This window comes from Scomber scombrus, chromosome 19, assembly GCF_963691925.1.
Source record: "Scomber scombrus chromosome 19, fScoSco1.1, whole genome shotgun sequence".
Lineage (NCBI taxonomy): Eukaryota > Metazoa > Chordata > Actinopteri > Scombriformes > Scombridae > Scomber > Scomber scombrus.
The window spans coordinates 16,125,009-16,185,956 of record NC_084988.1 but is presented as its reverse complement, the minus strand read 5'-3'; the positions used below and the strand labels follow the sequence as shown (position 1 = coordinate 16,185,956).

Here is a 60,948-nt window from a genome sequence, read left to right as displayed (position 1 = left end):
TTTTGATTAGAGGGATTTAGAATAAGTTACCTAATAGCGTGCAAATTCTCCCAAATCTAAGTAAAAGCATGCTTTCAGCATGGTTTCAGTCAGAATTGGTCCCTGTTGTATTGCACAACAGTAAAATAACTCAAGTTATATTGTCACCCTCTACAGTGGAGCTTGTTAACTGGACAGCGGCTAGTTCAAGTTGGGAAGATGAGGTGCTGTAGTGGGTAGTCTTCCTCCATTACGTGGCCATCAGGCTGCTGTAAAAAAAAAAGAAAAAAAAAAAAGGGATGCTGGCCACTGGATCAGAGCTAGCCACTGATATCGCAAGCATGGCAGCAACTCTACCCTACTGCAATGTCAGGGATTCCTTTGATCACAGTATCATATTGTTGTGACAGCGCCACAATTTATCACATCACATAAAATCCTTCAGTAGTATAAGCATTCACCTCCAACACGTTCTCGCTCGCGTGGAGACGGACGGCACGACTATGCTGGACTGGACTACAGTATTACTCACACCAGGCGTAATGGACATCTAGCTAAACACAGGGAGAAGGGAGCACGAGATCTCTCTCTCCCACCAGAGATGACACCTTGTACTGACACACTGTTTGGTTGCTGTTACCCTTTGGAGCATGCTGACACTTTGTTTCTTGCATAGCTATTCACATGTGCCTGCTTGGGCATCCTGAGGGCTCCTCGCAGATGCCTGCTTGCCTCCTGGCCGGTGGGAAGGGTGTTACTCTGCACCGGCCACTGTGTCAACATGAGGTCAAGAAGAAGTGTTCCACGTGTCTACTGTACTCCTGGAGGGAGGCCGCGCAGACAACAACCTCCTGCTAGGTTAAAAATAAACCCAGTGTGAAGTGCCACCACTCAAGCTCTGCACCTGCCATTTACCTCCGTTTGGTTGAAGCTCTATAAATGCAGGCACAGCTATTAAAAGACGGGGAGGTGTCTAAAATGGTGAGAGCAGATGCTGGGCACCTTGCTCCCTGTGTGTGGAATGACTCTGCCACAGGCTTAAAGGGGCCCAAAATAGAGTGGTTGACATATGGACCTCTGATTGTTTGAACATGGAATCTCCTGGACTTCTGCCACTCCGCATAAATCCTTTGATACTGCTACACCAAACCAGCTGATCATCTTTCACCTAGCCCGAATCAGGTCATCTATTTGCATGCCAAGAAGCAATTTCCATAGGCTTAAACAATGACCAAATTTGGGGTTCAATGGGTTACATGAACAGCACCGACACAAGAGGAGGACAGGAGAAACACTAGTGTGCAACAGCGGTGCAGTGGTGTGTCTCACTGGTGAGACTGAGATACACAGGCTTGGTCTTCTAGCGACAGCAGCATTGAAAAGCACATGAAAGATAAGAGGTTAAGCCTGGGTTTCCCACAGCTCCCTTTTATTGCTGAGTTACTACAGAATAAGACAACTGACTATTTTAACTGCCTATGCTAGTTTGGTTAAACATAGGACCAGCAAGTCTTCCAGTCTGAGACAGATCCACAGAGATCACACGGCTTACGGCTCTGGAGAGGTATATCCAAGGACATTTAAACTGATAAGAGTTCACATTTAAGTAACAATTTTAGTTATTTTTTTTCCCAGGAGGAGAACAAGAGAAAATGGCCACCAAGTTCACCACACTTTGAACTGTACACTCAGTCTTCCAATAATAAATATATACATGTCCTGGTCAAGTTCAGGCAAAAACACAACTGTTAGACAAGTGAGTCTGTTTATGTTTGTTGACACCTCTGCTGTCTTCAGAACAAATTTGAGGAACTTTTAGTTTTCTGAAAAAAAAGAAACATTTTATCTTGTTAACAACTGGCAACTACTTATTCTGAAGATGCTGAGGGGCAGAGGGGTCCTTCTTCATATACAGCATGACCACTGACAATTAACAAAAACCAAAAAAATTATTACTGTACATAGTATTTCTTATATATTTTAAATTAATCTGCATCATTTTTATATTTATACTAATGACCAAGTTTTGCATTTGTTCTTTTTTAGATAGTGTCCCAGGGTTCCAGGAGGAGGAGGAGTGAGAGAGGTCAGACTCTGTCCTGCTTAGCACAGTCAGTGGGGGTCTCCTTCTCCTGAGTACCCTCAAGCCTTGGTTCAAGTCACTTTCTGTTCCGCTAATGCAGCCCTCCAGCCATCCTCAGATCAGACCTTGGCCTCTAGCATCTCCAGGAACAGTTTGTGCATGGGCACCTTGCCCTGCACTTTGATGCTGTAAAAGTGCTGCACAGCCTTGGTGGCCGTCTGCCGCAGCAGGGGCAGGGTCATGAGCAGCTTGCCCGCCCGCCGTGGGTCCTCCTGGTGCTGGCTACTTTCGTAGTCTTGCAGGGCTTCATGGAGAGCGTCCTGAAGCTTCTGGACCGCCTCCATGTCCTCTATGTGCATGGAGTCTGACAGGACGAGAGAAAAAAAAAGGGGCATGAAAATTGATGGATTTTCAAATTTGAAAAGAAAAAAAAAAGTAACTTGTGGGAAATATAGTTTGCACTTTGAGACACTGGTAATATAACAGGAGTGATGGAAATGGATTTTTCAAAAACAAAATTAAATCTCATGATTGATCTTTACTGCTCTGTCAGTGCAGCACGATATGGAGCACATTATCAGTGTAACTCACACCCTGACAAGATAAAGAATAGATCATAAAAAGAAAAATCTTTTTTACTGTTTTATTTCATTTATTTATTTACTTATTCTTTGGTGGACTGTGCGGGAATTCATATGGCCCTTGACCAGCGAGACTGAAAATCAATGTTATCCTCCAGTAACAATGGCATTAATAGCACCCAATCTCTGCCGAATGAGTCCGCATTAAAAACCTCAGTGTTCCAAAGGACAGACTGTTTTTAGAAAAAAAAACGACAAAACAATAAAAAAAAAGGGCTCCATTAGAGATTTGGACGCCATAAACATGCCTGAGATGAAAACAACTGTTCCTTCCAATTAACTTGCTTCCTACTCCTCAAAGAAGTTTCTGACCATCAGAATGAAGAAAAAAAAATACTATTGGGCTTCAAATATCAATATTATCGCGTTTAACATATTTACATTTTTACAAGTTATGTAAATATATGTATTTTTAAAAAACATTTGTTGTATAATTTGTCTATATTCAAAACCTCTGACTCTCTCTCCACATCAGTCAGCCCAAATCTCTCCCACCTCCTGCCCAGTTTTAGATCAGTGTACAGTTTCAGTCTGGAAGGCTTCTCTCCGGTGTTCCTCGCTCCTATAATGTTTCGCTACAGTGCCGCCGTTGTTTTTTCTTTTTTTCTACTGATCCTACTGTACATCATGTTACAGCACTGTCCTCTCATTCTCGCCGTTTCTGTTTCTGTTTCTATCTCATAGCGTGTGTCAGGGACAGCCCGGGGTTGCAGTTCTCTCACTGGTTAACCGGTGTCTGGCACTCCAGAGGCAGCATGTCATTGGCTGCCTGACTCGTCTCACCTTGGCGGTGCATATTTTATCACACGGGACAATAAAAGGCAAAACAGATTTCAGACTTCGCCCCAAATTCATTGACTAGAACAACTGTATTCCCAAGACCTTGAGACATTTCTCACCCTGACGGTTTTCAAATCCACAGTGGTGAAATGAAGTAGGTCGTTTTGTAAAGTGAATGGGGAAAGGAGGGAGGAAGGGAATGGATGGAAAAACGTAATTATCTCTTGTTCTTTTCACAAAGGATTGAAACACAAGCTAACAAGCATTTTTACAAATCAAGCCAATATTTTGTTCTATTTTTCATACATGCAGTTTAATAACCCCAAATTCATCCGTGCTTTAATGAAATGTTTTTCAAAAAGGGGGTAAAAAAAAAAAAAGAAGCGAAAAATAAAAAGAGAGATAGAGACATCTCAACAGATGGGAGGGAAAAGAGGGCAGGAGACAGCGAGCACGCAGCTTGTAGTCCTTGGAGGAGGGGTAGACTTAAAAAAACAACTCTGAAGAAACAATTTCCTCGCAATCCATCAGTGAGCACACGTCGATCCGATTGATAAACTGCTAATTACAAAATCAATCGCTATGAATTTTCACAGCTGTCAGACAGAGGGGCTCCCGGGAGAGTGATCTCCCAGAGACCTTGTTCTAACGTTGCGGACACCCTCCTCCTCCTCCCTCTTCTCTCCTCGACCCCCATCCCTCCTCTCCCCAACACCCCACCTCCCTACTAAAGCTCTGTTGTCTGAAAGCAAAGCCCCGACATCAGCATTTTCATTTTTCAGCCCGGACAAAACAAGGGAAAGCGGCCCGGTGACCCAGGCGTGCAATTGATCAGAGCGGGACAGGTCCTGCCTCCTCAAAAGGAGCCTGTCAATAGCAGCGAGCCATCTTCACATTGGAACAAACGAGGCCTATCACTCCCTGATACTCATTCCATTCGACTTAACACATTTTATTGACAGCCCCTATGCTCCTAATGAAATGCTATATTTATCTCCCGTGGCTGCTGTGCCCTGCAGCTACTGTTATGGAGATAGAGAAAGAGAGGGAGAGCGAGCGCTGGAGAAATACCATAACATGGAAGGTGTTCAATTAAAAAAGCTCACTCCATCCCTCTTTTCTGTACCCCTGCCCTTATCTTCTCTCCATCTCTCCATCTCACGCTCCAAACTAAAGGTTACACTGGAAAAACTCCTGAAAAACTAAGAAATGTCATTTCTGAAACCGTTTACAGTGTCTGTCTCGTGTGAATAACTCAGAGGTCCAGTCAGAAGACAGTCAAATATCCTGAACAAATAACACACTTGGAGAATGTTAATCTAAAAATTTGAATCTGAAGTATTAACTACTAAAAAATAAAGATATGTTGTGTATGTATATTTTTCAGATATTGGATGAATATTAATTAATTACAGTGGGTGAATATACTATAGGTTTTATTATTTTGCTCTCTTTTACTTGGTTGGTTTAAAGTAAAAGTGTTATTATATTTTTGAGTACAAAAATATATCTAACAGTTTTAATTTTCATGTTTCACCTGACATAACATGAAAATTTCTATTACATAAGTTAAGAGAAAATAAGTTGATATTATAAAAAAACCAATAATTAATTCAACAATGGAATGAAATTTAAAAAAAATCCCGTAATATTAAGTAAAGACAGAAAATAATAGTATATATTCCAAAACTTATGCCTGCTTTGTGATTTTAAATTCAGAGGTAATTATTGTAAAAAATAAATTATTTATATATTAGTTTAAACAAAAGACTTTTGCTAAATTAGAGTAACTGATATTTCTTATGTTTTGAGATGAACACAATTTTTATGTTATTATTATGAAATACTAAAATGTTTAAAATATTTAACATGACAAGTGACGATGGAATAAATCATGTCATTTCTTCGTTGGTATCACAATCTAATTAAATTAATTTTCTTTCTTTTCTTTTCTTTTTTTTACTGCTTAGCTGAAACATAGCCTTAATCAAAATGCACAAAACATTTGTTTCAGTTAAAAAACACGACACCTGAATGTCATCTGAAGATATCTCACCTGAGTTGGCGAGAGCGATGGCCTTGAGCGTGACAAACTCCTCCTTCTCCACTTTGAGCTTCTTGTATTTGCGGACCAGCTGCAGGATGGAGACGTAGAGGTCCAGCAGGCCTGTCAGCCGCGAGTGCTCCTCATCCATGATGTAGTCCTCGGCATACACCAGCTCGTCTTCGTATGGCAGCGAGCGAAACACAATGCTGAGGATGAGGATCTCCATCCAGGCGCTCTGCAGTAGACTCATCTGGTCTCCCAGAGACAGAGTGGAAAAGCCTGGAATTACAGAGGGAGACACTGTATGAGGATAAGAGGACTACAGTACAAAATGAAGTGCCTCTTCCATGATTTAACAGAAGTTTTCTCTTATTAAATAAAGTGTTTAAAAGTAAAAGGAAAAGAAAAAGCAAACAGGACTTTGAGTTGATCAGTACACCAAACATGAGTTGTCAAGCCTGGAGTGCATACCGAAGCACATGTTAGCAAGGGGTGTTTAATTTTAAATGCACAGTGGAAGGTCCTCTTTGAAGCCAGTGTCAGAGCACTTGAGTGGGCTTTACTGTTAAGTGAGGACAGTAAATCGGTGCAAAGGTCTGGGATACACAAAGCCATGTGGTTACCCCTTGTATCCTGTCACACTTTTATTGGTGTGAGGGGGATTAGCGCTGAGGCACATTCTCATTGGAGGGGTTGAGGACATGACATGAACTGTGTAGTGGGAAGAGGTGATGAGGGGACGTACACACACACATACTCTCTCACACACACACACACACACACACACACACGCGAACACATGTGACAACCAGGAAACAAACAGACGCGTATACATGCACAGCACATGCTTACATATATGTATCCACATAAATCCATACACATAAAAAAAAAACCACACCAACCTACACACACACACACACACACACACACACACATACACACACACACACACACACACACACACACACACACACACACACACACACAGACAGACACACACGCAAAGCACAGGGGGTCACATGGTTCAAGCCCACCCTGAAGACCAGCTTAAATCCAGGGCTCCACTCTCCAACAGCAGCTGGATGGCTGAAATTGGCTCGGGTGCATCAAACCACTGTCATTTCCTCTTCAACACCTCTACATATGTTGGTACAATGGTACATTAAAGGGGACATATTACACACATTTAAAGGTCTATATTTTTATTCTGACTCTGCTGGAATATTTTTGCATGTTTCAAAGTTTAAATTACTCCTTATCTATCTTATACTGACTCTTTACGCAGCCTCACTATTCAGCTTCAGTCTGAAACAACCCGTTTTTAGCTCCTGTCTCTTCAAGGAGCCCACTCTGCTCTGAATGGCCAGCTTTTGAAAGCTGCCCCTCAGTGGACATCTGCAGACTGTTGAGGCTACGTCAACAAACTATGCAAAAAAGCACAGTAGTAGGATTTCACTTTTTCTAGTTCTTTACTCAAAATGTCACCTTCTCAAATACATCCGTACATAAATGAGTCAGAATCCAATCCAAAATATGAGATTGGTTAAACCATATCAAGAACCATATCATGCATGCGTGACAATCTAATGTCAACTCATCACCAAGATAGAAAAAAATGTTAACACAAATGAAGCATTCAGAGTGGGCTTAAGCCTGACTTTTGACTTGTACGAGGTGTTATACATTAAATAAATAAATAAATAAATAAAACAGCTAGATTCCCTAAAGATGAGCTGTGACAAATTCAAACAAATTAAAAAGCATAAAGCCGAAAAGAGAAAGGAAGAGAGAGTGAGGAGCAGATTACCAGATAGCCATCTCATCCTTTTTTCCCTTCGTATTACCCTTCAGCTGTCAATAAACTGCATGAACCCCCACAACCCACCCTTTCCTCTCCATCTCCCACGTCCCCTTCCTTTGCGCTGCGTGCCTGCAGGCGGCTCATTCTGACAGCATATTAAGCTCTTCAGCTCCGCCCCTGATTAATATGATTGCTTTTACAAGTTTGCTGTTGCCACGCTACCTGCCACTGCGTGATTAAGAGGCGATAGATTACAGTATTGACCGGGGCGCTCAACACACCTACGCCCCACGTTTTCTCTTAAATATAAATGATCTCACTGGGGTGCAGTCACCAGCCTGATGTTTATCGCTTCCTGCCGGGGCACCAGGAACACATCCGCGCAGGCGGGCAGGTTGAGAAGAATAAGAGACATCATGAGGAAGCATGAGAGAAAATGAAAAAGAAACAGGATGGAGAAAGCTTGCGCGTATGAGAGAGAGAGAGACAGGCGGAGAGAAAAGGAGAGCCACGGAGAGTAGTACCTGAGTGTTCAATTTCTCTTATCGTGGTGATGACCACTGCAGGGGGAGAGCTGGAGGATACATTAATTAACAGATTGTGATCAGAATGTGAGGGCCTTCACATTTTGAAGGGGAGTCAATAGTCAGTAGAAAAGAGCGCTAACAGAAAGGTGGTAGTGCCCGGCTGGACTGGTCAGAGGTCTGAAGAGCGTTCAGCCCAAATTAGACCCAACAAAGCAAACTGCCGAAAGCACTCAAAACACCTGACTATTATCAGAGGAGGCAATAAGCCATATTTTGTAAAGGCCTGTGCCATTACACATATCCAGACTACATGTTAAAATCTTCTGTTGTGTTATTTTCTTGTCTGAATACATGGCCATTAAGTTGGGCAGAATGTGGACTGGCCAGAGGGAAATTGTCATGCAAGCATGGACGCAGTCTTGATTGCCGCATCAGGTTGGCATCACAATCACAGGCGAGGCTTTGTCTAGCCCTTTAATGCCAAGGAGGACTGAAGCGGAACTAAAGCATTGCTCCCAATGTGACAGCCTGTGTGAAGGCCTTGTTTAGGGCTTGTTGGAGAGGCTTTAGAGTTGTTCTGATACAGCAGACACCTCTCAGCCATATGCACACACACAGCCCAGCAGCCTACAATTACCTTTGACGCTAAAAGTCCTTGAATTTAATCCAGTGTTGTGAGATGGAGAGGTGGTGTTTTTCCCCTGCTCCATCCCCTCTCTTCAGGGCCTAAATTATCGCTCCAAATGGGATCTCGTGTCGTTGCCTCGCCTTTTTCCACTCAATTTAATCGAGTAATGAAGTGACTTCCCGACTCCGCAGGTCACACGGCACTCCGGCCGCCGCACTCTGAAGGTGGCCCGGTTAAGTGCCGTCGGAGTGGGTGATTTCCTCTAATGAAATATCAATATTTACATCTTCATTTCCAGCCCACTGCCTTGGCGGGGTTTGACCAAACATGACACAATATTGACCAAATCAGAGAGGCCTGTCTGCGCACTTGAAGGGCCTTTTCCACTCCACTGCTGAGTGCACCGGCAGATTTCTCTCTAACAGTCTTTGTGGCAAGAACGCAGCAGTAATAACAATGCAGAGTTTTTCTTTGTTCACTTTGACTTAAGCATCCTGCTGATGGAGAGATCACACATTTATGTTTTAAAGGGATTTTCATTTTCACAGTTACAAAATGTAAATTAGGTCTATTCTGCATGACTATCACTAAAATTCAGTTCGATCTAGACACGGGTACAAATATAAATATAGGTGACAGAAAACAACACCACAGAAAAGCCCAGCTGACCACTAACTGCATCAGCACACCATCATTCATGGCTCAAAGGGTAAAAACACGTCCACTAAGGACCAACAACAGAAGCCAAAACCATCATCTCTCCCTTTATCTCTCCAAAAGCCGTCGGCTGCAGGCAGGAGGGGGCAGCCCAAACCCACAGACGGCTGCTTCAAACCTCTCGCAGAGATTAATCAGAGCACCGTTTCATCTGCCAGAGCACAGGACGGTCCAAAATGAAATGCTGGAGATTTCTGTTGAGCTGGAGTTCATATTCTATTAATTTATTATTGTTTCCCTCTCCCCGAGGGCCATTAGCGCGGGTAATAAAAAGAGATGTAATTACGAGGCACGGTGGCCCCCTCCAGCTGCAGCCCCCTCGTAACTCACCCTCAATCAGACAACAGAGCAGACAGAGGGAGGGAGAGAAAAGGGAAAAAAATGGCAAGCGAAAGAGAGAGAGGGAGAGAAATGGAGGATAAAAGAGAGGAGAAGATATGGGCCAAAGAGGAGGGAGATAAGGAAGAGAGAAAGGGAGCAGTGGCAAGGAGCGAAAGGGGACCAAAGCACGGGGGGAAAAAGGAAGAGGGACATAGAAAGAGGAAAGAGAGCAATTCTGGCTGGACAGGGGCTGATCTATCATGGCCAGCTAACAGAAGGACAAGCAGGCCCTGAAGACTTCTGCCCAGCGGCAATCTCACCTCAGCCAAGTCAAGTGCTCTCCGGACTCCAGTTGGAGTAAAACTGCCCCTAACAGGACCCCAGAGGTTCAGCACATCTTTTTTTATAACCTCAAACTGGGCTGAATGATCACACTGCCGCAAGCTTATTCTATATCAAAGCTTTCCATTTTAAATGGTATATTAAAAAAAGAGGACAAGGGGGAAAATGTATACACCTCTGATTTGTATAGATTCCTCTGATCTGGCAGAGTGACATATGTGATGGTGTAAGATGTATAACCAATACAGGAATGAAGGGCTATTTTGAACAGATTCATAATGGTGTGTGTGTGTGTGTGTGCGTAGGTTTGTGTGTTTGTGTGTGTGTGTTTAACTTGCAGCTGCCGACCATGATTCTTCCTGAATTTACATGACAGTGTCAGGAGGACCCAATCAATAGCAGCTTGGTAATAAATTGCTGTGCTTGACATAAATAATTTGACCTGAAGTCCAGCTACATGTACAACACAAACAGCTCACTTTGCTGCAAGCTTTCCCTGGATGCTGATTTGATGACACAATGGCTGCTTTTATATTGGACAAAATCATGTCAATACAAACTAAATTGACTCTGTGAGAAAGTGGCTGAAAATTAATCTATTTTTTTTTTTCTGCTCCAGTGCTCACTTTCAAGAGAGTCGGCTATCTGGCTTCTTTCGACATGATAACCAGCCCATTATCCCATTGTAAGTAGCTGGGGAATGGGTGATTTGACCAGTAGCCTGTGAACGTTATGAGGTTGAAGAACGTTAAATACAGTAATCCCCTTGTTTTAATCTGCACCCTATGACCTCCTGACCCTAGCGTCTAAGTCTTTAGCCCTCCCCAGGGTCCCACTGCCCAATACTGATGTTACATATCTCTGTTTAGCCCCAAAGACCAGGACGAATCAGCCTTTAATCATTGCCATAATTACACATAATTTATCCCCGCTGCCATCAAGCAACATTGCTTAATGAGGGATGGCGTTCTGCTGACGATCACTTAAAGGCACATCAACGTATAAGATTTTCCACAGAGCATTTTATATCAAATATCACAAATTCTACATAGATGCCACACTTTTCTATATGGACATACAAAGTCAACTTGGTGAAAAACATTAACAGCACGAACACATAATTATGATGCGGGATGTACCTGCTCATGTGTCACAGTAGCTAAACAAAGCCCTCCCCCACCCTGCCTGGCAGATGTCCCCTTCCTGGCCCTGCACACTCCCGACTGCCTGTCTGCCTCTGATACGCCCACATCTCAATCTCCCCGCAGCTTTTCCGCCTTCCACCAGCTCTCCTGCCTTGGTTCAGGCCTCAGCATCCACCTGATTGCTCAATCTATCTTTATCTCCTGTGTTGAAGCCTACGTCAGAGGGTAAATTGAATATACTAAGAGCTGTCTGTTGGTGTCTATATTTAATAAAGTGCACTGATGAGGTGCTGATTTATTGCCGGGCAGTATTCACACTCTATTACAAGGAGATTACGCAGCTTGAGTGGGATCAGGCTGGCAACACAGTAAGTAGATTTCACAATTTAATGGCAAAGAGAAAACAGGAGCCCGGAGGGGGCTGGAGGAGGGTGGGCTGATGGGTGGGTGGGTGATTACGGTGGAGGGTTGAGCTGACACAAACACGACAACATACAAGATTCGCGATCTCTTTTTAACATCGCCGCCTCCATACTAACAACCAACACGCCGGGCGCTTGTCTGTCAAATGCGGAGCTGATGAGCTGGAATCCAATAAAGCACAGATGATGAATATTCCCAAAACGCCAGTAATGAATAGAACATTGCAAACAAGGCCCTTTTATTAGATTCATCAGGTCTGAATCTAATATCAAAAAATGAAATTACACATCAGGAGGATGTTAGAATCACAACAATCAACAAACAACAATCTATTTACAAAAGCAAAATTTAAAACATCTAAATGGACTGAAAACAAAAACATAAACTCCAGTGCAGTTCAAATATTTTAAATTTTATGGGGAACATGTCAGAGCAAAAATATGTTTTATTGTGCAGGAGCAAAGCAGCAGCAGCAGCAGCAGCAGCAGCAGCAGCAGCAGCAGCAGCAGCAGCAGCAGCAGCAGCAGCAGCAGCAGCAGCAGCAGCAGCAGCAGCAGAGTGTCAATGTTTGCTTGGCCCTTTAGCCTTCAGAGAATTCCCAGCTGAAAACACTCCAGGCCTAGGAAGCAGGGATGGGAGCCCGCAAACACCAAACAACGCGCTCCTCTTGTATAAGCAGCATGCATAGCAGTTTTTACATATGAACACATGACATTCCCACTGCGGTTGGGAAGGAATGTGGGGTGACACAGGGCTACAGGGGTCACACTAGCATCCCGTCACTCCTGAAGAAGGTGGCAATGTCAAGGTGGTAAACAGCTTCCAGTGTACTGAAGCTGTCAGTATGCTTCATTCCTCCCTAAACCTCTTGGACAGAGTGAAATGCAGCTTTACAGGGTGCAAGGGGGCCAGAGGGGTGGACAGTGGACTACTATGTGTGTCAAAGGTTGTTAGCACCTTAGGAGCAACAAGCCATCTGTCAGCATCCCCCTAACACTGCTCCTAATGACCCTGCCACCCTCAGGCAACAGCCGTGTTAGACTCTGCTTCATGGTGCTATTTGGAGCAGTGACACTAGTGTCCAAAAGCTCCACAGTGATTATCAGTTAATCAAAGGCAGATTCAGAATGAGGGCAAGGCTGCAATCAGACAATAGCAAACCTGTGAAATGGCTCTTACTGTGTGGCACCAGCCTTCGATATCTGCTTCATTAAACTAAAGATGACAAGTACACCTGATCTTATTGATAAACTGTGCTCTTCTTTTTGTTTTTCTGTCATCTGAAATCATTGATGAAAATCTGAAAAGTGCTTCACATATGTATACTGACCTGTCACGATATGTTAAGTAGAGCCGAGATTACAAAGTTGACATTGGACCCTGTAAGGCAAAGATATCATCTATACTAATGATACAGCTTTGATATTCTCCCATCGCCCTCCAATTAAAACTCCATCGGGCCACTCTACTTCAAATTATACCACTTTTGAAATGTGTTTTCAAACGTCAGCTGAGAATAGGGGAAATTAAAAATCAATTGGGGGAAGGTAAGTGTCAATTTTCATGACATTTAAATTGTTACATTTGGACTTTAGTTATTGGCCCATCTGTCAATGGCCTAATCAATGTGCTCTACTTCATAATGAACTGTTAATCTTTTTAATTCCATTGCCTAAGGCCACAAAAATCTATCAGAATGCAATCAGCAGTTTTTTCCCCCTTTCCTTTCTTGTCCTGGAGCGCATAAAGGGAGAAATATGGTACGAACGAAGCATGGTAGGTTGCCCTGGGGTACCACTGGTGCATGGAGTGTTAGTGCATGGAGTCTCACTCAACCACTGAACCGTCTCTGATCAGGTTCAGCCATGTACAACTCAATTATGCAGCCATTTCATGGCCAGAGGACACCCACTGTCCTAATACAGACACCACCAAAAGGACAGACACAGACAAAGCACTGAAAGCTGAAATTGAAGTCTTTATTTTGTCAAATTGTATTTTTAATCTATAAATAATATGTGGGATTTTGTGATAAGAGTTTAAAAGTGAGCAGATATAAAACAGACGCAAGTGTGACTCTGTGCATTTACACAGAAGCAGATCAGAATAATCCATCTTGCAGGTACTGCACATGATTTAGCACAGCTGTTCAGTTCCAGGTCTGACAGCGATTACTGCAACTGTAACTACAACTCATAGGAACAGACTGCCTTCATCCTACCAACATATTTAACATATTTAAAATATGAGGACTACCGACTGGGATCCCTGGAGACCCCAAGAATAAAGTATTTTAAGGAACAGCTATCATAGCAAAATATGAACTTATTTCTTCTCAAAATATTATTATTTACGCAATTAATGTCATCTAAAAATACCACATTATTATTATTTTAGGAGAATTAAAGTGTATTTGCATATTGTCTAAAGTGAAAATATATACTTTTCTTTAATACAAACTGCTGGATTTATCCCAAGTGCAATCTTTCCACAAAGCCTTCAAAATGACTCACCTAATAAATATGGCAAAAAAGTACCTCTGTTGGTAGGATTAAGGTTAAATGATCATTATCGACGCATTTGGAATGACAAGTCCTGTGCCGCAATCTGTGGGGCAAATCCCATTAACATTATGAATCTATCCACTGTACAAAACGTGTTAGTATAATCTGATTAACACAGAGCTTCAACACTATGACACACACAAAATCCTAGTTAGAGTGTACACTAAACACGCTATCACCCAACCACACAATGATGATGCATTTCAGGGTGCAAGACAAAACCTTTAATGCTTAGTGTATATTAAATAGTATATAAAGACTATGCTTTATGGAGAAATTTCACAAATCCTAGTCATAAACAGTAGACAGCAATTTAACTGCTAACTGCACCTACTTCAGGTTATTTGGTGGCCTCAGATGACCTGTGAAATATGATGTATTTTTTCTCAATAAATTCTAAAAACATGGCAGACACTCTCCGTAATGTATCCTTATGCATGTATCGTACGCTAGTGACGCCTCCACACCTGCATCCAGCATGGCAGTGTTGCAGTATTGAGCATGTCTGCGGTGCCGGGGTAATTTTTGGGTCACAATGATGAGACTGTGTTATCGGGTCAGTCGTGATCCAGTCCTGAGTAAGCTCCTTGGTTAAACTCTCAGTATGCTGACCATGCAGGGCCCATGAGGAGTGATCCAAACAGGGGCTGAGGCCAGGGGCTGGGAGCATATCCATCTCTAATCTCCTTACTATCAGATCTGTACCTGATTAATACCTCTCCTTCTGAGAAGTACTCTAATACCTTTTCAGTACAAAATGCACCTGCCTGAGGTCAGTCCACTTCACTTCACAGAAAATAAATGAACTGTTTAAATCTATGAATTGGGATTGAAATCTGTCTTCTGAATTAACTGATATGACACCAAAGCAAGCACATGTATGTGTGATTGTGCATGTGAGAGAGAAGGAACTGTGTGTGTGTTTGGTGTGTGTGTCAGTGCGCGTTTGTGTATGTGATAGAGAAGGAACAGTGTGTGCGCGCGTGTGTGTGAGAGTGCTGCATGCTGACAGATCTGTGCCTGTCCAAGTTATGCTGATGAGAAGAAGAGGTTATGGAGGTGCCGCTGAGGGACACATTCATTTAGTTTGTTACCCCTCCATGCCTACAGCACAGTAATGTTATAGAGTTATGGGGGTCAAGCTGAAGATCAAGGAGAATCTGCCTCGGTTGCAAAAAAAGAGCGGCTAAACAATGTGTTCTCTGTCAAAATCAGTGGAAAACTCTTGAAGGAAGCAAAATCTCTGCTGACGTGAGGCGCTGTATCCTTAATTCAACAGCCTCTTATAACACCTCGTCTATCAGAATGTCTATGGGGCAAGGAAGAAACATGATTATGCCCATCAATAATTCAATGTGTGTGTGCTTGCGCTTCGTGTTTGTTCATGTATTCACGTGTGTCTGTGTGTGTGGTATGATGTCTTGATTAATTATCAAAAAGTGTGTGTGCATGTTTCTTTGTACAGTGTGTGTGAGAAAAGAGGCAGAGAAAGATAAATAAAAGGAGAAAAATAAGAAAAAAAAAAGAGCCCAAAATAAGACCGAGCAGGTTAAAAAGCAGAAGAGGAATAAAAGGGAGCAAAAATAATTTGTTTTATACCTGGGATGTGCTTGGCCCAGCCGATGATGACCACCAGCTCGCGGTCAGCCAGGTCGCACAGCGTGGTCAGAGCCTTGATGTCGCTCTCCGGCATGGTCGGGTCAGGCATGGCATAGATTTTCTCTGGCTCTGCCACCAACAGGTGAGACACTATCTTTGTGACTGAGAATACAGGAGGAAGAAGGGAGATGTCAAAGCAAAGTAGAGGTCAAAGGGCATATCATAGCAATGCTCAGTGAGGCGCAAAGATGCACCGCACTGATAAACATTGTACACTGGTGCAACTGTAATACGGTCCAACGGTGGTCACGCCTTCACCGTTTCTTTCTCATTCTCATTATGCAAACTAATGGATGGAGCCTGAATTTGTGTGAGTGAAATGAAGGCACTGAAAGCTCTTATCCCCACAGGGTGCATGCAAGTGGAAAAATGTATGTGTGAGAACGTGAGACACTAGTGTCCTCGAGCACTCCGTCGTTGTTTAATATCGGTCATATGCTCAGAGACTTATCATTATTCAGCTCTAAGCAGAACAATAACCTGGCCTATATTTCTGACCAAAGAATATCAACTGTCCAAATATGGGAGAGACAGGGGAACATGAGTCTGCCCTAGAATTTCGACTTTTTTCAGTTTTACCTGCTTACTGGCCTGGCAGAGGAGGGAGACAATGGGCTAGTGACAGAGCGGTACTCACGAGGTTTTTTGGTGGGAGGGGGGAGCGTCAATCCCAGGTACGGGTTGTTTTCTGTGTCCAACCTCCGCTTGTATTTCTGTCTGCCCCCTCGCACGCGGTCCAGACGAACCCCTGGGGAAAAAACAACAGGAGAGACACATTGAGATGAAGAATGCATCTTTTCCAGACCAGGTCTTAAAGGATATCAAATACATGAAATTTAACTAGGTCGAACAAACTGCAAGGATACAAAAAACTCTTATATAAAACTACACATTACTAGTACATTACAGTATCACAAAAATCCAGATAAATACACTGTATAAGATGATGTGTAAACACATTTTTGTGAGTAACTGTGCTGGTCTTTAACTTATATTCAAGCATAATGAAAAGACTGCATAGTGGCATAAAAGTGTGTCTGTGTAAGCATGCATGCCAGTGTGACTGTGACTATGTGTGTGTGTATGTGTGTACGTGCGTGCGTGTGTGCGTGGGTGTGTGTGTGGATGTGTCAGAAGCACCGCTGCCTTCCCATATGCGGTCCATGCCTGGCTGGTCTACTGTGACACAGCTGAGCCCAGAGCAGGTCTAAACATATGAATATTTAACGCAGGGTCAATGATCTCACAGACTGGCCCTCTAATTATTTAGCTTTTGGGGTGAGGTAGACTGCATACTAATTAGCTGCCAGCTACATGCCTCTTTCCTTGTGTGTGTGTGCATGTGAGTGTGTGTGTGAGCTCAGGTGTGTGCTCTTTGGGATCCAGAAAAAGGAACTTAACCAGCCTACAAGCAAAGACATAGTCCCATACACACTGTACAAAACATCCGCTGTCATACTGCAGATAGATAACTAGGTATTGCTTTCCCATAAAAGACCCTTATTTCACCCCTCTTTCACTGGAGTAGCACTGAGGCCTTATCACCCCCAGCCACACCTAGGGGGCCAGGTTCCACACTGATACTGTAAATGTCAAGTCGGCCTCATCATAACATAAGTTATTTATTATCTCATTATTTGATAAGAATGTTTCCATTTGGATGTCTTTTCTATTCTATTAATTTTCAACATAGTTAAAATATTTCATCTATGCTGTTCTATTTATTTGATACCACCGGGCAGGTATTTGGTTATTTAATGTAATTGTATGCAAACATTTATATCCTGCCTCCCTATATTTGGACCAGCGTGTCACTGCTACGGTACAGCCTAAATATCCCTGATATCTTAATCCTGTCAAGAGGGAGAATCCCTTCAATTTACCTGGTATGCATAATGTAACCCCCAAACTAATTTAATACTAAAGGGTGGATGAGAAAAGGCTCAATGAAATGCTTGTGGTGGAGGAGGAGTTAATTTGTCAGCCTCCTGCGTCCTCTGAGTGAACAACACCCGCAGCCAGAGCACTTCCTTGATGATTTCATCACTTTATAACAGGGAGGACGGTGTCAAACCTGGGCATTGTGTGGCCACTGCAAATGAGCCTAATACAATTTGCCCATCAGCAAGTGCTCTTGGAGAGGATGAGTTTGGATGTGTCCCATGCACAGTGATTGGAGGTCGCTCGGTGAATGGGGGGGAAGGAAAATCAGATGATATAAGATAGAACCGGTGGCCTTCATTTAACAAAGAGGATTTCAATGATGGATTTATGCAAAATATCTTCTTGATTTTCACCACTTATCTTACATTGCTGTGGCCCCACTCCTGAATGAATAGGGGAGGTTCTGGTAAACTGTAAAATAGAGATTTCTTCTACATATATAAATTATTTGATTCCCTAGAAACACAAATCTGATTAGGATTGTCTTTCAATTTCCTGACACTGACAACCCACTAACCTAATTACCCCCAATTCCCAACAGAGCCTCATCCTTCCCAGCAAGCACCAGGGAATCATCTGATGGCAACAACCTACAGTATACTTTACACACACATGCGCACACACACACACATACACAATGACAGTTTCACCTTTATGTGTATCAAATCAAGAAATAGATTTTTTTGTGCAAATCTCATCTGTGAAGATGTCTTGAGAATAGTTTTCAAACATCCTCTACCTGCTGCTCAGAGTGAATTGTTTAACAACTTTCCAATTCAGTCGAGATGGCAGCGTTACTACTGTAGGTATAGCAAATTCCTCTCTTGGTCAAATGTGATGTCACCACTTTCTACAGTTTATTCCAACTCTCCCAATGAGCTCAGCCACTGCCAGGTGGCTATGCTCCGACTCTCCATGATCCTCTCTACCGGTTGAGTCATGTGGCTGTGTCAGTGTAAAGCCAGTGATGAAGGTAGATGGGTGCCTCTTTTAATTAGAACAGTCCTGGCCATAATTAACAGATGCTGACAGGAATTAAAGCTTGGCACTAACCTGTCTCATTTTACTGTCCAACAGGCCCAGACACAGGCAGAGAGGAAGAGAGAGTGATTAAGAGCAGCTAGATGGATTCATTCACTCATGCTGTCAGGCACTATGGACAGGACTTTATAGGGGCCTTTGTGAGGTTCATATGTCCCGTTGGTGGCCCTCAAAGCTTTAAGTGGGCCATCTCTGACCGCTCTGTTGTGCTCCCTCCAGAGTAAACAGTAGATGTGTTATAAATGTGCGAAGAGAGTTGAGTTCAACCTCATCCAAAGTCATCTCACTGTTTTATGGCCCACAACACCATGTAGCGGGGCTAGCAGCGGGTGAGCTCGGGTATCATCTCTTCAAAGCAGGGTGCTGGGGGAGAGGGCTTTTGGCCAAGGCGGCTGGCATTTGTGCACGGATTAGCGCAGGCCTCCGGGTGGGGGCTGGGGCCAGCTGACTTAGGGCTCTTCTTTCTCTCCAAAAACAATAATAATCCCCTTCCAAACACACTCCTACAAAAGGGCCTGTCTTCACTCACTTTGTGTGGATGGCCATGGTAGGGGGCCCTTATTTTGAGTCTCTCACCTGTTCTGGGTGTCTCTCCCTGGGGAAAGTGTCAGGATGTCTGGGATGGTTGGCAATGCCAAGGGGGGCTTAGGCGGACCCTATTTTAGCTGGGAAAATCAGAAGGCCACATGGCAAGGCATGGTGAACCTTGCCTTTCAAGGAAGCCGCCCAGCTAAACTGCCGTCAGCACTATTTCAAAGGGCCCCTGTTGCCAGCTTTGCATGCTTGTAAGTGTGTTGCAGCATTTTTAATCACGAGTGGTGATGAGCGAGGGTAGCGGAAAAATTGTCACGCATTGCCCCCTCCCCATCTTCTGACCCCAGGGGCTGCCATACTGACACCCTCGTCACATACTACATTTACAGGTTAGCTGCAAAATCCCGGGTGAGCTGACATCCCTGCTCATACTGCTAATTGAAAACACTAAATGCTGCTTAAACCCAACTTAAGATTTCTCTAAATTACAGTATTCTTAAAACTCACAAATGAGGTTTGCAGCAGCGAACGCTTCCTTACAACATATTTAAACCATTACCATTACTACGTCTTGGAGGCAGACTGTATTTTACATGTCTAGTATTTCAGGAACTATACATGTGAGTGTCGTGTGGTTTGTTTGTATGTTCTCTATGTTGTATATGTGGATATGACGGGTCTACTGTGGCATGTGGTTCTTCTTTGCATGCCAGTCTGCGAAACAATGAGAGGTGTATTGTATATCAGCACAGACACTCTCTGCTCCTTTGTTCAGCAAATGCTCATGGCTGTGTGCATCTGTGTGTGAGGGAGCGAGGGAGAAAGGAAGTCACTGCAGAGAGCAACTGCCACTGAATGATGTCAGTGTAATCTCTCAATAGTATCTTGTCTTGTCTCTTGCTCTAAGCTCTGATCCGTTTCCATTGATCAGAAGAAAAACCTGTTGCCTCTGACATTTGATTCTTCTATTGATCACTTCCTCCTTTATACAGTCAAGGGAAAGTACAGCGACTCAACTCGACACAGGGTTTAGGTAAGTCTCCTGTAATCAGACTGCTAATCTTCGAAGACCATTTTCCTTACACCTATTACTGCACCTCGAGATATGAACTAGCTGACTGAAGCTTTTGCGCGACTGCTACCATGCGGACTTCACTTTTGAGAGTATGAATAAAAATGAAATCCAAATGAAATTCCTCAGATGCGTCTGATATTGTTATTCTTTCAGAGACAGGGATGAATTTAAACTTCTGTTTCATCCTCAGACAGTTGGGGGGCAGTACTGTACTTTGTTGGAGCTGTAAAGTTATAATTAGGTGATTTTCCACTGAGACACAATGTGACCTTTCTGCAGTAATGAAAGTAAGTGGCAACCTGAGTCACATGAGCGGAGGCCATCTCCACACTCTGGGCCTGAGCATGGCGTTGAGCTGACGGCTTCATAGAGCTTACAGTGAACACTGACCATGTGTCTCTATTTCCATTTCGTCTTGGTGACACTTTAAAGTGCCAGGCTCAAAGCAAAACTTACGCAAAAAAATTCATTTGACGTCTCTCTGTTAATCGTGACAAACGTATTTAATGATTTTGACTGTGATAGAAGTCAATTATTTGAGGGGGATCAACGACAACACCTGCACACGACTTCTATCAGTCCGTGACAATAGTTGCAGTGCGATGACAGCCGCTGTGTGAAAGAGGAGGGTCATTTTTATTCTGGGAATGTGCTGAATACACAGAAGTGTGCATTAGAACCAACGGCTTAGCCGAAGTCTGCATATTTGAGTTTTACACTCTTTTTACTCTGACCTGACACTGGTCATTCATTTATAGCCACGACGACATATTTTTGTAGTCTCTTACGCTCCAAGATGATATATTGGCATAAATTTTTCATCAGATAGTAATGCGATTACTCTGTCTTTCTGGCACTGAGGCTTTATCTGGCTGCATGCAGTCCAGGGGATTCGGTTACTGTGTGGAGATCCATATGGGTTATGACTCTGGCTTCAGGTGGCGGCTGAATATATATGCATCTATAAATCCCACTCTTCAATGAATAATAGGAGGAATAATGTCGGAACATATATACTGCAGTTTGACATAGAGCTTAAAAGTGGAAGATTTTAAGAACTTTTTTATTTTATTTTATTTTATTAGGCCCTCTATCAGGCTGGGTATTCATACCACTTTATAACCATGAGGGATAATCATACTTTACACAACGTAAGTGCTGCCTGACCCACATTTATCACCACTTGAGGAAAGCAAAATAAAATACAAAAAGAATAAAAAAACAATAACATGTTTCAGAGTCCCTAGGTTGCTCTCAGAGGAGGCTTGAATAAATATAACACCGCCACTTCACCCCAAGCCACATATCTTTCATTATTCATTTGTCTGGCCTTTTTGGAGCAACCAACAAGTGAAAAAGAGAGAGAGAGAGAACGAGAGAGGCAGGTGAGAGCGCATCCACTAATGCATTGGGGTAAGGGAGAACAGATAGGTGCCTCCCCCAGAAGAACAGCCAAGGGTCTCAAGGGGCTCAGGGGGTCGGGAGGGAAAAAGAAACCCAGCCAGACAAATCCATCGGAAGCATGTTTAATTGTCACAGAATTCCCTGCTGGCATGACTTTAAAAAACCATCCACAGGAAGAGAGCTGAGATGTTCGGAAAACATTTAGTGGATCAATATGGCAGGGAGAGCTGAGACTGTGCCGAGTGTGCTCAGGGACCCGGCCTGAGCCTTTCCAGGCGGAATACTGTTACATTTCTATTACTCAGACGGTGGGATCAACCTATTCAGCATATTTCTGTCCCCAGCTCAACTGCACGTTATTTACTGCTGTGTAGGTAGGGGGTGGATGGGGGGGCGGGGACTGGCAACTGTTCTGTAGGCCAGCCAGTTGTGTGTATCTCTCACTCTGGGCTTGTAGAAGGCAAATACCATGTTACTCATTCCCGAAGCAGCGTGGGACTCAACGAAACGACTATCTCGAGAATAAGCATGCGATGCTGTGATATTTTACTGGCAGCTCACTTATCAAATGAAGGGAGGTCAATTTGTTTGTGTAAATGTTATATGAAAGGTATATACCAAAATAGGTGCAGTATTGTATGTGTATCTGTGGGTGCAAGAATAAATAAAATGTTCTTACTCTTCTTACCTTCTTTGAGCATCCCCACTTTGAGGCATTTCATGAAGCGACAGGCCTGACATGATTTGCGTCTCCGTTTTGTGATCTCACACTCATTTGTAGCGGGACAGCTGTATTCTATGTTACCTGAGAAGAAGAAGAAGAAAAACAGGTCAGCACCAACAAAGCTATAATTGATCAAGAACCAGTCCATTACAATTTGAATTAAACTGTTAGATATTTAGTACAATATGAAATGGTTTCATTCGTCACTAAAAGAGAACCAATGGTAAATCAGGTGCTACTACTGCAGTAAGAAACACCAGTGCATAATGTCTGTACTTAGATGGTCTATAATAAATCTTTTTTTCCCAACTAGGCATGGGCCCTTGTTAATCATACAGATTCCTGTGGAATCCATTTTGATAGTGAGTAGGTGGCTCAGGTGTCCTCCAGCTAAAAGGTTTCCTTCCAGCACTGGGGTCCAAAGAAGGAGGAGGCACTGGGGTAAGAGGTAAGGGGCGGAGAAGGGGGGTTGAGGTAAAGCTACAATAGTCCTTCAGGACCCATCAGTAGACGCCACACTGGTCCAACACTAAATTGGCCTCATTAATTCTGTGCATGTCCCCTCCGGGCCCCAGGCGCAGGCCGTGCCCCCCTGTGCTCAGAGGGGTCTGCCACTGCCTCAATAGCAGGCTAGAGAGTCAGACACGCTGCCCCTTACCACTTTACATAATACTCCAGCGGACCCAAACCTGTTGTTACCACTGTTGCCATTGTTGACTATTTACATAGTGTACAGGCAAGAGGCCTTATGCATTATTCAGCTGCAGCATCTGATTCCAGGACGGAGCAATGAAAAAGAGTTTCATTGCTACACAATAAAAGAGCCGGTTCTGCTTTACTCTAACATTAGCCATAGAAAGGGCAGGATATGTGAGGCGATTCCTCCGCTTCTGTCTGATTCCCTACATTTTACTGTATTCAGGGGTTTTCAATAAAGGGTTTCAATATAATGGTTTCTTCAGCCTAGGAATTTGGATCATCCTTATTTTGAATGGGCTTTCAGTCTTAAAGCTTTTGACATTGGTATTTTTCTAAACTTTTATTTTAACCTAAGATGTATGTCTTTGTCAGTATAATACATAAATAGATTGTTGAGTAATGAAAAAAAATCTAATTTAATCATCATAATTACCTCAATATTTTTCCCTCATCCATTAAAACACATGTAAGAACATCAAATGTGAATATGCTATCTGCTGAAACTACAAAAATACACACATGCAGTACAGTATATTCCTCCATGCAGCGAGTGTGTGTTAACGGAAAGACAAATATCCACACTTCAACACACAGGACTGCATCCCACCATCCTGTAGCTGCTCCACAGCTCTGACCCTCACTCCATATTTCTGTACAGAGAAACGGAAAGCTGTGTAATATTCCACCGGCGTTCCTCCACTAGCCCTCCAACACCCTTTGACAACTTATGCAATTATGTTAACATTATTGGACAGATCAAGTGGAGGGTCCCAAGATGTTATAAATAATTAGAAATTCCTCCTTATATCTGGGTTAGAAATCATTATGCTAATTCTCCTCATCTCTTTGGGATTGGGGTAAATAAAGGTGTGAGGGAAGCGGCTGATGAGCTCTGATTGTCTTTCCTCTGTCTGTTTTCTCTGTTGTCATAGCAGAACCAGACCATAATAATCCTATCCATTTCCCATATGCTAGGAGGAGGCAATCAGTGCAACGCCGTGCTGTATTCAATTCATGGAGGTTTTTTTTTGGTTTGTATTCCCATTATACACTAACCAATCAGCCATTTGCTACTAAATGAATAAATAATAACATGGCTTTTGTTTGCAGATCTAAATCTTTTGATATTCATTTCATATTATCATTCCAAAAAAACAGCAAAGTACATGTGCATGTTCCACTGCAGGTTTGCCTGCATGACCAACGCGTCACAGTTGACCCTGTGCGTCCCTGAGGACACTTTGTTTTTTGTTTTTTTGGAGGGGTGTGGGTGGGGGGTGGGGTCTCTCCTCCTTCCCCTCCTTTCTCAGGAGTGCCGGGAACACGTGCAAAAACCACACCTGGCAGAGAGTTAGCCCTTTGATATAACACACTCCAGAAACAAAAACAAGCATGTGCTTCCACATGCCTGTGCTACTGTGTCCACCTGTCCTGTCAAGCCCTGTGTGTGTCTGATGTTCTGTCAAAGGCTTCTCCTAGCTCAGTGAGGAGAGAGGAGTGGATTAACTAATTTCATCTATGCATTTGTTCTATATTTAGGAGAGGGAATGTTTCAGTATCAGCATACATACAGTAAGTTCCAATTCATAACATGTCTAATACCTCTTAGCTGATCTACAATCAGAATAAGCTGCGGCTTCTCTGGGTTTATTATTTTTATTAACAGTCATACATTAGATAACGGCACAAAGGGAAGCTTTTGGAAAATACTATGAGTCCCACATTGATTACAAGTATTTTAACACGTGTACTAATGCCAGAGAAAAGCCCCATCTAAGTTTGAAGTATATCCTTTTCCATCAGTGATGTGTTTGAACACAGCAGGAACAATCCTATAATTTAAATGATGGTCAATTAACAAATCATTTTAATTAAACTTTAACAAATGTAAACGATACAACAACAAACAGACTGGGTCTTAAATATTATTGTCAAACGAATTTGTTATTATAGATATTCAGATTTATGCATTGAACAAGGTTTGCACTTTTTTGTGAACAGAATAAACATCAGAATGTAACTGCTGTAGGTTATTGTGTTTATTTATATCTATCTTTTATATATCTGTCTCTTTCTTGCGGAAGAATGATATTGAAGTCGTTTGTTGTCTCACTTACGTCAAATTTCCCCCTAACATATAAAAAGTCTTCCAATTTACTTTAGCAGTGCAGTCCTTGAACAGTAGTTAAATAAAGTTACACATAAGTACTGCTTTAAATGAGGATTTAAATAAGGATTCAAATTTTACGACACCCATTTATCAAATGCTTTACAACAACCTTGTCATTCATAAATGAGGTCCAGAAGCACTGGCTTTTAGAGAACAGTATGGAGGGTTTCACTTTCAGAAATGAAGCATACTGGCAGGAACCCCTTTAACCCGAGGGCCATGCTTGGGTGTATCTGTCTTTAGAGAGGTTATGGTATGGTTACCAATAACATTACAGAGTGAAGGGAGAAGAAAAAGATTTCCCTCCTTCTTCTCTTGATAAGTATCTGTCTCAATCTATTTTATGGCTTTTCAGGACCCATGCCAGGGCACAGAGGGGAAAGTCAGGTCTTGTAAGTAAATTACAGTAAAATGGCAGGTATTTCTCATCAAAATCTAAACTGACTTTTACAGGCTTACTGTCAAGGTCTATTACTTCATATAAAAGAGGGCCACTGAGTTCAGTTGGTTTTCAAGCAATTTTACACTTGGGTTCAAAATGGGAAGAAAACACGATTCAATAAGAGATTTATGTTTTTGATTGGTGGGGCACGTGAGGTGCAGGGATGGGGGTATGATTAGGGAGCAATGAGAACAGAGGTACTTCTGGGATGGATGGAGATCCAGGTTGACATTAATTTGGGCCTGGTCTTGACTAATGTAACTATCTCCACGTAAGAGTTCAAGGGGCTTTTCGCTGGATGAATAGGTGACAGAAGATGGATTTTCCATCCACTTTTGTTGAAAAGGTAGAGGCATCGGCTGGGGAGGTACAGAGGGGAGATTCACACACATTCATACACTGATGGCAGGAGCTACCACACAGGGTGCCAACCTGCACATCAGGGGAAGCTAATCATTCATACACATTCATACACCGTTGGCACAGCAACGGGAGCAATTTGGGGTTAAGTGTCTTGCCCAAGGACACATCGACATGTGGACTGGAGGAGCCGGGAATCGAACCGCCAATCTTCCAATTGGTGGACGACCGCTCTACCTTCTGAGCCACAGCCGCCCCGCAAGGTGATAACAAAACTGTCATGTATATGGTTAACATTAACTTAGCATGTTGTTTGCCCAAAGAGCTATAGAACAATGTGATAAAGGGCTGGAAAAGACAGCTCCTTTGTTTTCTTCTCATTAGAGAGGGCCGTCTCACACTTCACCCTTGACTGCCTCGTTATTCCTTTAATTAATAAGTTCGGCACCTTCTCATTCTTTCAAGGGCTCTACATCCCGCTATTTACTGCCTCCATTTTCCTCCAGCAATCCTGCATGTGTTTCTTTTATCATTTCGTAGGGATTTCACCTCCCCCAAAAAGTCCCTGCGTTCTCCTGCCTTCTCTGCCTGGGACCCCTGTCTGATTATTATGCCATTAAGCCTCTCCTCCTCTCCTCTGAAAGAGCAGCAGGGTCCCTCTCCAATCTAAAGAAGTCCTGGTTTTTTTCCCCCTTCTTTCCCTGAAATTACCCGGCGACGCGTGCCTGAGTTTCTAATTGGCATGCCCGTCCCTGGAGACGGCCCCCTCCCTTCTTCCTAATGAAAAGCCTCGGCCTTAATTACACTTTCCAAACGCTGATTGTTATTGACAAAACTCCTGTGGCTCGGACAAACGACGGCAGATTAGCTCCATTACAGGCAGCCCTCCAAGAAGAGAGAGAGAGAGGGATTTCAAATCGACAATGCAAAGTGGGGGGGGGGAAAAGAGCAGCTTTCATTTTTTTTCTCCATGTACCTTCCTCTTAATTGTTTGGGCCATTGCTCCACTTAAGACGTCTCTTTCTTCCCCGATGCCTCTTTTCTGTTCCATTGTGTTGCCGTCAGTGTTCTTTTAGTGAGAGGACAAAAGCCCAGTTATGTTACTTGAGAGAAAATGTTCATCTTTTGTCAATAGACAGGATTGCTGATGGCAGCATGGGTAAACAGGAGGATTTGGCCTAATGCTTTTGTTTGTCTGCAAAAGGTACATAGACTGTCTAAAGCTGATAGGGCTGTAAGGTCCAAAATCAACACCTAGCATCAAGACAGACAGCCTGTTCTCCATATAATGCCTGCAATCATTTGCTGATGAACATTTACTGAAAGCAATGGATAAAAGATGTCACATTCACTTAACTTCAATATCAAATTCCTATTTTTCTCCACATCTAATCATTTCATTTCACCATACCCAAACCCTTCAGTTAATTTTGCCTATTTTATCTAGTTTTTCCACTGCATGTATTCCACTACTAAGCTGACAGGGCTCAGACCTGGGCAGCTGTGCCTGTTGTGCAGATTTTTTTTCAATCCTCAACAATATCTCCGTCTTCCTGATTAATCTGGAGCAGAGCGCACAGTTTCACAGTGGGGGGCCTTTCATTGCCTCTCTAATGAGAAGCTGTGATACATCATGCCTTGCAGATAGCCAATCGCACCCTGGTCTGCAAGCGCACATACACACATACACACATACACACACACAAACACAAAACAGGACAGGAATAATAAAGCTTGTTCTCTGAGCCCCCCAAGGCATCTGGGCAAACAGCCCCTATACTCCACCAAATCTGACCTGAGTGATGATGTCATGTCCACCTTACCACCAACCGTGACAGATGGTGTCATCATACTCAATAATATTCTTCAGTTTTTCTGATTGAGTTGTTTTCATGTATTGTAATCCAGTAAAATCAGTTATTTGAGAATTAGTACATCAGTTTACCCTGTGTATGTTTTTAATTTGCTCCTATAACATTTGTGCATTGATGGGATACTGTAAGTTTAATAAAATCAAAAGCAAAGGTTTGCTGGTCTCTAGAGGTTCAACACACTAGTGATTTTTTTTTTTTTTTTTTTACAGTGAATCGCTAGGACTGAGTATGTTTCAGTGTTGTTGTGTGACACGTGCCTTGTATGGAGAGTTTTTTTGTGTCTTCTGATGTGATAACGTGTGTTCAAGTGTTTGTTGGGGGAAGGGTGAGAGGAGAAAAATACCTTGTATTGTCCTTTTAAAAAAGGCTTTGCAGGCCTCACAAGAGGCCACCCCATAGTGATACCCCGAGGCTATATCTCCACAGACCAGGCACAGCCTCTTGGGGAGGGAGTTCAACATGTATTCGCACTTTATGGACGAGTCTTCCATGATGGTGCTGGAGCAGTCGTCATAGCGCTTGCGGCAGGTGCCTGCACCGAGCCCACTGGGGGTGAACATAGGTGGAGAGTCCAGGCCGTTGGAGTGGCTGTTCATGGTGTTGACATAGCCTCCGCTGGCGTCTGAGTTGCCACTGGGGCTGTGGTGACTGACCGTGTCGATGACCGAGGAGGGACTGGATGGCTCCGTCTTGATGTAAGACCCACAACTGGAAGGTAGGTGCCGGTCATCAGCGGCCATTCTATTCAGCAGCCTGGAGGAGGTGTGGAGATGGAGGGGGAAGGTTGATTGGAAAGTGAGGAAGAGAAGAGGTAAGTGATTAGTAGAAGTTTTATAAGGGCAGAAATAAATAAAATCAAATAATGGAGTGAAAGAACTGAATTAACAGTAAAATATTTTATTGACATTAAGTACAAAATGTGATGATTATATTACAATTCATGATGATTACAACAAAAATGATATCTATTTTACTAGATATTATGTTACATTTTAATAGTTGCTGAAAGTTGAGCCTTTACACACTGCAAACACTCAACTTCACAGTTCAAGAGTAGAAGCTCACAGTGAAAAAGATGTTTCTCTTCAACATTATGTATCCTAACCTTCCCTATAAGCCAGTGAATCAGAGGGAGGATCGTGAGTACTCATTAGCCACACACTACGGCAGCTGCAAAGAGCTTCGGTGTACAAATACACAAATCACAACACACATGTCCTCCCACAGCTACACACACACAATGCAAGCAAACATACAGACAGAGACACCAAAAGGAAAGTGACAGAGAATGAGAGGGAAAGAAAGAGGGAGAGAAAGCACTCAAATAACTTAACACACAAGTACACACACACACACTGCACATCAAGTCGGGGGCATCTCCATAGTTTAGAGAGCAAAGTGGACCTTGGCTTGTCTCTTTGAGTCAGCAGTCAACCAAAAGGAAACATGATGGCAAGATATTGACTTTTTCACTGTCTGCCTAATAACTGTATTTTGGAGTACATGAAATCTGATGCTGTAACGTGTGCAGACTAAAGTGCAGCCTTTTGGCTGTGGCCACAAAATGCACTCTGAAGCCTTCCTTGCCAATATAAATCTATTTCAGTCCTGCTCTATAACCTTTAACTTGAAATTGCACTGGAAGAACAACAGGGGGGAAAAACTTAGACAGGACATGCTTAACTCATTTTTCTGTCAGCAAATACAGTGAACTGAAGGGGTGGACTGGTAGACGGGATGGATAACTCAATGTATTGGGGATGCTGTGTAGATTTAGTGACCTCTCGGGGTCAAGGCGAGGTCACACACTTACAATCACCCCCCTCTCCCCGTTTGTATTAGGTACCACGGAGGGGGTGAAAGGTCACTTGCACTTGCCTGCATTAACAAAATTGAGCCTTGCATGGCTTATGCAAATTTAGACACAGGGACTCTTAGTGAGTGGCAGCTAGGCAACAGCAAAGTTGTGTCTTAGCACATTAGTCCCATTAGCATATTGCCAACTAATGGTAATGTTTACATATTTGACATGTCAGTTTACCATCAGCATTGGGAGAGGGGGACGTTCCCCACTGGGTTCTATCTGCCTGATTGGACCATAGCTGTCTGTCTCAGAGTGCTTCAGACGAAACAGGAAACGAGAAGCCTCTGCTGTGTCCCCTATCGGCCGGCCGGACTGCCTCTTGTTCTCTGAAGCTGATTTAATTGTGAGGGTTGGTGACGGAGGGGTTCAGGCCCAGGGGTCAGTGGGTCAACCTTATTTTCTCACCCTGGCTTCCTGGGCCCGTGGAGATGGGGGTCAGCGTGTCAAATTAAATCTCATTCCCGGGTTTCCCTCCCCACTGTCATGTATATTCATCGGAGCTCCAGGTGACTACCACTTCTGGAAATTCACAAAAAGGTTAACTGCTAAAATAAATAATAAAAAATGCCCCCTGTTAAAACCGTTGACCTTGTGGAATAAGCCCTTTAGCTGAGGACTGTTCTTGTATTGAGTATGAATTCTGCTTGTAATATAAAGCCTACACTATATAAAACGTATACACAACTACCATTTTCTTGCAGAAAATAATGTCCAAGTAAAAAAAAAAAAAGCAAAAGTACTTTTAATATTAGTCGTGGCATTGTGGGAGGTTATTCAGATTTGCTGTTTTAAAAATTATCCACTCATACTCTTAAACGTCCTTGCAGACAGAAATTGAAAAGGCGAATCCATTTCATGCCTTTCTAAAATAGAACTTGCTGCTCTTTATAATGAATGCAGATTGCATCCCCATAAATTAATGCACGGCTCTGTGTTCATCTGCTTTATGTTCTATGTTTCAGATGGATATGTGCACCTGTGCGATAGGGCACCTGCACTTGGCTTATTAAAGGCTATATATTAAAACGCAAGAGCACAAGATGGCTCCATTTAGCTTTTATTTCACAAATTCAGAGTAAGCTTAACCCTGGTTCAAAGGCCAGCTTCAGGGTGACACTTAGCATAATTGCATAAGTGTCTTAACTGTTTCCCCTCCAGCTCAATGTGGTCATTTATTATAAATGTGTTGGCTAGAATCCCCTTAACTCATTCTGCTATGACACATTATACCACTGCTATGCTTATGTTTTTAACAAGCCTGCATATATTGATTAATGATAGTGAGGGAATACTAACCACTTGAACCTGCCGTATTAATCAAATAGTCTAAAACATTTCTATAAATATTCGTAATCTCTAATGGGACAGGTCCAATTTAAATCTATAAATACCATTGTATGGGAAAATGAATTATGAACATTAAATCATTTGACAGCAGCAATAGTCCTGATAAATAATTCAATATGTGGGGCAGGTGCTAATTAGCTTGTGAGCTACACAGACATTGCTGACAGGAAAGGGTCTGCTAAACTAACTGAGACTTGATTCTGTAAAATCTATAGTTCTGTCTTATTTCCTTCCTCAAGGTAAGAGCTTTTCAATTCTGCTGCCTGGCTGCCCAAAGGAGCAGAGCTCGTCTAAGATACAGTATCTCTCCCTCTCTCTTTTTCTCTCTCTGTTCCTCCTCCTTTTGTTCCCTTTGTACCGATCAAAATTCATGCTGAGTAGTGGGTAATGGGCCCGCAAACGCACACTGCGCAGTTTGGTTTTAATCTGATTCCACCTGGCCCTCCTAACAGCATTTCAGATCCCTAATATCATTCCACTGGTACTGCTGTGACCAGGATTAGCTGGCCTAATGATCTGGCAGCTCATCTCACACTCACTGTTCCTCGACTTCTGAGAGGAGAACTGAGAAGCACTCTCCCCTAAGTCTCAACACTTCCCTCGCCTGCAAGCGAAACTCTGAACACTCGATGACACTGTCGTGAGAACGCAGAACATTCGGAATATAATTGAGCCAATTTGTAAGTATTCCTGCTGTGAGCTTTCTGCTCACGTCAGGAGGATCCAGGCATCCTTCGCCGTTCTCTGGGTGACTACAGCTCTTTTCCTTTTTCATGTGTAAATCGCAAGCATACAGGACAAACTTGTACTGGAGGCTCAACTCAAACAGTGAGTAAATTCCTGATGTCCTTTTCACTCTCAAGGCCACTAGATGCCAAAAACACCATTTTATAACATTTACTAACCTCATCCCAGAGTGTCACATCCCTGCTAACTGATGAGATTGAGTAAGGAAGGGAAAGGGTTGGGTGGTGGAGGTGGGGGTTGACATCTGCAGGCAGGGTGACGGTGATATCAGATGCCCCAGTAGGGGCAGATCTGTCTGGAGGGCCCCAGGCGATGTGGCCTGATAAGCCACTGGCCCCAGAGTCAGCGCGGGTAGGACGAACTCAATTAGCTCCTGACAGACCTCCTCTCAGCCCAGCTCAGCCTCTCCGCCACAGCCAGAATCCACTGGCAGCTGCCACACTGACCTCTCCTCCAGGGGCCACTGCCACCTTTTACCGCTTCAACACACAGCCAGGGACTCATTTTTGGGAGAGCGGAGACTGTGCTGAAAATCTTAACGGGCCAACTAAAGTCCCTGAAATACATACAGAAGCTTGTATGCCACCAAGGGTGCTCGGTGTGTGTTCCCACAGGGGACAATGTAAATGAAAACGGACTGGGGCTATAGGAGGGGCTGGGGTGGCCCTTGGGAGAAAGACGGGAATGGAGATTCCAAAACACACTTAGCTGAAATATGGAGGACGCCTTTCTGTCGAACTGGTTCCAGGTTAATGACCATCAAGGGAATAGGTGGCTAAAGTACTCTTGGGGCAATGTGCAAGAGTGTGTGCCTGTACCAGTCTTACATAGGCTCATGTGCTTATAAGTCTGAGTGTGTGTTTGCGTTGCAGACAGAACATGAAAAATGGAAATATGGCAGGGAGGGGGGTTGACGGCTGTGGTTTGGTTGGAGGCAAGCCCGGCACTCCATAGGGACCCATTCTAATCTATGAGGGAGAGGCCCCTAATTTTGGAGTTTCTCATTCATTAGTCCTGCTCTGGCAGAGAGAGGAGAGAGCAGAGGGGGTAGACCTGAAGGGAGGGGAGGGGCCTCTTTATTAACGGATATGCCAGACACTCACGAGAAGCTGACAGAGATTTATGATGTGCAAATCTATGGAGGCAAACAAAAAAGGAAGTCGAGGAGACGGAGAAACAGGAGGGGAAGACAAAGAAAGCGATACATGAGTGGAAGAGACAGAAGAGACAGAGAGAGAGAGGTGTTTATCATACCAATGGAGAGCGCGGACCCCAGATCAATAGTCTGTAGGCTAGGGGCTAGTGCAGGGTTACCCCTGGGGGGGACCGTGCTGCTCTGTGGCCTGTGCAATTAAGTTTTTCAGTCTCCAGCAGAGGATTATATTTAGCTGCTCCACAGCGATGTCACTGTAGTCTTTATAAAGCCATGAGCTCACTCCACTACGACAACATGAGCCCCATGCTCCAGCGGCACCACAAGATAGCGCTGGCCAAGAAGCAGATCACATCTATTGATCCCTCCCCCGCCCCACCCCTGCTCCTTCCTGTTCTGGAGATGCTACTGGCAGGAAATAGAGGGCCTCTTGTGATACAGGCGCTGCTGTTTGTCTGACGTAAACTGTCTGGGCCGCACTGGGCAGATCTAGTTCTTATAAGGGGCTGAGTTCAGAATGTGGAGGGAGGCAAATGGCTCGTGACAGAGCTACTGTCAGTGGGGGGATGTGAGAGGGTGTTCGGTTGTCTAAACGTCCCATTCTAGAGAGCAAAGAGTTAACAATCTTCTGCGCGGACCCAGTGGGGAAGCTCCCTGCAGGATTGAACAGCTCATCATACTGTATGTAAAAAAGAAGTTCAGTGATAAGTCTAGCCCGCCGTGCCGTACATTTGGGATCAAATTTCTAATTCTGCCTTTTCATTAGAAAAGATTAGTTTCCATTACATCCATTATGAGGCATGGTCATGGTATAATTTAACAACATGAATTTACAATGGCTTGTGATAAGTAGAAAAAGTAATTATAGTCCACCACTGGCAAAAACGGCCCTTAAAAACTGTTTCTGACTATCAACGTTTTGTGTATTAAAAGTCTCTACCAAAACTAGTCCGAAGAAAACTGGTATAGTTACTGACATCAGACACAATCTGCTGTTGTGTGATACGTTACTGATACGCTGGTTCCAATATCACAATACATTCCCTTGTGATACTGGAGGATCCTGTCTTTATTACACATGCTTCAACTTTAAAAGTTGTGTTTTACGGCACTTTATGATACTAAAAGACACAAATTATATACTGTTTGGCCATAAAACTCTCATAAATACAAATAAATACGGTCTATATTTGCTTCCTGCTATTTCACTTTTTTTTTGGGAAAGATACGTTTTCCCCTTCACTTACACAGTGGCTGTTATGATATATCACACAGTAGCTGAATGCCCTGTAAATTATAGTTATTTTTATCTATCACAAAATGATAAATAATTATATGTAATCACTTCACCGGTTACCCTGCCATGCTTATAAAGAGTGGTTTTCCTTGAATTCATTTATATGTAATACTTTAAACATTATAGGCTACTGTAAATATCTATGAATAAATAAAGATGGAAAGATTCAACTTGCTAATATGTCCCCAAATATTAACTGACCTGAGTAATGATGACCTGAGTGAACCAGAGTAGTATTGTAGGAAAAAGTCATAAAAATTCTGTCTTATGCTACAAAAACCTTTAAAGTCAGGTTTTGTTTAACTGCAATAAATTACGTGGAAAGCCAGCAGATATCAACCACAGCACACCTCTCACGTACCCTCAGCGGGGTTCCTTATGTACAATAAAGAGAGGGAGGATTATAAAATATGAATGATGAAAACTTGAGCAAAAATATTAAAAATGTGATCATGCATTGCTGTTCACTGTCTACAGACTTGATATTTGTGTAAGGAACTGACAGAGAAAAGTGATCCAAAAGACTGGCTAATTTCATCAGAAATGTGAAGGGTATTCCTGATTGTGTTGTGTTCTCTGTAGCGTGCGTGTGTGTGCGTGTGTGTGTGGGTGTCACAAACAGAAAGAAATATTATTATAAAGGGTTAAGGCTATTTAACACAGTCCAGTGTAAATCACAGGTTTAGACACAGTGACTGTGCGTACAGGGGGACGGAGGCATGGAGCCATGCATGAAATTACTTCATTAATCTTCTTCTGATAGGCCGTCCTTGTTTAGGAGGGAACTTTACCTGCTTAAAACAAAGAGCCTGTCCTGCCTCCACTATATATTATCCTCTTCATCAGAAGAAGAGCCAAATAAAAACAGACAAACACATGCAAGCACACGCACATACACGTACACAAATATAGAAGGCAAAATGAACAGGCCAAAATTAGCAGGTTAATCAGATGTCCAGGATAAATTAAAGGCAATCAGGTGTGTAAATGTTTGTACAGGCTCAAATCTGTGTATAATCACGGCACATAGGTAATATTAACATAAAAAAGAATAATACAGCCTGCTAATCATATTAAAAATGTTAAATCTTTGCAGCATGCAATTCAAATACCTCCAAAATGAACTGATGTTGCTCAAAACACCATTGCTATGACTATGTCTGCCACAGCAGTACACATAGTCATAGCAATAGCCTCTAGCTTTTTACAGGCTCATCTCTACCAGCTGCCACACATTTCCCATAAATAGTGCTGGTAATAAAAAGGCGGGTGGGCCTAACTGATTTATATGGTAGTGTCCACCACCACACCATTCAGGAATAATTAAACTTTGGGGATATTTCCTGAATTAATGTGTCTCCTTCAGGGGGCAATCTAAACATACATTTCAGCTTGCACCATGTCTGGTGTCACTGGACGTACTGGGAGGGAGGGACTCTCCAAGTGGCAGGTTCAACAACCAGCCACTCAATGTATCCATTCGATTGCACTTAGCGCTGTAGGGGTGGCCTCATAAGGTGGCATTTTAACATGAACATGTTTTGTGACTAACAGGCAAATACACACATAAGTACACAGTCGTATAATTTGAAGGCAGGCAGGCAGGCAGGCAAGAACACATGCCAAGAAACAGAGACACAATAACAAATCTGTCATCTGTTATCAGATGAAATGACTGTATTACAGCAGTAAAGTTGTGAAAAAGATATGCAATTAAGTTTTTATGAGACGAGAAAAACAAATGTAACCTCTGATGCCTGATAATTCGACTATATTTGATTTCATTTTCACCTTTACTATTTAAATTGGAGGACAGATATTCAGAGGTCTGGACACAAGTCAGAACAACATTTGAAAAGAAAAGGCTGATTAAAGCTGAGACGGCAGCAACGCCAGCTTACAGAAAGCATTAAAATAATGGACTATGTAGACAAGGGTAAAAAGTTAAAACAGTGTTATATATTATACAAGTTCTTGGCTTGCAGAACATTACCAATTCTGTGCAGATAAGCTATTGCAAGACATTTAAAGGTACAGTGTGTAGAATTTAGTAGCATCTAGCAGAACCAACTTGGCAGAAATATAATGTAATTATCATCAGTATGTTAATTAGTGTAAAATCACCAGAAAATAAGCCCTTTATATCTACATAGAGACTGGGTCTTCTTCCTATATGCAATATCACCCCTAGATGCCACTAAATTTCACACACTGGTCTTTTAAACGACGTAGAATTACTCATTGAATATATTTGCTTATTGCCAAACATTTGTAAATTATGTTATATTTTTTAGACAGGTAGTGCAGTGCTTTTAGTGTTTCAGTTACTTGAAATGAAACATTTCTGTTACTTCTGTAATAATGGCAATGCATATTTGACATGGGTCAAGGGACACAAATACATCAATAGAGATTCCTGTTCACCACAGTGAAACTAGGCCTATGGTGGCTGGCTTTTTGCACACTGCCTTGTTAATGGCTGGTTATTGGTCACATCTACCTCCCCTGGGCAAATCAGGGATGAGTGATACTAGTACTCTCTCTCTCTCTCTCTCTCTCTCTCTCTCTCTCTCTCTCTCAAAGACACACCCAAAATGCTGCTAAGTGGGTACATTGCATCAGTCTTTTTAATTTAACAATTTTATCAGTTCATGATGTCATTCCTCACAGTTTTTCTTCAAACTATGGACTGTGTGTTCAAATAGATGAACCTGAAAAATTTGATCACAGCTTTCCAAAGTGTGATGAGAAAAAAAGTGCTTTGTCTAAAAGCTGTAATGGGTGCAAGGACCCCCGGCCATATAGAGAAGACTTGGTGAAGCTGTCAGTGGGAATCAGAGCTGCTGCTGTGACGGACGGTTTCAATATTGATTTCATAAATAAACAAAGCTAACCATCGATCCTAATGTTATTTTGCATTTCAATTACTGCTCCGAAACATAACCTTCAAACAACTGGCCGCTCAATACCAATAGCCTTCACTGATAAACACCCATAAAGTTACATCACATTTTTTTAACAAAGTGTGAATTAATGGACCCAGACCCAGTACCCAAACACTCATGGGTACAACGGTATGAAACATGGAAAACTCAGAAAACTTTTACTGTTTTCAGTTTCTCTTCATCTTGTCACACATTTTCCACTCTACTGCAGCATTTTGTCAAGTGTGTTACTATGTTAACAGCTTTTTTCTTTTTCTGAACTTCTGTGTTCTCGATGAAGCTGTGTGTGTTTGTGAGTGTGTATGCGTGCGTGCATGTGTGTGTAAATTAAGAGGAGCCCTTCAATGTTGGAGCAACAGGAAGAAGTGCTGACGCACCGTGTCAGTGATAGCACTCTGCTGCCACAAGGGCATGAGAGCCCACGTAGGCTAGCATTATCCTTCTAGACTAATGGACCTGGTTATTTTTAAACAGATTCTCACACTGCGGTTGAGATGTCCAAGGTTACCATGGACGAGAAATCAGGAGGGACGCGTGCGGTGACAGTTGGTGGTTTTTGTGCGGGTGGATGTTGTGAAATAGCCAAAGAGTCATCGTAGCTAATCACAGAGAGGTGTAAAGGCCAAACATCATATGGGGTCTTAAGAGACAGCATGTTGTTATGAAAAATGACAGTAAAATCTTCCAACATTGACTAATTTTCAAAATAAAATTGCATGCTTTTCTTTCTTTTCTTTTCTCTGTTTTTCCCAATTAATTATCTAGGGAATAAATCAGCCAGGATGGGACAGACATGTGAATAAGGAGTTTGATGTGACAGATCCTTAAAAGCTAACAAGTATGAACCCAAATACCTCTGGAGCTACAAAATAGTGAACATCCACATAGTGTTAATATACTCTGCCTCCCCATTTGGCCTGGAGAGGGACAACATGCTCCACCCTCCCCCCGCTCACCTCGAGCTGAGTGACATATTTACAGTGAAAGTAATGATACTAGATACCAGAAATGAGAGGGCTCCAGCGTGGCCAGTGGACTCAGGAATCTCTCTAATGAATTGGACAACAAAGCCCTGTTGGTACAAGGAAGAAATATTTAGAATTGGGTGACAAATTGAATTTAAAAACATTAGGTTTTCGTTAAAAATGCACACATCCCAGCATCTCCTCAAGGCCTACGACATAGAGGAGTGTGGGAATGGGACAGGTGGGTTGGCTGGACGCTGCAGCTACAGTACAGAGGCCACCAGCTACTGGCTCATAGCGGGGTGGCCATTCTCGGCCAGCAGCCTCTTCTGGTAATGTATTCTGAAACCAAATTACCGTAAGCTGATCCCATCTGGATAGTGTCTGTGCACGGCCGCTTTGGTTACCCACCACTGCCTCTAGCCTGCGATAGCATCTCCATGAAGACAGCAAAAATCTGATTAACCCAATAACAATGAAACACTTGGTCAAAGAGCAAAGAGCTTTTAACTTAAGATACACTAATGCAATTCCCTTGCCTTGTTTTCTGAAACCTAATAAGAATCAAGCGGACGGACTCCTGGAGATGGGTGTTTGCAGGCTCTAATGCAGCAAGCTGGGAATAAAGTCAAATAAATTGAAATCTAATTCATCATTGTGCTAACGCTCTTTCTGCGTCTCTAAAAAATACATTAAAAAGCTCTCATTTCATGGCAGGAAATTGGATAGCCTTGTTAGTTTATAGCAGTGCTATGCCAGGGCTTAAGGAAAGCGAGGGTGTTGATGGAACATTTAGGACCAGAAAGAAGTCACATCTCAATTCACTGCCGCTCATGCTGCGTGTTTTCTAGTAAGCACAGAGAAACTCAAACTGACAATGCTCAGCTTTGCCCCGACTTCTGAGTGGCAAGACAAGCCAGTGCAATACAAGATAAACAATAAGCCTGTTAGACTTACTGTATACAGTAAATGGTTTGTGTCACTGCATGAGCCAAGGGATGTTTAGACTTAAACAAGTCAAACAAGCAAAAGCAAATAACAGGTCAGGTGTAATGGCCACTTATCAATGGCAAAAAAAACCCATTTTGAGTAAATACAGTGAAGAATGCAACTTTCAGTAAAACCTATTTTATTAGAATACTTGGTAATAACTTTAATATGCTCACATTTCAACATAATGATGCACAAGCGGAATGTGTGTCTCTACTCAGAAGACAAAACTCAGTTTCAGTCTAATTCTCAGACAGTGGCGATGCCCTCGGGTCAATCTATAGAGTGTATACTACAGTGATTCCACAACAGTGCTGTGCTAATTACATGGAGCACATACGTCCCACTAATCCTCTCATCCAAGCATCACGGCCACATCCTGCCCACAGTGAAGGGCTGCAAATACTGCTGTACAATTAGCAGAAGAGAGCTATTACTGAACCAGAATTACCAGCATGCTGCAATGCTGGAGTGAGTCCACAAAAACACTAGCTGCTGTTAGGTAGACATGAAATCAGGAAAAAGCTAAATTATTGTAATTATATCAGACAGATTTTTAGTTTAAAAGTAAAACAAAAATTATCACATTTTACTGGATTTACTTCTTAACATATCTTCAGCAAGTCTCTAAAGTTATTTATCCATCAAACACCTGTTCACAACTCGAAAACACACACAAAAAAGTCAATTGTACTTTCACAAAAGCTTTAAAAAATGTTTTAAATACCTACAGAGTAATCCAACATTATGAACATGATACACAAAAACTGCAACGTCTATGTTGTGTAGAGCATAATTAAATGTGCATTTGTATTTTTATTTAAACTAATTCTAAATCAGTGCACACCATCTCTAAATCTCTTATAATACTGCAGTGTCTTAATACGTGCATGGAACAACTGTAACTTATTGGGGCAAAAAAACGAACAAATTAAGAATCATTCAAATCGATTGCATTATATTACTGAAAAGTTTTTGCATGTACACATTTGAGAATCTGTTATTTCACTATTGATAAACTGACTGGTGACTATTAGACTATGTAGTGTAAAGATAAATAAAAGAAATATAAATATTTGCTTAGGATTTTGACAAAAAAGGAGAAAAGTCAAATCAAATCAAATGAAAGTAAAACAGATTATGAACAAATGATTTGCAACTTTATTGAAAATGTTAAATGTAATAATGTTTAATAATGTTTCTCCTTGCAATGAATAGGATTAAATTATTGTTTGAAACTGCATTTGCAGGGCAAATATTTAAAAATAAAAAGCTCAACGCCTCTTAAAACTTAAGGATAAACATATATATAAATAAATATATATACACACACACACACATATATATGTATATTTGTTTTTTTGTTGTTGTTTAAATTCATAAAAAGTGGTGTAGCGTGAAGAACTGCTTATAAACTAAACAACAGTAGTATTGCCTTTAAATTAAGGGAATACTTAAATTCAGAGTACAATAAAAATATAAACACACTTAACAGCTGATGTGTCAGAAATACTCATTCAGTGCACAGTTACTGCTGTTTGTGTCATTTTTTATTCATGTGTATCAGACAAAAGCAAACTTGTTAAATCCAACTTCAAGAAATGAATTGAAATAATTGCACACATTAATATATTTGATGCTTAATATGTTTTTATGATCATTCTTAGAATTTGCAGTGATTAAAGCACATAGTAAATTATATTTGTGGGAAAAATGGGTGAAGAAAAGCAATATACACTGACAGAATTCAGCTCTTTTACTTTACACTGAATTATTTTCTGTGAGGGATTTTCAGTGACTGTACTAGAAGGAAATGTAATACATTTTTTAAATATTGAACAACCTGTTTAATTACAGTACCAATAAATTATGTTCAGTGCAAGTTCAGTTAGTCAAGTTAACCTGCAAAGACAATTTTGGCAAATTTTCTAGACAATTAATAGAAAATGTAAATAGTCTGAATGCACTAAAGTATAAGGGAACTGTAACTGGCAGCTGAATTGTTTGCTGATTTGTCTTTGATCAATCATCACTTCTTCATAAATACTATTTATCAATCTTATCTTTTTAAAATATGAAAACGATTAATTGAAGCTAAGCTTTACACAATCCAAATGTTTTTTCTTCTGTTTTTCCACACATTATCGGTGATGCGTCGAGCTTAATTTACATTAATTTTCTACAGAAATGTTTTGTGTTTTTTCTAATAAAAAGAAAACAACAAAAAAATAATTATTTATTTTTATTTATTTTGTATCAAATGTAAGTTATGGATGGATTTACAAAGTTTAGTAAAGGTAGGAGCTGTGAGCTCAGACTGTCCCAGCAGCCAGGAGCTGTTGAGACAGCAGCTTTGCTTGCGTGCGGCTGGCTGGGACAGACCTGCCAGCTCACTGAGGTTACAGGCTCCTTTCATCCGTTTTTCTGACTACACATATTACAGTCTGTCATTTATCCCTTTCCAATTCCACGGATTCAAGTTAATCTTAACTCATTAAAATATTATTCTCATTCCCTCTGGCTGCCCGGTATATAAGAACAAAGACGTCAGCAAACAACCACCTAACCCAACTGGCCAGGTACGACGAATTCTTTCGGAAAAGAATACGCACTTTGCAGTGGGGCAAACTAAATCAATTAGCCATGCACTGAATGAAATTTATAAAGACTGGCATACATGATGTGCTCACAGAGTAAATTTGCACACACATGCACGCACATACACAGCTCCACCTGCCCTGTTGCTCTACACTCAAGTCCTGCATAATTTAAAAAGCCCTTAAAAACGATGAACTTGAGAAAGTGCATGTTTAAGAGTGTGAGTAGGTATGAGAGGGTAAATGAAGAGACGAGCCAGGAAAAGTACATCATTGCTAAAACAGGAAAAAGTTCAGTGCCTAGACTAGAAAGGTTGATCGTGAAAGGAAAAAAAACAAAAACAAGAGTAGGCACAGTTTAAAAAGAAGACAAGGATAATAAAAAGAAAAAAAGAAAAATGAGAGACAACAAGGAAGAATTAAAACTGCATCACAACAGACGGGTTAAAAGGAAAAGTGCAAGAAGGAAAGAAAGAAAAGAGGTGCACCTACTGGTTATGATAGCTGAGAGGGTCTGGAAGACAAAGTTCTGAAATGTCCATCAGTCCAGTTTTAGCATTCCAGGAATGAGAGGAAGAGGAAAGAGAAAACAATTGAGACCCGCTTCTTCCCCAAATGATAGCACAGCACCCTCAGAGACAACACTGCCGAAAAAGCCCCTCCAGCACTGCTTCCACCAGCCTGCACAGGTATGTCGGACTCTGATGGATTGAGTAGGCGCGCGCGTGTGTGTGAGCATGTGTGTTGTGTGTGTGTGTGTGTGTTTATGTATGTATGTGTAGGGAGAGAGAGTAAGAATGTGTGTCTGAGTGTATGTAAGTGAGTGTGTGCGTATGACAGACAGAGAGAGAGAGAGAGAGAGTGTATGAGAGAGGCAGAGTGAAGGGGGGAGGGACAGATAGACGCGGAGAGGTAAAGGGGAGTGAGAGAGAGAGAGAGAGAGAGAGAGAGAGAGAGAGAGAGAGAGAGAGAAGCGCAGGCAGCAGCGGGATGAGCGCTAAGATGGAGAGAGCATGAGAGCGCGAGCGAGAGGAATGACTCTTTCCATGGGCAGGATAGGGCTCTTTAAGACTCAAGGGCTTGATGAATATGGAACAGCTGCTGTTGGCTGGCTCCGAGGGGCAGGACTTAAAGTGACAGAGGGGCCGGCGGAGCACCAGGGAGGAGGGATCTAAACGCTCGCGCACACACTCCACCATGCACAGATACGACACACATGCCACACATGGCTCACACGCACACAGACAAAACAACCTATCACATGAACAACAGAGATTCAACTATGAGAGCAGTCAAAGTTTCCATCGCAATTAAATAAAAACTTTAGGTGCCTAAAACTCAAATTCGAGCATAAATGAAGATGATAAATGCAAGTGTGGGACTGTCAGTATTAGTGTATGTAGTTGTTATTTGTGATATAATTTAAAATAGCTTCGATAACTGTACTGACTTGTAAAAAAAATGCATCATGTATATACTGATGAAAGCTAATTATCTTTACATTTTGCAATTTATATTTCATGATTTTTTAGAGAATCTTTTTAAGCATTCATTAATATACACTGAACTGATATTGAACAAAGCCACAGGAAAGCCAAAGCAATATTACACATCACACAACAACACAGAACTTGACCAAACATCTCAAAACTTGATGATGATGATTAAAAAACTTACTGTAATCTATTGTATGCTTTTTTTAAGATATCAAAATGTCACCTGTACTGTTATATAGCACATAAAAAAAGTCTGACACCAGCTTCAGCCGCACTATAGAAACTACACTAAAGAGTCGAGTGCATCTGTAGCACTTCACGAAAAGCAATAGCTTTCAAACCACTAAGGACAGTAAATGTATTTATTGAGCTGTGTCGCTAGCTCCATTTGCGGGTGTTACATGTGAGAGACCATTGTGAGCCTTTCACCACCTGTGAGAGATGATCTCAAGCCATAACTCATATTCTGGAAGCCCATCAGCTTCTAAAGCAGCGGAAAATCCAGCTCTGTCTTCTCTAACCCCAGCTTTAGAACCGCCTGTGTTTCACTGTTGATCAAGCTCAGTAAGAATGTCGAGAATGCAGATACCATTTCACAGTCAGTGAGGGTCTCCATGTTACTGTATCGCCACATTATAAGAGCAGAGCTTACCATGGCATCTTATTGGAAAAATGAGCGCTCCAACAATGGCCGACACTTGGCTGAGTCAAGCAGAAAGAAACAGCAGCTTGCCCACTTCTCTGAAATTCTACTTGAGCAAAGTCAGAAGGTGTCTGACAACGGTCCCCAGCTACTTCAGTCAAAGTAAAAATACGAGCGAGCGAGGAGGAGTCAAGATCTACCAGCAAGATTCATGCAAAAAAGGTGTGTTGGGTCGCTCTGCTGCTGTTCGCTTTTCTCTGCCGAACAGGAACAGTATAACCCCTGGAGAGGAATCCAGTTCCATTCATCGGCTCATGTTTCTACAATCAATGCAAAAACATCACGCAATCCCTATTGATCATCACAGGCCTATTGATGTGCAGCAATAGTGCCTCCACAGTGGCACAGATTACACAGCATCTGGTCTCTTTTTGGGACAAAAACAAATGACTAAATTGATGAAATCCAATTAAGATTGATGCCAAATCAAACACCTGTCACTTTAATTCTTTAAAGAGGAGTAAAAATCACTATCAGACACAGTTCTCAGACAATCTGTAAACCCCAAACAAAACACCACAAGTGAATTTTAACATTAAATCCCTATAAATGTCCCACTAAATTTGATCATATTACTGATTAGAATTGTAGTAACATTTAACATTCAATTTCCTGCAGTTTATTCAAGTTGTAACAATAAAATCTACGTAATGTTAACATACACAATTAGAATAATTAAAATAAAGAAACCCAAACTGTCAAAAAATCATTATAATGAGTTAAATCACAATGCAAAAACAAACACAACAGTCTGGTGGTAGTAACAGCTGATCCAGCATGGTTTAAGTCAAGGGACCTGGTTACAACCAATAGAGAATCACAAGAGGTGGTACTCTCTCCACTCTTATCCTGGAATCTAACCTGTGTACTGTCTTTTATGTTGATGACTTCCTCTGTTTGATAAATCACATTTCTGCATATTTCACTTTGGCCTCCCAGGGCTTTTCGACTGACACCACACAGACTTTTGTCACACAGTATGAGCTATGAAATCCCTGCTGCTGCCGCTGCTACTATCGTTGCTTCTTATCAGCTCTGTTATGAAAAAAAAAAATCAGACTGTGTGACAGCTGATTTGCCAGGATGGGATCTGATACAAATAAAGAATAGAGCTGCACTCAGGCGAACACTCGATCACACGTGGCATGACAAAGTTAGTGCAGTATTACTACCAGGAGCAGTGTTGATTATCTAATCTGCTGCTGTTACAACTTTTTTTTTAATTTTTTGAAGATTTGTGTTGCTTTTGTGGGATCTCACATATCATAAAATCCTATATTCTGCCTGTAGGCTACACTTGACATTTACATCTGTGTGTGTGTGTGTGTGTGTGTGTGTGTGTGTGTGTGTGTGTGTGTGTGTGTGTGTGTGTGTGTGTGTGTTTGCATATGTGTGGATGGTTAATTAAGAAAACATATGGTTAATTAACTTGTCAAAACAAGAAAACATGCTGTCTGGTCAGCTAAAAGACTGGAATACTGTTTAAAAAAGACTGATAATAATACATAGTCATAAAATAATAATGACTTAGTTTTTCATACACAAGTTTTTACAGAACTAAAGAACACCAAATAATGTATTTCTGTGTACAGTACTCAAGTTAAACTAATATCTAAGGAAGTTCAGCTGCATGAAGCCCTCACTTGGTGACGGTTTAATAAAGATAATGTTGCATTAATTAACCTTTTAATTGACAAGTCAATTTTATACAAAATTTCATTACAGTCTGGTGATATAAACAAGTTTGGCCTATTAGGGAATACATAAAATACTCTTTAAAACTACACGTTTAAAGGAGGCGACATAATAAATACGCTTTGCTTTATGGTGTTTATTTAGCAATTTTACCTCCGAATTTGTCTCACATTAAACAGGCAGCTAGGCCTTATTAAGTCGCTAAATTTAACCTTTTTCATGCGTACAGTAATGGTCAAATCGATAGCGTAATCCAGTCACTGTTCCCAAAGGAAAAGCTACGATGCTGGTCCACGTGCAAACTGCATGCCTCAATTAGAGCTCAACCGCGTGCGCACTGATGTAATTTGCAGTAGCTACAGGTAAACCACATTTAAAACAGGATACATTTTTTTAATAAAAAAAAAAAATCTCTTAACATAATACACCAAGTACACAAAATATGAAAAAGGAAAAAATAATGTGCCTGGAAGATAAACTGAGGTTATTACTGATGTGTCGTGTACCTTACTCGGACAAGTCATGTCACATCCCCGGGTGAGCACAGCGCACTGTGGAGGTGGTTTCTCCAGGTTGTAGTGGTGGTGGTGGTGGCTCTGTGTTTCTGAGCGCGCGGACGCCGCAGCCACACTATCAACTCCTCCTCCGGCGCGCGCCCTGTGGCTAAAGCAAACACCTCCACCGGCAGCAGGACCCGGGTGAGTGAGGTCAAATGTGATTCAAGGGGAAAAAAATCTGTTAGCAGGGAAAAAAACAAGTAACCGTTCCATCAGTCCGTCTTATGTCTTTAACTTCCTCTTTTTTGATTGTGTAAAAAGAAAAAAAATAATAACAGTGAATGTTGAACTTAGGTATTTTTAACATGTTTCCACTGTTATTATGTTTTGCTTTACTGCTCCGTGAATTCATAAACTGCTAAGCAAGCTCGTGCTCATTTTGACTGCCCACATGTGTCTGTGCAGCTATGTGAAGTCTTCTGTCAGGGTGCTGTTTGTAATTTGGATTATTTTGCCTCTCTGCTCAGCAGCACTGCGGGTGTGGTGGGTACATTTTCACCTGAGAAAACGGCAGGTGACAGCAAACGTGCAAAGGCTGAAAAACATGGCAGTAGGTCGGTTTCCACTGTTGATGAATAAATAACAGGACAATAGAGATCACAGTCGCTGTATCATGTAACCCATGCGTTCACAAACTTAACAAACTTTTTAATTTTAGATCTATCTTGGTTTTTTTTGGTATGATTTGTATGTAGTTGATCGCTTTCTGTTGGTGAGATACATACAATCTAACACTAAAATAAACTATAAACATTGCATGTGTTGATTTCATAGTGGTGCGATTCAACTTGTTTGTGGACGTACCCCCATGCATGAAAACTAGTGGTCCTCAGGCCCTATTTTGAGACCCGTTCTCAAGATCAAGGCAACACATTACATATTTTAGAAAACATTACTATGTAAACACAATTAAAACAAACATTTACCAGCAATACAAATAACTGTACAACTTCAGTAACCTAATTCATGTAGTAATTAAAAAAGGTTTTTTAAAAAAGAGAAAAGTATGCAGTTTGTTCATATATTTTCTGCTTTGTCCTGTCCTCTGAAAGGTTTTCTTCTTCTTCACACATCTTACATTCTCCATCATTGACTGACTGCCTCAGCTGTGGACCAGAGCATGAAGCCAGCTGACAGCAGTAACCAACTCTATCATCTCCACTAGAGGGAGGGCTATCTCACAACAAGGCCACAGAGGAGCTGCAGCAGAGGTAACCTTTATATATTTATTTATTCTCCCCCCCCCCACCCCCCGGTGATGGTGTAATTCATAAAATGAATGAATGACAGTCAGGACAGTGCCAACAACAAGGCCCACAATGGATACCCGACTGCATTTACTTCTGAGTACAAAAACCTATCCATTACAAACATGTAATTATTGTCCTTAATAGATTAATTCATGCTGAAAGATAGAAATGAGTGCCAGGCTATTGATGTAATCATTTCACTGAGGAAATTAAGTGACATTAAAAGAATGATATTGTCACCGTGAAAGTATCATTGATTCTTTTCGAATGCAATTAACTGTATTTGAAAATGGTAGCTGCACATTGAGCTGCACTAGGAGCACTGAGGATCACTTCATTTGTGAGAGATATAAAGACCAAATTATCCCATCAAAGAGAAAATCTATAAATGTAATGGCACAGCGCTTCAGCACTAAGGAATGACAACAGCGGTCCTGTTCAGTTCCCTCTGTTAGGTGTATTAACTACCAATGAGTGGTTCTCAGCAGCCCACAGAAAGATTATCTACTGTGAACTAAAGGAGAATATCATTCAATTAAAGCATTTTTTATTGGCTGACATAAACAATCCTCCTAAAGGTAGAATCCGAGAGATATAAAGCTTTCATGTGTAATGTAATCAGAATATTTCCAGGAGCCGAATCACTGCTAATAAAGAGGAGAGTAAATTTGTAGAATCAGCTTCTACACTTAAGTTTTTTTTCTTTATGTAGTTCGAATAATTAAATGATTAGCCCATCAAAACAAAAAATTACTGACAACTACTGTATCTTGATAATTGGTTAATTGTTTAAGTAGTTTTTTAAGCCAAAACACAAAATAAAATTATGCCTTTTTTATTTTATATAATTCTAGGCTGGATATCTTTGAGTTTTGGGTCGTTAATCAGACAAAAGAGGCTTTAGGGATTCAGTCAAATTATTGCAGACATGTTTCACTGTCTCTCATTTTATAGACAAAACAACTGATGAATCGAGAAAATAATCCTCAGATTATGCGCCGGTGTATGCTCACGTCTCTGTCAATGCAATATGATCCACAAAACAAATCTATAACATATTGAGTATTGAAATCAACCATTTATCCCCATTCAAATGTAACTTTGGGGAGGTTTCTTGTTCTTTCTGAATGTCATCCACAAACAAACTATGATTTTGGTCGCCATCACTGAACACAGCATTCTCTGCAGTGATTGCTTGATGCTCAAACGACGAGTGCGCTAAAAATAAATCTTTGACACAAGTCATGCACGAGCACTTCTTTGGGAGCCCTACATGTTTCATATTTCATTTTCCAACCTGTTTTAAGCTCAGTATTTCTGCTAATACCAGTTCAGTGTGTGTTGTAGTTTTGTTGACTCTCCACATGTTGTGTGGAGAGTTTTGATGGATTCCACCAAAAGCATGCTTGTGCAGCAGCTGTTGGTCCACACAGCTCCCTAACTTGATTACAGTGCTGGTAATCCACTGAAAAGAAATTCAGTGAAGAGGCAGAGAGAGAAAAAACATGAAAGATATCAGGCACAACCACTGATATGATGTCCAGTCTTCAGAGGAATCAGGCATCAATCTCCAGTCCTGGTCAGAAATGCTGCATAATTCAAACCCAAACATTTTTTTCTTTGCGTGATTAAAACCAAATCAGAGGGCCTGAAACCTCTCTCCCTCCACCTGCTGTCAGCCACCCTCCATCCCAGCCTCTCCTAAATTTCATTTAGGAGACATCTTACTCCCTTTCCCCTTCTCTCTCATGCTCTCTACATCGCTGTCTCTCCTCTCTTTTTGAATTCAGTGCGCTGTAGCCCTTAGATTTACTTGCTTAACAAATATGGACAGGGGGCCTAAGTGGTTTTTGAAATCTTCGAATGGACTTTGGAGTGCCTGTGCTGTGCTGGGTGACAACAGTCTCTGTGTCTCTCTCCCTCTACCACATATATGTGTGTGTGATTGTGTGTGCTTGTTTGTCTGTTTCTGCTTTTGTCCGTATGTTTGTGCACGTGGATGCTTGTGCGTGCGCGTGCAAGTATATGGCTTCCCCATACACTCCCAGACTCCCTGGCTAGGAGATGGCAGCGCTGGGTGGAGCGGCAGTCTGGAAATGAGATAAGGATGTCTGATTCATAGGATCTGACAGGAAATCTATACTCTGCAATGTTTATAATCCAGCCATTACTACACAGCCAAATGAAAGAACAATAATCCAATCATTTACTCCATATTTACCTGAGGCAGATTCTCGGCTTTAAAGGCAAAGTGCATTGCACAGTGACGGAGGCTGTAAAACGGCTGATATGGGTGGTAGTGTTGGGGGGGGGGGGGGGGGTTGGACAGCGTCTAGCTCACAGAGAGGAGGACATCTAGGAGGAGGAGGGCAAGGAATCGGATGGACTGTTCTCTGGGGAGATATGTGTCTACAGGAGACGGGATGTTTCACCTGTGTGTGCTCTGCAGGGTCACTCATTACTCATCATTAAGATCCCATTGATTTATGAGTAACTTTGAGAAAAAGTGAGGAACTAGGGTTTATGGGGTTAAAGGTTTTAGAGATGAGGTCTAAAATTTCCCTTAATGTGAGTTGAGAAAAACCATGCATGTACTGTAGTGTTAGCAAAATGCTTCTGTTATTGCAAAGACAGTTTAAAGAAGAGGTTTAATATGGCTCGCTTACACTGATCCTGTGTCATCTATAACAGAGGAGTCCTTAGAGGTAACGTCTCTCCATAAGCATAGAGGAATTCTCTGAGTGGGGGTTTACTTATCATAGAGTCTTTCATGGACAGTATGAGCTGCTCTTCATTGTGTACGAGGGGGGAGGTTTATCTTATTTGGAAAAGTGAAGGGGGCCTGCCCTTATCTGTCAATAAACAGTAATTAGATTTTGTGGCCGATAGCGTCGATTGGTTTCTAATCTAGCTGTCGCCCTAGACGTGTGTAATTAAAATCCTGATTGATAAAGGGGCAGAAGCCCGCCCACACCACCACTTTACCAGACCGTACCCCCGACCCCTTCAAAACACAAACAAGAGAGAGATATGAAAGAAGGCCTGGGGAGAAAACTGCACTTCTTATTGATCAGTTCTATCTGCCTTCCTATCAATGCCCTTTTCCCACAATGGAGGGGCTAGTACAAAGGTTTCCCACGTAAAACTTCATAGCTAATCTTCATCTGGCAGATTTTATCCTACCTAAAAATAAAACCAGAGCAAAAAACATTTTACCTTTAAACACTCAATAGCTAAAATAGAAAAACTAAGATTTGGCATTTGCATGTGCATGCATGTGTTTTTGTGAAATTCCCGGTCGAAAATAAGAAATTAAAACTTGCTTGGCACTAATGAGGAAAAGCTTACTGTGATTGTAATGCAATCAAGGAAAAATACCCCCTTAGGTGATAAAGAGATGAAAAGGGGAACAATGCATTTATTCTACTTAACTAATGGGCATGTGAACACAAGAATAAGGTCCCAGCAAACACACACACACACACACACACACACAGGTGAATGTCAAATGTGCATCGCGCATTAGACAAATAAGGTACCTTCAAGTCAGAGGACTCCCAAAGAGAATAGCCGAGCTGAAAGATGTTCAAAAACTCTGCCTCCAGACTTCATCATCAGGGTCCATGCAGACAGACGAGCCAGGAAGAAAGGCTATGTGCTGTTTAAGTTCTGGAGAAAAAGGGACAGTGAAGTGAAAATAGTGAGAGAGGAGAGCAGGACAGAGAAAATGCATTGGGCAAAGAAATTTCCAGCTAAGTGAGCTTGCACATTTAACTGCTTCAGCCAGCAAACATCTCCAAATATGACCCAAATCTCAGAATGGCACCATGAAGTTGTGAGAGCCAGATAATCAGTTTTATAGAAATACATTTTGCTTTGTTGCGTGCAGGATTTTTTAGCTCTGTAAACTGGGAGCGAGCACAGACTGCAGGCCTGTGACCTTTCCTGTCTGACACTGGTCACCTGCTGTCACGTGTGAGAGCTGACCCACATCAGTGAATGATGGCTGCATACTCTGCTTCACCCCCCCTCTGTGAGACAGACACACTGAAAAATACACACACACACATACACATACTGTATCCACAATGAAGCGGATAAACCAGCTTTCACTCAACACCAAACCAATGCTCCTACAACTTCAAGAACATAATAAATCACAAATTAGAAGTGTGGGTGTGTGTGTGTATTTCGAAGGGGGTGGGCATTCAGGAAAGCACTGGTCCAGTGCTTAATTTTATTCTTAATGGAAGGCAAAATTTCCAAAGGAAAACTTTCATTGGGCACAAAATGACTTTCCTTAGTTTTCACTTTCTTACACTGAGAGAGAGATTGAGATTGATAAATGCTGGCAGTGCAGTGCCAGCTCATGCATGGTGTACCTCATTTAACTGATTTCTGTAATTTCCTCACTAAACAGTGATTAATAAATGGTTACCTGAGCAAATGAAAAATAGACTATTGAATAAATGTTGCTGAAAAAGCTTTTTATCTTCTAAACGACAAATCGGATGCATTATATGTCTTGTAAACATCAAATTTTATGGAACTGTCATCCAATATTGCCTTAAAGAGCTTTGGCATTATAATGCCTTATAGGGCACCAATGGCACTTCATATATGTATGAAGGACGTTATTATTCAGAATACCACATAACACATCCATAATTAGTAAAAACATATGTATTCTGCATTTTGGCCATGTTCGGGAGTTGTTAAATCGTTTTGTAATTGTAATCGTTTAATCTTAAAAAAGGGAAAAGGCTGGATATGTGTTATTAGAATTGATTAGACATTTTAATGTCAACATTCACATAATTTCCCATTCCAATATATTTGTCATATTTGAACATAACATACACAATGAATATTGCAAGAGAAGGAAAAACTGAAACATTTGAAAAATAAGTCTCATTACATAGTCGAGTTTGGGCATACTGTGTCTCCAATTAAAGCTGGTGTGCGGGTTTTTTATCTCCCCCCTCTCTCCTCCCATTAAGGTCGTGGCTGTAAGACGGCCCAAAAATTGTTTTGAGTGTCACACAATATCCACAAAATGACTTTTTTCGCTATCTGTATTCGACACATTCAGACCAATGACATTTGGAAAGTCTAGAAGAGCTGTACAATTAAAATGTTTTATCCCCATTTATGTTAGCCGAGGAAGTTACTTGGCTCATTTGGCATAAGTCTCTTGTGCACATGCTGTTACTATAGAGCATGCCCAGTATGCATTCATGCAGCGAGCGCAGGAATGTCAAACCCAACACCAGATTAAAAACTCTGTATACTGTGAAATACAGAGATTTATCTGGCAGTGATAGACTTAATCAGCATTGAAGTAATTTGGCTTGAATGTAACAGAAGTTCATTTATATGTAAAAGTTCAGCACTACATGTTAAAGCATATAGGCGTACATTAAATATAAATATCAACATTAATAATATTTTTTGATATGTTATCAAAGTGTAAAATATATTTGAGTTTGTATATCATAAAGCATTAACTTACGGTTAATTGATACCCTTGAAAGACTTCAAAGGAAAGCTCCCGGATACATAAGACCTTGTCTTCTTGAGTGAATAAATGTGATTTGAGATCAGATTCTCCTTTAGATTCTTCTTAAGAATGTCTTCTCTCCTGATAATAAGGCCAGCTCCCCCTGTGGTGCCACAACAGTGAAGTGACCTTGTCACCAGGGTGCCATGTGTCACAGTGGGGGGACCCAGTGGGAAAGGATGGGGTGAACAGATCATCTCCCTGCATGCCTGGTAGCCGTGCCCTACCCTTCCTGCTCCCACCACAGGCCCAGCACCAGAGAGGCCGGAGCAGGGAGAGGAGCAGCTCCAGGCTCTGGAGAACATGACTCCAATTAAGCTGTGGAAGCCTGGCTCACGCTCCAGTGCCTCAGCCCAGTTGTCCTAGACAGCGAGACACAGCTAACCCAGGGAAATGAACTCTGCCAGCATAGTCAAGATAGTCACTGAGAAAATTACATTCTGCTTTACAAACAATTTGTAGGAGGTAAAGACTCACTGGGATCCATCAAGAAACCGCAGAATGAAACTGAATTTGAAATCACGATGACGACGATCATTACAGTTTTGATAAAACATTGTCAAACAATATAAAGATTAAACCAAAAATCACAAGGAAAGAACATCAGATATGATAGCTTGTTTTCTGTTTTGAGAGCCCAGCAGAAAAAAAATGCGGGGAGTTAAGCACACAGTAATAGATGAGAGCGATTGAGAGGCCTCGTTTTCCCCTGTGATTAAAAATGTATGTTGCCACACGCAGCCTTTGGTGTGGAACTCTCCTGGAAAAGGAGCTGGTTAATATTCAGGCCCATGTCTGGCTAATGTCTTAAAGTGATAAATAGGAGGGGGTTGCTGCCGTTTGATTGTTCTTCACAGGCAGTCTGGGAGCAGCAGCACAGGGGGATTTAAGGTGGAGGAATCCTCTCAAAGCTCCTCATTCATTCACTCTCAGACGCCCCATCATTAATTGGGCCTGTCGACATGACTCCTCTGTACCCAGGGCCACTGGCAGCTACCATGGTGGATGAGCTTTTTAAGACAGTTCAAAAGAGTCCTTGCCTCATGAAAGGCATTCAAATTACATGAAATTGCATTCATGTCAAGCCTTGCAGGCATATTCATACAGTACACTGGCATAATGTCTTGTTTCGTGCCATGCATATCTGTATGACTATATAATCGTCCCCTTGGGAGCAAATCACAGTATAAAGAGTATGTTTTTCAAACCATTAATATATAATGCTTCATTTTTCTAATGACTATACATATACTTACAGTAAATACAGTGCTGAATGGTTTCAAGGAAATACAATTTACTTCACTCATATGTAAATATAGCAATCTTTTCCGATTAAATACACCCAAGTATACCTGACTATTATGGAAGATAATATTTCCATTACAGACAAATCTAGCTTCATGCAAAACAGGATGCAATATCCTTGAAGGAAACATAAAAAACCCGCCGGGAGTCAATAGTATTATCACTTCCAATTAAGAGTGAATAAACTAGGAGCTGCTTGGAAGAGAACTTGGTTACTGTATCTTCAAGTTGGTTGAAACATTCAAATAAAGACCAGAGCTATTTGCGTGTTAATCTATAACCATAGTGAAGCTTTAATATTATATTCCTCATTCATGCTGGCGTTAGTCACTAAAATCCATAATATACCATGTAAATGGGGGGTTGAAGTACAATATGTGTTATTTATGGAGTTATCCCTTTGGCACACTTTCCACTTTGACAGTTATCTCCCTACTCTGTGTAAGTATAGCTATACAGGACAAGGTGAGTCCAGCCTTCAAAACTTTGTGATTTCTACTGATGTTAAGTTGGAAGGTGATAGCAGAGGGTGGCCAGATTTGGTTCATGATGTCAACCATGTGATACTTTAGTATTTATAACCATCAGGGGCTGTATATATGTCATGAAGTACAGCAGGCTCTTTTTCAGGGTGGCCATTGGCCTACTTCACTCCCATCCGTGTCCGACTGTTTCTTCATGCCAGGACTGATGACGCCTTCCTCAGGACGAAGAGTTCAACCTGAAATTTATGGGAACCCTAGCTGTAGCAGGTGATATTAATTAGCCATTACACTTTTTAAAAAACTATTTGGGATTGAAGATCAGCTAATTAGTGCACAATTGGGCCCCATAATTTATATGAAACCGATTGAACACAGTGGATTCATTTCTAAAAGAAGAAATGAACACAACACACAACAATTCACTGGACTGGGCTTCAGACAGGAAGCTGGGCTGGGATTGAATGTTTCCTGTTTGTTTCCATGAAGGCCTCACACAGAGCTTACAATTAGGGCCACAGACAATTCCTGCTGTCTTTCTGTAGGTATCAGTCTATTAGGCTCTTGCGTTGTCATTCTTTGCATTTTTTCCATACTACTGAACTATTCGCCGTCTCACTTTTCCTCACTCATGCTTGCTCTTTACAAATTTCACTCCCTTTTGCAATCACATAAGCATTCAGTATCCTCCCATCACTTCCTCCCCTCCTCCTCTCCCTGCCGTGGAAGTGGTTTCTGTTATGGCAGTGGGAAGGCTACCCGCAGCGGGAGAGATCCTAATTAACAGCCTATTCATTTGTGTGGAGCGGAGAGCTCCTGCTTTCTGAGCACTTGTTTTATGGTGGCGCTAGGGAGCCCTGTCCAGGGATTTGGAGGGGGATAATTGCCTTTGCCGCAGGCTGCAGTAATCTGGTCGGCTAATTCATTATTTTAATAAGTTAGCTTCTCCTCGGGGGTGTGCTAGCTGCGCTGCGCCTCAAACCTTGGTGGTGCACCTCGTTATTGTGGCGCTCTTTTACACCGCCGCCCGCACGGGGTTAATAACTGTTATTAGCCTCTCTCCTCAGCCTGCAATTTCTCGTTTAACTGGGGCGATTCAAACGAAACCTTTGCGAGCGTCTAATAATCAACCTCTCTGGAACCAGGGGTAATCCCTATGAAGGGGTCCGTATAGTGGAGAGGGGTAATGGATGCAATCGCCTGAGTGCCTTTGCCTCCGCTCCTTTCATTATGGGTCCTGATGTTGTTTTTGTTGTTGATGCTGCTGTTGTTTTTACTCAGTTTCTCCAAACCCATTTGAGGGAAGAAATATTTGCCTTGAGCAAGGGAAATGGATCAGATTTATACATACAAATAAGATGATCATTAGGTTTGCGTAACTAATGGCTTCATTTATGCCATAATCTTCCATCTCCCTAATAGGCTATGCAGTCAGTAGGATGTGTGTATGTGTCTGTGTGAGGCAGGCAGGTTTAATGACTCCAGTGCAGTCAGACATTTTGTGCATTGGCTGATTAAAAATCATGTCATTTCAACAGGAAGGGGATAAAGGGAGGGCTTTGTGAATAGAAGTATTTTAAAAATCCAATATTGGAGATGGTGACGGCTAGATGTTTGAAGGAACCTGCATTTAAAATCCAATTATGAATACAGCACAAAATGGTTTTGAATGCATCTATTGGATACATTATTTCACTTTGTGACGAAAAGAGATATCCTAATTCACTTTTGAGAGAAAGTACAATGTAGGCAAGGCAATCCTATTATGTATCCCTAGATATCCCTGCTTTGCATCTTCCAATGACAAAGTCCATCACTGCAGCTGAGGAGGAGAAAACATTCAGACTGTCCCTAACAGCAAAGTTATAAGCATGGACTGCTCTGGCTGGCTATTTGCTTTAAAATGTGCATGTCAGTGTGACATAAAGACACAAATAGATGTATGCTTTCACCACTGTATCTTAATAATTATATATATTGAGTGCCTGGCATCCTCTGCACACTCAGGAGACTGCAAGCCTCAGTCCACATGCTCTGTGTGGCTTATGTTCCATATTGTAGGCTGGCTTGTTTAGCTGTCATCATGCTGTGACCTGCCAGCCACTGTGAAATGAGCTCCTGGATATTAAAGAGGCTATCTCTTCATCTGTACTTAACCATAGTGGAGTGACACATCATATGGCCCTGGGCCCTGTAAAGGAGAGGGGCAATAACATCTAGGGTGGAAAATGTTGAAATGAGCAAGGCAGGGTTCTGTGGTCAGTCATGTGACTGAAAGAACAACATTTCCACCAATATGCTTTCTCATCAACCCAACAACAAGCTATTAAATCCCCTGAAGTATTGCACAATGTTTATCCAAGACTGTGACTTCCTACAAATAGCTCCGCGTGTTCATTTAGCACTTTTACTGCATCTAAAAGTTAAACCCATAGACCCTTCTGCACATAGGAGTGGCGGTTGTGCTCCATAAAGTACGCACATGATAGTAAATGACCTGGTTCACTATTAACTATTATCCACTTAATGTCCTTCCTGGCTTGCCACATGTGGAGCTTTGGCTGAGCGCTGGCCTCTGGGGCTGCCTGGGGCTCGTTCAGGGCCATGACTGTTCAAAGCCCACTATGCCATCTGCTAGACCAGCGGCTCTGCTTCCCTTATCGGGCTGACGTGGCTGCAGCTGGGACAGCAGAGGCCTGTGACTGTCCCACACCCAGGTGTTAACCACAGCTTCATGCATATGGATTCAGATATTGCTATAGATCTCTGATAACATATGTGGGAGCTGACACACAACTAATAAATGCTCTGCTATGTGGACACTATTGCTAAATGCTGTTTGTGCACAAGGAGGAGTTTCCTTATTGATTTTCTTCCTATTATGGATATATCTCATTTGACACCCTTCTGTGTGAGGCAGTATTGATCAATATCAGCTGATGTTTTTTGAAGAACTGCTGGAGTGGCAGAGCTCAGCACAGCAGTCCTGCCCACCTTAAAGCCGCTCAACTTAGCATGACTGGCTTCTAATGAGTGGTCCCTCCTCTCATCACACAATCCTCAGTCCCTCCCTCCCGCATTCATCAATTCTCATTAGGGAAAATCATCATGTGGAATACCAACTTTTGGCCAATATTCATCACTGTCAGCCCTCATCCGTAGCAGCGCAATGACAGACGCAGGATCTGGGAGTGCCTAAGTAGCACTGACTTAGCTCTTTTATTCCCTAATCTCAACCTCTGTGCTTGTGGAGCCTGAGCAACTCTCTGCAGTGCACACTCCCTGACAGCAATTACTTTATGCAAAAAGAGCGGAGGAGTTTGGTGAGTGGCGTGAGTGAGAATAAGTCTCCTCTGAACTCTGGCTGTTGGCAGGCTGCAGCATTCCAATAAGACCGGCTCACTTCCCATGGGCACGAAAGGGCAGTGAGGAGGGAGGGGAGGTGGCAGTGGACAGCTTCGTAGCACTGTGACATGTTTTTTGTTGTGAAAGCACTTATCTGTAGGCATCATTCATATACTGCTGAAGTGAAGTTATTACATAATTACAGTCCTCAAAAAACAATAAACATTTTGCATATTTTGCAATAATTTTACTTGCATCTTTCTCCCACACACTGGGTCCCAAATACCCTTTAAGAGCATATGTACGTCACAAACAGATTGCCTTCGCCAGCAGTGTGTTCCCCCTCCTATAAAAATAGCTTGTGTGTGTCGTTCTCATAACAGCAGCAGGATCAATACATTCATTCCCATTTTAGCCGCTCTGCCCCTTTGCCCACCCACACCCAAGAATAGGACAGCTTGCAAAACCCAGCCGCCATGTCAGCTAATCACAACCCTATTGCTTCAGTCATTCGTGCCCCAACGTTGGCCCACGCCGGCTGCCTGCCCAGCACAGCTAGAGATTTTACCCAGAGGTCAGTGGGCTGGCCAGCCTGTCTCAGTCCAAACTCCCCTCCTGCCAGGTGGATCAGAGGGAGGCTTGCGGTTTGCCTCTCTGCTGAGAAAATGAGATCACACCACCACAATAGGGGGGCTGCCTTTGGAAGACCTTCATTCCAGGTTACAAGATAATAGCAGAAAACCATTTCCATCAACTAAAGGAACATTATAATAAATCAGACACCATAATAAATTATCTTAAAGCTTTGCACTAACAGGTGTTAACTGACTCTTAGTTATTGTCATTTAGGTTGGTTGAAACACATCAGAGTAAATCACAATACATACAATAATAAATAACATAACATGCACAGTACAGACAAAAGTAATGGACATGGTTTCAGTGTGAATGGCATTACCCATACAATGTACACATATTAAAAGTTAAAACACTTTTAACAAGACTTCTGTAAACTGTCTCTAAAGCGGTCTTACTTGTATTGTATGAATTTAATTTCCTGTTTAGATTCATTGCTTTTTTAAAAATGTATTCCGTGTTAGCTGTAAAACTTCAAGTACAATCAAAAAAGGTTCCTAAATATATAAACAGGTTGATCATTAATCTAAATGGCATTCAGGTGACTCACAATAGCCAGCTCTAGTCTAACTTTCATAAATAAGAAGGGAACTGTCTTCACACCATTTTGAAAGTTCACCAATATTGTGGAAATATCTAGACCGATTAACTGTCTGCAGAAGACTGACTAGCACCATGTCATCAGCATATTTATACTACTGGCAGGTTGAAACCATAATTTGCATTTCATTAGTGTATAGACAAAACTAAACAGGTGAGCATGCAGCCTTGAGGTGCTCCTATATCAGAAATAATATCATTGTAGCTCACTGTGGTTGATCTGTGAGGAACTCTTTAATCCACTGTATGATGTGCCTTTTGGTGTTTATGTCACAAAGCCTTTTAATCAGAGTATATTTCTGCATACAATTAAAAGGTGAACTAATATCTATGATTAAAATACTGGCATAGTTCTTATTCTGCTGTAGATGTTTACTAACAGTGTTCATCAGTGTCAGTGGTGCGTCTCTAGTACGTCGGCCCTTCTTGAATGCAAACTAAAGTGTCTCAAACCTTTCACTGATAGGTGCTGAAAGATAATTGAATACCCTCTTTGTACATTTACATAGGATTCTGGTCAGTGCTACTATCCTACATGTTATGATATTGCTTGAAAAACTGCTGTGAGCTGAAATGACTTAATCACCTTACCGCTTAAACCATCAAGTCTAGGTTACTAGGTTTACTAGGTTTGATTTGAGATAGGCTGGCTACAACTTTTACATTTGTCGGTACAATTGTTGAGTGATCAGTGGTGTTAGCGAATATGTCACAGTTATCCAAAGTTAGCATTATCGTTAAAATTAAAGTGGTGGGGTTATCAAATCTAGAATAAAAATAATTCACTTCATTTGCAAAAGATTGCCCATTTTTTACCCATAAATATACATTTTAGGGAAATGCCACGTCACATCCACTGATTGAGACACCACTCGCCAAAAACAATAGCAGGAGGATGTAAATTGCAATCCAAACAAGGTAAATTTCCATATTCAGTTAGACACAGACACACTAGACAAGATTAAAAAAAATATAAACAAACCACCACCATGTGGCACTAGGTCAGCAGTCATACTGTGCACTGGAAGTATGATAAAAAACAGTAATTTAATTAAGCTCCTGTTAAGCCAAAATACAGTTGATTGTTTTTCACATTACATCATTTTACTTTGTAACTGATGCAGTAATGTTTAATGTAGCAATATGTGGCCTTTGTGTCTTTCCTTTATATTAACCTGAAAAAACTAGTGGTCACGTCTGTTTTAATAGAGAATATTCATAAATAAATAGACACATGAATAGAAAAACTTTAAGAATTGTATGACATGATATACTGCTGCTCTGCACCTCATCTCTAACCATCACATACACACACACACACACACACACACACACACACACACACACACACACACACACACACACACACACACGGATGCATTGGGGAACCTTGGAGAGCAACATATGATGGCCTGAGGCGGTGTCTCTGTGGTTGAGGCATCAGTCACTTCCCTCAGGGCTGCCAGTGAAAACATAAACAAACAGCACCT

The 60,948-nt window shown here is 41.7% G+C and overlaps 1 protein-coding gene across 5 annotated transcripts; it reads right to left on the bottom strand.

Annotated features, from left to right (window-relative positions):
- Positions 1 to 2,181: 2,181 nt before the first annotated feature.
- esrrb (estrogen-related receptor beta) lies at positions 2,182 to 42,371 on the bottom strand. 5 transcript variants are annotated; one of them, XM_062439893.1, is made up of 8 exons: positions 42,322 to 42,371; positions 38,281 to 38,349; positions 28,268 to 28,677; positions 22,335 to 22,460; positions 16,295 to 16,405; positions 15,598 to 15,759; positions 5,540 to 5,809; positions 2,182 to 2,426 (listed from the first exon to the last, which is right to left on the bottom strand). In XM_062439893.1, the coding sequence occupies exons 1-8, from the start codon at positions 42,369 to 42,371 to the stop codon at positions 2,182 to 2,184; spliced, it is 1,443 nt and encodes a 480-aa protein (XP_062295877.1). The 5 variants fall into 5 exon arrangements, with proteins under 5 accessions (XP_062295877.1, XP_062295878.1, XP_062295881.1 ...); XM_062439894.1 differs by having other exon boundaries at positions 22,344 to 22,460; XM_062439897.1 differs by lacking the exons at positions 38,281 to 38,349; positions 42,322 to 42,371 and adding an exon at positions 30,668 to 30,678 and having other exon boundaries at positions 22,344 to 22,460.
- Positions 42,372 to 60,948: the final 18,577 nt, after the last annotated feature.

Excerpts from the sequence above, each read along its gene's own strand:
- esrrb (XM_062439893.1), bottom strand. The coding sequence starts at position 42,371 with ATGGACATTTCAGAACTTTGTCTTCCAGACCCTCTCAGCTATCATAAC. Across the intron at positions 22,461-28,267 it reads TTTTAAAAGGACAATACAAG|GTAACATAGAATACAGCTGT; the intron begins GTATTTTTCTCC and ends TCTTCTTCTCAG. Across the intron at positions 2,427-5,539 it reads CATCGCTCTCGCCAACTCAG|ACTCCATGCACATAGAGGAC; the intron begins GTGAGATATCTT and ends TCGTCCTGTCAG.